The sequence below is a fragment of the Arachis stenosperma genome, chromosome 1, assembly GCF_014773155.1.
Source record: "Arachis stenosperma cultivar V10309 chromosome 1, arast.V10309.gnm1.PFL2, whole genome shotgun sequence".
NCBI classification, from domain to species: domain Eukaryota; kingdom Viridiplantae; phylum Streptophyta; class Magnoliopsida; order Fabales; family Fabaceae; genus Arachis; species Arachis stenosperma.
Window position 1 is genome coordinate 69,507,825 of NC_080377.1, and position 72,089 is coordinate 69,579,913.

Genomic DNA, 72,089 nt, shown 5'->3' on the forward strand with positions numbered 1-72,089 from the left:
TTCAAAGAAGTGAAGGGAACTAACAAAAGCACCAATCCTGTCCCTAATCCAGTAAGCAAGATCAATCAAGCCATTTGCAAAAGGAAGCTTGCTGAGGAAAAGCCAAGGCAAGGGACACTAGCTGAAACTTCTCCCCTCTTGGAGTCATTCCTCTTAACAAACTGGAAGAAGAGGAAGAAAGTGAAGAATAGGTAAACAGTAGGTAACATTTCTTCTCCTTGTCTTGTTTAAATTTCAATAAACTGGCATATGATCACATTCTAAGTTTGGTGTTGCCCTGCAACAAACTGTTTTCCAACTTCATGGATGATTGCATCAATTTTACATGGAAGTGTCACACTAAGATTCTAAGTTTGGTGTGCCACTTAATTGTCTATGCAACTCATCCAACAACATCACTTGTCTGCATAATCATATTGCCCTTTGATGAGCGGATAATTTGTATGCTTTTTGGCATTGTTTTTAGTATGTTTTTGGTAGTTTTAGTTGAGTTCTTAGTATATTTTTATTAGTTTTTAATTAAAATTCACTTTTCTGGACTTTACTATGAGTTTGTGTATTTTTCTGTGATTTCAGGTATTTTCTGGCTGAAATTGAAGGTTCTGAGCAAAAATCTGATTTAGAGACTGAAAAGGACTGCAGATGCTGTTGGATTCTGACCTCCCTGTACTCGAAGTGGATTTTCTGGAGCTACAGAAGCCCAATTGGCGCGCTCTCAACGGCGTTGGAAAGTAGACATCCTGGGCTTTCCAGCAATATATGATAGTTCATACTTTGCCCAAGATTTGATGGCCCAAACCGGCGTCCAAAGTCACCCTCAGAATTCCCAGCGTTAAACGCCGGAACTGGCACCTAATTGGGAGTTAAACGCCCAAACTGGCATAAAAGCTGGAGTTAAACGCCAAGAAGAGTCTCTACACGAAAAATGCTTCATTGCTCAGCCCAAGCACACACCAAGTGGGCCCGGAAGTGGATTTTTATGTCATTTACTCATCTTTGTACACCCTAGGCTACTAGTTTCTATAAGTAGGACCTTTTACTATTGTATTCATCATCTTGGTAGCTATCTTCTAATTTTATGCTATCTTAGATCATTGGGAGGCTGGCCTCACGGCCATGCCTAGACCTTGTTCTTATGTATTTTCAACGGTGGAGTTTCTACACACCATAGATTAAGGTGTGGAGCTCTGCTGTACCTCGAGTATTAATGCAATTACTATTGTTCTTCTATTCAATTCCGCTTGTTCTTTGTCCAAGATATCACTTGTTCTTCAACTTGATGAAGGTGATGATTGACACTCATCATCATTCTCACCTATGAACAAGGTGACTGACAACCACTTTGTTCTACAAAGCATCAAGGCTCTAGTGAATATCTCTTGGATTCTTTAATTGGAATCCTCGTGGTATAGGCAGGACCCGATGGCAGCATTCAAGAGAATCCGGAAGGTCTAAACCTTGTCTGTGGTATTCTGAGTAGGATTCAATGATTGAATGACTGTGACGTGCTTCAAACTCCTGAGGGTGGGGCGTTAGTGACAGACGCCAAAAGAATCAATGGATTCTATTCCGATCTGATTGAGAACCGACAGATGGATTCCGCTATGCTGTGACCAGAGCATATGCAATCGTTTCCAATGAGAGGATGGGAGGTAGCTGCTGACAACAGTGAAACCCTACACGAGCTTGCCATGGAAAGGAGTAAGAAGGATTGGATGAAGACATTAGGAAAGCAGAGAGACGGAAGGGAAGGCATCTTCATACACTTGTCTGAAGCTCTTACACCAATGATATACATAAGTATCTCTATCTTTACTTTCATGTTATTTTCGTTCATCACTATACCCATTTGAGTTTGCCTGACTAAGATTTACAAGGTGACCATAGCTTGCTTCATACCACCAATCTCCGTGGGATCGACCCTTACTCACGTAAGGTATTACTTGGACGACCCAGTGCACTTGCTGGTTAGTTGTGCGAAGTTGTAGTGATCACAATTTCGTGCACCAAGTTTTTGGCGCCGTTGCCGGGGATTGTTCTTGTGTATGGACAACTGACGGTTCATCTTGTTGCTTAGATTAGGCATTTATTTTTCTTCAGAGTTCTTAAGAATGAATTCTAGTGTTTCAAGGTGATGTTCTTGTCATCACCAAAGCTGATTGATCATCATCAATTTAGCTCTTGAATGCAATGTCTTGCTGAAGCTTAGCTAGCTATGTCTAATTCCTTTAGACTAAAGCTTTAGACTAACATTGCATGATTCCTGGAATTCTCACTAAGAATTTTGATACCTTTATTTTCCTTTTCACTTAATTTTCGAAAAAAAAAAACACAAAAAAAAATTGAAAATCATAAAAACCAAAAATATATCTTGCTTGAGTCTAGTGTCTCATCTTAAGTTTGGTGTCAATTGCATGCATTCATTCATGTGTCTTAAAGATCTTCAAGTAATTCTTGATGATTTCTTACTCTGATCTTTGAATTCTCTTGACTTGAGTGTTTATGTGTCTCATATGCATTTTTGTTAGTGTCAATGGTATACAAACTGCTAAGTTTGGTGTCTTGCATGCATTGTTATTTGATTTTAGTTGCATTTTGATTATTCCTCATTATTAAAAATCCAAAAATATTTTTAATTTGTGTCTTTTCAAGTCAATAATACAGAGAATTGAAGATTCAGAACATACTGCAGAGGAATCACACAGAAAAAGCTGAGCATTCAAAAATGCCCAGTGAAGAAGACAGACTGGCGTTTAAACGCCAGCCAGGGTGCCTGGCTGGGCGTTTAACGCCCAAAAGGGTAGTAGTTTGGGCGTTAAACGCCAGAATGTGCACCATTCTGGGCGTTTAACGCCAGGATGGCAAAGGGGGAAAGATTTTGTTTTCAAAATCAAATTTTTTTTAAGTTTTCAAAGTTTTTCAAAATCAAATCTTTTTCAAATCATATCTTTTCAATCAAATGTTTTCAAAATCAATTTCTTTCCTTTTTCAAAGATACTTACTAACAATTAATGATTTGATTGAACATTTTTTGCCTTTTCTGTTGAGGAAGGTTTTATGTTTGAATCATATCTTTTCTTGTTAGGCAAGTCATTAATTTTTAAAAATCATATCTTTTCAAATTGTTTTCAAATCATATCTTTTAAAATTGTTTTCAAATCATATTTTCTCAATCACATCTTTTTAAAACCAATCATATCTTCTTAACCACATCTTTCTCAAATTAGCTTTCAATCAAATCTTTTTGATTTCTAATTTAAAAATCTTTTTCAAAAATCACTTGATTTCTTTCCCACTCTTATTTTCGAAAATCAATTAGTGTTTTTCAAAAATTTTTCAAAATCTTTTACTTAATTTTCGAAAATTACTTCCCTTCTTCTCACATCCTTCTGTTTATGGACTAACACTATCCCTTAATGCAAAATTCGAACTCCATCTTCTTTGATAAGTTCGAATTTTCTACTTCTGTCTTCTATTTCTCTTCTTCCTCTGACACCTCAAGGAATCTCTATACTGTGACATAGAGGATTCCATATTTTCTTGTTCTCTTCTCTTTCATATGAGCAGGAACAAAGACAAAGGCATTCTTGTTGAAGCTGACCCTGAACCTAAAAGGACCTTGAAGCGAAAGCTAAGAGAAGCTAAGGCACAACTCTCTGTTAAGGACCTGACCGAATTCTTCGAAGAAGAAAAACCCATGGCAGCCGAAAATAACAACAATGCCAACAATGCAAGGAAGGTGCTGGGTGACTTTACTGCACCTACTCCCAACTTCTATGGGAGAAGCATCTCTATCCCTGCCATTGGAGCAAACAACTTTGAGCTTAAGCCTCAATTAGTTTCTCTAATGCAACAGAATTGCAAGTTCCATGGACTTCCATTGGAAGATCCTCATCAGTTTTTAGCTGAGTTCTTGCAAATCTGTGACACAGTCAAGACTAATGGGGCAGACCCTGAGGTCTATAGACTGATGCTATTCCCTTTTGCTGTAAGAGACAGAGCTAGAATATGGTTGGACTCTCAACCTAAAGAAAGCCTGGACTCTTGGGAAAAGCTAGTCAATGCCTTCTTGGCAAAGTTCTTTCCACCACAAAGATGGAGTAAGCTTAGAGTGGAAGTCCAAACCTTCAGACAGAAGGATGGAGAATCCCTCTATGAAGCTTGGGAAAGATACAAACAATTAATCAGAAAATGTCCCTCAGACATGCTTTCTGAATGGAGCATCATAGGTATTTTCTATGATGGTCTCTCTGAACTATCTAAGATGTCCTTGGATAGCTCTGCTGGAGGATCTCTTCATCTGAAGAAGACGCCTACAGAGGCTCAAGAGCTAATTGAAATGGTTGCAAATAACCAATTCATGTACACTTCTGAGAGGAATCCTGTGAACAATGGGACTAATCAGAAGAAAGGAGTTCTTGAGATTGACACTCTGAACGCCATTTTGGCTCAGAATAAGATATTGACTCAACAAGTCAATTTGATTTCTCAAAGTCTGTCTGGAATGCAAAATGCACCAAGCAGTACTAAGGAGGCTTCATCTGAGGAAGAAGCTTATGATCCTGAGAACCCCTCAATGGAAGAGGTGAATTACCTAGGAGAACCTTATGGTAACACCTATAATTCTTCATGGAGAAATCACCCAAATCTCTCATGGAAGAATCAAGAGAAACCTCAACAAGGTTTCAATAATAATGGTGGAAGAAACAGGTTTAACAATGGCAAACCTTTTCCATCATCTTCTCAGCAACAGACAGAGAATCCTAAGCAGAACCCCTCTGACTTAGCAACCATGGTCTCTGATCTAATTAAAACCACTCAAAGTTTCATGAATGAAACAAGGTCTTCCATTAGAAATTTGGAAGGACAAGTGGGACAGCTGAGCAAGAAAGTTACTAAACTCCCTCCAAGTACTCTTCCAAGCAACACAGAAGAAAATCCAAAAGGAGAGTGCAAAGCCATCAATATGGCCGAATTTGGAGAGGAAAGGGAGGAAGTGAACGCCACTGAGGAAGACCTCAGTGGGCGTGCACAAGCCTCCAATGAGTTCCCCAATGAGGAACCATGGGAATCTGAGGCTCAAAATGAGACCATAGAGATTCCATTGGAGTTACTTCTGCCTTTCATGAGCTCTGATGAGTATTCCTCCTCTGAAAAGGATGAGAAAGTCACTGAAGAGCAAGTTGCTAAATACCTTGGAGCAATCATGAAGCTAAATGACAAGTTATTTGGAAATGAGACTTGGGAGGATGAACCTCCTTTGCTCACCAAAGAACTGGATGATTTGTCTAGGCAGAAATTACCTCAAAAGAGACAAGATCCTGGGAAGTTTTCAATACCTTGTACCATAGGCACCATGACCTTCAAGAAGGCCTTGTGTGACTTAGGGTCAAGTGTGAACCTCATGCCTCTCTCTGTAATGGAGAAGCTAGGGATCTTTGAGGTACAAGCTGCAAGAATCTCATTGGAGATGGCAGACAACTCAAGAAAACAAGCTCATGGACTTGAAGAGAATGTTTTGGTAAAAGTGGAAGACCATTACATCCCTACTGACTTCATAGTCCTAGAGACTGGGAAGTGCATGGATGAATCCATCATCCTTGGCAGACCCTTCCTAGCCACAGCAAAGGCTGTGATTGATGTTGATAGAGGTAAACTAATCATTCAAGTGAATGAAGAATCCTTGGTGTTTAAGGCCCAAGGACATTCCTCTGTCATCATGGAGAGGAAGCATGAAGAGCTTCTCTCAAAACAGAGCCAAGCAGAGCCCCCACAGTCAAACTCTAAGTTTGGTGTTGGGAGGCCACAACCAAACTCTAAGTTTGGTGTTGAACCCCCACATTCAAACTCTAAGTTTGGTGTTGGGAGGTTCCAACACGGTTCTGAGTATTTCTGAGGCTCCATGAGAGTCCTCTGTCAAGCTAATGACAGTAAAGAAGCGCTTGTTGGGAGGCAACCCAATGATTATATTTTATATATTTTCTTTTGTTATTTTATTTTTTTTATAGGTTGATGATCATAAGAAGTCACAAAAATAATGAAAAAAGCAAAAACAGAATGAAAAACAGGAAGAAAAACAGCACACCCTGGAGGAAGATGCTGCTGGCGTTCAAACGCCAGTAAGCCTAGCAGTTGGGCGTTTAACGCCCAGTCTGGCACCATTCTGGGCGTTTAACGCCAGAAAGGGGCACCAGACTGGCGTTAAATGCCAGAAAAGGGCTAGAACCTGGCGTTAAACGCCAGGAATGGGCACCAGCCCGGCGTTTAACGCCAGAAATGGCTCAAAACGTGGATTTTGATGCCATTTGGTGCAGGGATGACTTTTCCTTGACACCTAAGGATCTGTGGACCCCACAGGATCCCCACCAACCCCACCACTCTCTCTTCTTCTTCACCCATTCACCATTCACCTCAATACCTCTTCACCACCTCCATCTCCTCCATCTCTTCTTCTTCTACTCTCTTCTTTCTTCTTTTGCTCGAGGACGAGCAAACCTTTTAAGTTTGGTGTGGTAAAAGCATTGCTTTTTGTTTTTCCATAACCATTTATGGCATCCAAAGCCAGTTCAACTGAGAAGGCATGACCTCAAGCCCATCACTAAGAAAAAAGATGGAGCAAACAAGAGACCCCTCTCATCATGAGATCCCTAGGATACCTCAAGGGATGCACTTTCCTTCACAAGACTATTTGGGAGCAACTAAACACCTCCCTAGGAGAATTAAGTTCCAACATGGGACAACTAAGGGTGGAGCACCAAGAACATTCCATCTCCCTCCATGAAATTAGAGAAGATCAAAGAATCATGAGAGAGGAGCAACAAAGACAAGGAAGAGACATTGAGAAGCTCAAGCACTCCATAAGACCTTCAAGAGGAAGAACAAGCCGCCATCACTGAGGTGGACCCGTTCTTTAATCTCCTTGTTCTTTATTTTCTTGTTTTTCGAATTTTCATGCTTATGTTTATCCATGTTTGTGTCTTATGATCATTAGTGTCTTAGTGTCTATGCCTTAAAGCTATGAATATGAATCCATCACCTTTCTTAAATGAAAACTATTTTTATCACAAAAGAACAAGAAGTACAGGATTTCAAATTCATCTTTAAAACTAGCTTAATTAGTTTGATGTGGTGACAATATATACTTTTTGTTTTCTGAATGTATGCTTAAACAGTGCATATGTCTTTTGAATTTGTGGTTCATGAATGTTAAAATTGTTGGCTCTTGAAAGAATGATGGAAAAGGAGACATGTTACTGAGGATCTGAAAAATCATTAAAATGATTCTTGTAGCAAGAAAAAGCAGTGAATACAAAAGAGATGGGGAAGCAAGCGAAAAAGTATTGGAAAAAAAAAAAAGAAGAGAAGGAGAAAAACGAAAAAAAAGGGGGAAGAAAGAGAAAAAGAAAGAAAAAGAAAGAAATAAAGATGTGATCCAAGGCAATAAGAGTGTGCTTAAGAACCCTGGACACCTCTAATTGGGGACTTTAGCAAAGCTGAGTCACAATCTGAAAAGGTTCACCCAATTATGTGTCTGTGGCATGTATGTATCCGGTGGTAATACTGGAAGACAGAGTGCTTTGGGCCACAGCCAAGACTCAATAAGTAGCTGTGTTCAAGAATCATCATACTTAACTAGGAGAATCAATAACACTATCTGGATTCTGAGTTCCTAAAGAAGCCAATCATTCTGAATTTCAAAGGATAAAGTGAGATGCCAAAACTGTTCGGAGGCAAAAAGCTACTAGTCCCGCTCATCTAATTTGGAGCTTAGTTTCATTGATAATTTGGAGTCTATAGTATATTCTCTTCTTTTTATCTTATTTGATTTTCAGTTGCTTGGGGACAAGCAACAATTTAAGTTTGGTGTTGTGATGAGCGGATAATTTGTATGCTTTTTGGCATTGTTTTTAGTATGTTTTTGGTAGTTTTAGTTGAGTTCTTAGTATATTTTTATTAGTTTTTAATTAAAATTCACTTTTCTGGACTTTACTATGAGTTTGTGTGTTTTTCTGTGATTTCAGGTATTTTCTGGCTGAAATTGAAGGTTCTGAGCAAAAATCTGATTTAGAGACTGAAAAGGACTGCAGATGCTGTTGGATTCTGACCTCCCTGCACTCGAAGTGGATTTTCTGGAGCCACAGAAGCCCAATTGGCGCGCTCTCAACGGCGTTGGAAAGTAGACATCCTGGGCTTTCCAGCAATATATGATAGTCCATACTTTGCCCAAGATTTGATGGCCCAAACCGGCGTCCAAAGTCACCCTCAGAATTCCCAGCGTTAAACGCCGGAACTGGCACCTAATTGGGAGTTAAACGCCCAAACTGGCATAAAAGCTGGAGTTAAACGCCAAGAAGAGTCTCTACACGAAAAATGCTTCATTGCTCAGCCCAAGCACACACCAAGTGGGCCCGGAAGTGGATTTTTATGTCATTTACTCATCTTTGTACACCCTAGGCTACTAGTTTCTATAAGTAGGACCTTTTACTATTGTATTCATCATCTTGGTAGCTATCTTCTAATTTTATGCTATCTTAGATCATTGGGAGACTGGCCTCACGGCCATGCCTAGACCTTGTTCTTATGTATTTTCAACGGTGGAGTTTCTACACACCATAGATTAAGGTGTGGAGCTCTGCTGTACCTCGAGTATTAATGCAATTACTATTGTTCTTCTATTCAATTCCGCTTGTTCTTTGTCCAAGATATCACTTGTTCTTCAACTTGATGAAGGTGATGATTGACACTCATCATCATTCTCACCTATGAACAAGGTGACTGACAACCACTTTGTTCTACAAAGCATCAAGGCTCTAGTGAATATCTCTTGGATTCTTTAATCGGAATCCTCGTGGTATAGGCAGGACCCGATGGCAGCATTCAAGAGAATCCGGAAGGTCTAAACCTTGTCTGTGGTATTCTGAGTAGGATTCAATGATTGAATGACTGTGACGTGCTTCAAACTCCTGAGGGTGGGGCGTTAGTGACAGACGCCAAAAGAATCAATGGATTCTATTCCGATCTGATTGAGAACCGACAGATGGATTCCGCTATGCTGTGACCAGAGCATATGCAATCGTTTCCAATGAGAGGATGGGAGGTAGCTGCTGACAACAGTGAAACCCTACACGAGCTTGCCATGGAAAGGAGTAAGAAGGATTGGATGAAGACATTAGGAAAGCAGAGAGACGGAAGGGAAGGCATCTTCATACACTTGTCTGAAGCTCTTACACCAATGATATACATAAGTATCTCTATCTTTACTTTCATGTTATTTTCGTTCATCACTATACCCATTTGAGTTTGCCTGACTAAGATTTACAAGGTGACCATAGCTTGCTTCATACCACCAATCTCCGTGGGATCGACCCTTACTCACGTAAGGTATTACTTGGACGACCCAGTGCACTTGCTGGTTAGTTGTGCGAAGTTGTAGTGATCACAATTTCGTGCACCACCCTTGCATTATTATTTTTCTTTTGTTTTGACATTTCGTTTGCATTTTCTTTGTTTTAGTCACTTCTTTATATTTTCTATGATCCCTGTTATTAACTGTTTTTAATACATCACCAAGAGACCCTTATTCATGGCTAATCTTGGCTTGGTGATTGTATTCAAATAACAGTTTCTCTTGTTTAGTTTTAATTCAAATAAATGGACATAGGATTGCATTTTAAGTTTGGTGTTGCTATGCAACACAATTTGCTTCAAATCTTTACTGGATACTTGCATTGATTCCAAGTGAAAGTGTCACACTAAGTTTGGTGTGCCACTTATTCTTTATGCAAAGTATTATGCTCACCTTCTTAAGCTTGCAATCACAATGTCTCTGTCTCTTGTGCCTTGATTATTATCTTTAATTTTGCTTGCTTGAAACACATGTACTACTAACATTTCTTGTGTAAGACATTCATGATCCATCTTAGCCCCATAGCCACGGTTCTAATAGTTGCTTGAGGATGAGCAAGCATTCTGAGTTTGGTATGGGAAGGAGGAGAATGGGAGGAAAATGACAACAATAGAGAAGATGAACTACAAGGTTGTAAAGTTCCTTTTCCTCTCATTTGTTTCAAGCACTATAAACTCCATGATTGTCTTTACCTTCTCTGTATGCATGTGTGTATGAAAAGGCATAGTTTGATTTCTAAATTGCAACATGGTGCTATGTCATTATGATTACCAACTTGAGTTTTGTGAATTCAAAAGCAACAAAGTATCATGATCATAAACAAACAAGGCATTAAAGAAGATTTTAGCATGTGCATAAAGGTATTGGAAAGCTAGTATGTTTGATTGTTGCTTAATTGCATTGGATTTTATTTAATTGAAGTTTTCATCTAGGACATTTTGTGAAATCTTTTAAAATCATGAAAACCTTGAAAGCAAATGCAAAATAAAGCAAGAAAAGAAAAAGGGAAAGAATGAGAAAGCTGAAGGCTCTGAGTACCAATGGCAAGTTATTTGTTAAGTACTTGTGGTGTTTATGTATCAAGCCAAATGCTTGAAAACAAAACACTTAGAAGTCAAGGCTAGGCTCAAAGTGCAAAAGCACTCCCTCAAAGCTCAAGGCTCTGAGCATCAATGATTAGAGAGTTAAGAAAAGAAAAGAAAAATGAGCTTAATGAAATCCTCTAATCAAATGCTTGTGGTGCTTATGTATCAAGTGGTAATACTTGAAAACAAAGCATTTAGAAGTCGTAGCTTTGTTATCAACTCATGGGGCAAAGCACCCAAAAGGAGAAGCTAATAAGAAAATCAAAAGCTTGTTTCAAGGAAGAAATATAAAAGAAAGATTTCATAAATTGAGCTAGATGGAAGCATCAGTCATTTACAATTCTTTTGTGATTGTAGCATGCTTAGAAAACTAGCTTACCATGAACATTGAGTTGCTACCCTTCTTGCCTTGGATTGTCAATCTTTATTGCATGATTCTTTTCTTGCTTGGGGACAAGCAAGGTTTAAGTTTGGTGTTGTGATGACATGTCACCATGTCATGTTTTTCTATGCTTTTTCATACAAGAAATTTATGATTAGTGCTGAAATATTGCATTCTTTGGTGCTTAAATGGTACATTTCTTTGATCTTTTGATTTGATAAACTTTGTAGGAAATAAGAAGAAAAAGAAGCAAAAAGAGCACAAAATAAGCTAAAAAGAAGAAAAGAGAAATTTTGGGCACACTTTGAAATTGGAGCACACTTTGGAGGCTTAGGCCACGCTTCTAAAAGCGTGACCCATGACCAAATCAAGGAAGAAAAGCGTGGCCCAAAGGAAGAAAAGCATGGCTCAAAACAACGAGGAAGAGAGGACAAAAAGTTTTGGGTGAAAAGTTAGCCTTGAAGTTAGCCCCCTAACTTGGAGGCTAACGTTGGCATGAAAAATCACCCAGGGCTACTCCACGTTTGCGCCAACGTTAGCCCCCTAACTTGGAGGCTAACGTTGGCATGAAAAATTTGTCCCAGGGGCTACTCACGTTTGCGCCAACGTTAGACCCCTAACTTGGAGGCTAACGTTGGCGCCACACACCACAACAGCTTGAAGGGGTATATTTCCAACAAGAATAACTTGAGCTACAGAGCTCCAAATGAGGTGATTCAAGAAGCATTGGAAAGTAGGAATCAAGAGCTTTCCATGCATATATGGCACTGCATGGTGGACACTAAAATTGAGGATGAAAACTGCCCCGCAATGTGCATAAATGAACATGGTGGCAACCTGCAGTGAGGCCAACTGACCTCTGCACCTTCAACGGAGTATAACTCGAGCTGTAGAGCTCCAATGGATGCGCTTCCAACGGCAATGGAAAGTAGACATTCAGGGCTTTCCAACAATGTATAATAGTATGGGGTGGACAATACGTTTGAGCCTCCAGAACTGGCATTTTCGCTAACATTTGAGGCAAACTTTACCTCAAACGCTGCACACCAAAGCCAGCAACCATGCCCACTTCAAATGATCATAACTTGAGTTGTAGATGTCCAATTGAAGTGATTCCAAGTGGGTTAGAAAGCTGACATTTAGAGCTTTCCAACCATATATGATAGTCTATATTGGGCATAAAATTGGCAACATGACAAGAGGACAAAGTTGGCACCATAAATGTGCATAAGGGAGGCCAACGTTGGAGCAAAAGTTAGACCCCTAACTTTGGCACCAACGTTGGCATTGGTGCGCGAAATTGTGATCACTACAACTTCACACAACTAACCAGCAAGTGCACTGGGTCGTCCAAGTAATACCTTACATGAGTAAGGGTCGATCCCACGGAGATTGTTAGCATTGAAGCAAGCTATGGTCATCTTGTAAATCTTAGTCAGGTAAACTCAAATGTATATGATGATGAATGAAAATAATATAAAGATAAAGATAGTGATACTTATGTATATCATTGGTGTAAGAGCTTCAGACAAGTGTATGAAGATACCTTCCCTTCCGTCTCTCTGCTTTCCTACTGCCTTCATCCAATCCTTCTTACTCCTTTCCATGGCAAGCTCGTGTAGAGTTTCACTGTTGTCAGCAGCTACCTCCCATCCTCGCAGTGAAAGCTAATGCACGCACTCTGTCACAGTACTGCCAATCACCGGTTTGGTTCCCTCCCCTACCGGAATAGAATCCCTCTTTTGCGTCTGTCACTAACGCCCAGTAGGTTACAGGTTTGAAGCACGTCACAGTCATTCAGTCATTGAATCCTACTCAGAATACCACAGACAAGGTTAGACCTTCCGGATTCTCTTGAATGCTGCCATCAAGTCCTGCCTATACCACGAAGACTCTGATCTCACGGAATGGTTGGCTCGTTTGTCAGGCGAGCACTCGGTTGTCAGGCGATCAACCATGCATCGTGCAATCGGGAATCCAAGAGATATTCACTAAGCCTCAGATGCTTGTAGAACAAGAGTGGTTGTCAGTCACCTTGTTCATGAGTGAGAATGGTGATGGGCGTCAATCATCACCTTCATCATGTTGAAGAACAAGTGATATCTTGGACAAGAACAAGCGGAATTGAATGGAAGAACAATAGTAATTGCATTAATACTCGAGGTACAGCAGAGCTCCACACCTTAATCTATGGTGTGTAGAAACTCCACCGTTGAAAATACATAAGAACAAGGTCTAGGCATGGCCGAATGGCCAGCCTCCCAAAGAGGGTTCAATCATCAAAACATGATCAAAAGATTAAAATACAATAGTAAAAGGTCCTACTTATAGAAAACTAGTAGCCTAAGGTGTACAAAGATGAGTAAATGACATAAAAATCCACTTCCGGGCCCACTTGGTGTGTGCTTGGGCTGAGCAATGAAGCATTTTCGTGTAGAGACTCTTCTTGGAGTTAAACGCCAGCTTTTATGCCAGTTTGGGCGTTTAACTCCCATTTAGGTGCCAGTTCCGGCGTTTAACGCTGGAATTTCTGTAGGTGACTTTGAACGCCGGTTTGGGCCATCAAATCTTGGGCAAAGTATGGACTATTATATATTGCTGGAAAGCCCAGGATATCTACTTTCCAACGCCGTTGAGAGCGCGCCAATTGGGCTTCTGTAGCTCCAAAAAATCCACTTCGAGTGCAGGGAGGTCAGAATCCAACAGCATCTGCAGTCCTTTTGAGTCTCTGGATCAGATTTTTGCTCAGATCCCTCAATTTCAGCCAGAAAATACCTGAAATCACAGAAAAACACACAAACTCATAGTAAAGTCCAGAAAAGTGAATTTTAACTAAAAACTAATAAAAATATACTAAAAACTAACTAAATCATACTAAAAACATACTAAAAACAATGCCAAAAAGCATACAAATTATCCGCTCATCACAACACCAAACTTAAATTGTTGCTTGTCCCCAAGCAACTGAAGATCAAATAAGATAAAAAGAAGAGAATATGCAATGAACTCCAAAAACATCTATGAAGATTAGTATTAATTAGATGAGCGGGGCTTTTATCTTTTTGCCTTTGAATAGTTTTGGCATCTCACTTTATCCCTTATAATTCAGAATGATTGGCTTCTTTAGGAACTTAGAATCCAGATAGTGTTAATGATTCTCCTAGTAAAGTATGATGATTCTTGAACATAGCCATTTATTGAGTCTTGGCTGTGGCCCAAAGCACTCTGTCTTCCAGTATTACCACCGGATACATACATGCCACAGACACATAATTGGGTGAACCTTTTCAGATTGTGACTCAGCTTTGCTAAAGTCCCCAATTAGAGGTGTCCAGGGTTCTTAAGCACACTCTTATTTGCCTTGGATCACAACTCTTATTCTTTCTCTTTTTTTTTTTTTCTTTCGCTTTTTTTTTTCGGTTTTTGCTTGCTTTCTTTCTTGCTTCAAGAATCATTTTTTTATGATTTTTCAGATCCTCAGTAACATGTCTCCTTTTTCATCATTCTTTCAAGAGCCAACATTCATGAACCACAAATTCAAAAGATATATGCACTGTTCAAGCATACATTCAGAGAACAAAAGTGTTGCCACCACATCAAAATAATTAAACTATTATAAAATTCAGAATTCATGCAATTCTTTCCTTTTCAATTAAGCACGTTTTTATTAAAGAAAGGTGATGGATTCATAGGACATTCATAACTTTAAGGCATAGACACTAAGACACTAATGATCACAAGACACAAACATGGATAACATAAAGCACAAAAATTCGAAAAACAGAAGAATAAAGAACAAGGAAATCAAGGAACGGGTCCACCTTAGTGATGGCGGCTCTTCCTTCCTCTTGAAGATCCTATGGAGTGCTTGAGCTCCTCAATGTCTCTTCCTTGTCTTTGTTGCTCCTCCCTCATGATTCTTTGGTCTTCTTTAATTTCATGGAGGAGAATGGAGTGTTCTTGATGCTCCACCCTTAGTTGTCCCATGTTGGAACTCAACTCTCCTAGGGAGGTGTTTAGTTGCTCCCAATAATTTTGTGGAGGAAAGTGCATCCCTTGAGGAATCTCAGGGATCTCTTGATGAGAGGGGTCTCTTGTGTACTCCATCCTTTTCTTGGTGATGGGCTTGTCCTCATCAATGGGGGTATCTCCTTCTATGTCAACTCCAACTGAATAACAGAGGTGACAATTGAGGTGAGGAAAGGCTAACCTTGCCAAGGTGGAGGTCTTGTCCGCCACCTTATAGAGTTCTTGGGCTATAACCTCATGAACCTCTATTTCTTCTCCAATCATGATGCTATGAATCATGATGGCCCGGTCTAGAGTAACTTCGGACCGGTTGCTAGTGGGAATGATTGAGCGTTGTATGAACTCTAACCATCCTCTAGCCACGGGCTTGAGGTCATGCCTTCTTAATTGAACCGGCTTTCCTCTTGAATCTTGCTTCCATTGTGCGCCCTCTTCACATATGGTTGTGAGGACTTGGTCCAACCTTTGATCAAAGTTGACCCTTCTAGTGTAAGGATGCTCATCTCCTTGCATCATAGGCAAGTTGAACGCCACCCTCACACTCTCCGGACTAAAATCCAAGTATTTCCCCCGAACCATAGTGAGATAATTCTTTGGATTCGGGTTCACACTTTGGTCATGGTTCTTGGTGATCCATGCATTGGCATAGAACTCTTGAACCATCAAGATTCTGACTTGTTGAATGGGGTTGGTGAGTACTTCCCAACCTCTTCTTCGGATCTCATGGCGGATCTCCGGATATTCACCCTTTTTGAGTGAAAAGGGGACTTCGGGGATCACCTTCTTCAAGGCCACAACTTCATAGAAGTGGACTTGATGCACCCTTGAGAGGAATCTATCCATCTCCATGACTCGGAGGTGGAAGCTTTTGCCTTCCCTTTCCTCTTTCTAGAGGTTTCTCCGGCCTTGGATGCCATAAATGGTTATGAAAAAACGAAAAAGCAACGCTTTTACCACACCAAACTTAAAATGTTTGCTCGTCCTCGAGCAAAAGAAAAAGAAGAGAGTAGAAGAAGAAGAAATGAGGAAGAGGGAGAAGGTGGTGTGTTCGGCCAAGAAGGTGGGTTTGGGAGGGAAAGTGGTTTGAATTTGAAGGGTGAGGTTGGTGGGGTTTTATGAAGGATGGATGTGAGTGGTGAAGAGAAAAATGGGATTTGATAGGTGAAGGGTTTTTGGGGAAGAGGTATTGAGGTGATTGGTGAATGGGGGAAGAAGAGAGAGAGTGATGGTGGGGTCCTGTGGGGTCCACAGATCCTGTGGTGTCAAGGAAAAGTCATCCCTGCACCAAATGTTGCTCAAAATCACGTTTTGAGCTATTTCTGGCGTTAAACGCTGGGCTGGTGCCCATTCCTGGCGTTTAACGCCAGGTTGTTGCCCTTTACTGGCGTTTAACGCCAGTCTGGTGCCCCTTTCTGGCGTTAAACGCCCAGAATGGTGCCAGACTGGGCGTTAAACGCCCAGAATGGTGCCAGACTGGGCGTTAAACGCCCAACAGCTAGCATTACTGGCGTTTGAACGCCAGCTTCTTCTCCTCCAGGGTGTGCTGTTTTTCTTCCTGTTTTTCATTTTGTTTTTGCTTTTTTCATTGTTTTTGTGACTTCTTATGATCATCAACCTACAAAAAAGATAAAATAACAAAAGAAAATAGTTAACTATAAAACATTGGGTTGCCTCCCAACAAGCACTTCTTTAATGTCATTAGCTTGACAGAGGACTCTCATGGAGCCTCAGAAATACTCAGAGCCGTGTGGGAACCTCCCAACACCAAACTTAGAGTTTGAATGTGGGGGTTCAACACCAAACTTAGAGTTTGGTTGTGGCCTCCCAACACCAAACCTAGAGTTTGACTGTGGGGGCTCTGCTTGGCTCTGTTTTGAGAGAAGCTCTTCATGCTTCCTCTCCATGATGATAGAGGGATGTCCTTGGGCCTTAAACACCAAGGATTCGTCATTCACTTGAATGATTTACTCTCCTCTATCAACATCAATCACAGCCTTTGCTGTGGCTAGGAAGGGTCTGCCAAGGATGATGGATTCATCCATGCACTTCCCAGTCTCTAGGACTATGAAATCAGTAGGGATGTAATGGTCTTCAATCTTCACCAAAACATTCTCTACAAGTCCATGACCTTGTTTTCTTGAATTGTCTGCCATCTCTAATGAGATTCTTGTAGCTTGCACCTCAAAGATCCCTAATTTCTCCATTACAGAGAGGGGCATGAGGTTTACACTTGACCGTAAGTCACAAAAGGCCTTCTTGAAGGTCATGGTGCCTATGGTACAAGGTATAGAAAACTTCCCAGGATCTTGCCTCTTTTGAGGCAGTTTCTGCCTAGACAAGTCATCCAGTTCTTTGGTGAGCAAAGGTGGTTCATCCTCCCAAGTCTCATTTCCAAATAACTTGTCATTTAGCTTCATGATTGCTCCAAGGTATTTAGCAACTTGCTCTTCAGTGACATACTCATCCTCTTCAGAGGACGAATACTCATCAGAGCTCATGAAAGGCAGAAGTAAGTCCAATGGAATCTCTATGGTCTCATTTTGAGCCTTAGATTCCCATTGTTCCTCATTGAGGAACTCAGAGGAGATTGGTACACGCCCACTGAGGTCTTCCTCAGTGGCGTCCTCCTCCTCTCTTTCCTCTCCATATTCGGCCATGTCTATGGCTTTGCACTCTCCTTTTGGATTTTCTTCTGTATTACTTGGGAGAGTACTAGGAGGGAGTTCAGTAATTTTCTTGCTCAGCTGTCCCACTTGTCCTTCCAAATTTCTAATGGAGGACCTTGTTCCATTCATGAAACTTTGAGTGGTCTTTATTAGATCAGAGACCATTGTTGCTAAGTCAGAAGTATTCTGCTTAGAACTCTCTGTCTGTTGCTGAGAAGATGATGGAAAAGGCTTGCCATTGCTAAACCTGTTTCTTCCACCATTATTGTTATTGAAACCTTGTTGAGGTCTCTATTGATTCTTCCATGAGAGATTTGGGTGATTTCTCCATGAAGAATTATAGGTGTTTCCATAGGGTTCTCCTAGGTAATTCACCTCTTCCATGGAAGGGTTCTCAGGATCATAAGCTTCTTCCTCAGATGAAGCTTCCTTAGTACTGTTTGGTGCATTTTGCATTCCAGACAGACTTTGAGAAATCAAGTTGACTTGTTGAGTCAATATCTTGTTCTGAGCCAATATGGCATTCAGAGTGTCAATCTCAAGAACTCCTTTCTTCTGACTAGTCCCATTGTTCACAGGATTCCTTTCAGAAGTGTACATGAATTGGTTATTTGCAACCATTTCAATCAATTCTTGAGCTTCTGCAGGCGTCTTCTTCAGATGAAGAGATCCTCCAGCAGAGCTATCCAAGGACATCTTGGATAGTTCAGAGAGACCATCATAGAAAATACCTATGATGCTCCATTCAGAAAGCATGTCTGAAGGACATCTTCTGATTAATTGTTTGTATCTTTCCCAAGCTTCATAGAGGGATTCTCCATCCTTCTGTCTGAAGGTTTGGACTTCCACTCTAAGCTTACTCCATCTTTGTGGTGGAAAGAACTTTGCCAAGAAGGCATTGACTAGCTTTTCCCAAGAGTCCAGGCTTTCTTTAGGTTGAGAATCCAACCATATTCTAGCTCTGTCTCTTACAGCAAAAGGGAATAGCATCAGTCTGTAGACCTCAGGGTCTACCCCATTAGTCTTGACTGTGTCACAGATTTGCAAGAATTCAGCTAAGAACTGATGAGGATCTTCCATTGGAAGTCCATGGAACTTGCAATTCTGTTGCATTAGAGAAACTAATTGAGGCTTAAGCTCAAAGTTGTTTGCTCCAATGGCAGGGATAGAGATGCTTCTCCCGTAGAAATCAGGAGTAGGTGCAGTAAAGTCACCCAGCACCTTCCTTGCATTGTTGGTATTGTTGTTGTTTTCGGCTGCCATGGGTTCTTCTTCCTTGAAGAATTCGGTCAGGTCCTCAATAGAGAGTTGAGTCTTAGCTTCTCTTAGCTTTCGCTTCAAGGTCCTTTCAGGTTCAGGGTCAGCTTCAACAAGAATGCCTTTGTCTTTGTTCCTGCTCATATGAAAGAGAAGAGAACAAGAAAATATGGAATCCTCTATGTCACAGTATAGAGATTCCTTGAAGTGTCAGAGGAAAAGAAAAATAGAAGAAGAGAAGGTAGAAGAATTCGAACTTGATTAGATAGAGTTCGAATTGTGCATTAAGAAGGAGTAGTACTCCATAAATAGAAGGATGTGGGAAGGAGGGAAGAGAATTTTCGAAAATTCAATTAAAAAGATGTTAATAATTTTCGAAAATTGAAAGTGGAAAAGAATTAAAGTGATTTTTGAAAAAGATTTTGAAATTAGAATTTAAAAAGATTTGATTGAAAACTATTTTGAAAAAGATGTGGTTGAGAAGATATGATTGGGTAAAAAAATGTGATTGAGAAGATATGATTTGAAAACAATTTTAAAAGATATGATTTGAAAACAATTTGAAAAGATATGATTTAAAAAAATTTGATGACTTGCCTAACAAGAAAAGATATGATTCAAACATAAAACCTTTCTTAATAGAAAAGGCAAAAAAAATGTTCAATCAAATCATTAATTGTTAGTAAGTATCTTTGAAAAAGGAAAGAAATTGATTTTGAAAACATTTGATTGAAAAGATATGATTTGAAAAAGATTTGATTTTGAAAAACTTTGAAAACTTGAAAAAAAATTGATTTGAAAACAAAATTCTCCCCCTAGCACCATCCTGGCGTTAAACGCCCAGAATGGTATACATTCTGGCGTTTAACGCCCAAAATGCACCCTTTTTGGGCGTTAAACGCCCAACCAGGTACCCTGGCTGGCGTTTAAACGCCAGTCTGCCTTCTTCACTGGGCAATTTTGAATGCCCAGCTTTTTCTGTATAATTCCTCTGCAGTATGTTCTAAATCTTCAATTCCTTGTATTATTGACTTGAGAAGACACAAATAAAAAATATTTTTGGATTTTTAATAATCAAAATGCAACAAGAATCAAATAACAATGCATGCAAGACACCAAACTTAGCAGTTTGTATACTACTGACACTATATGAGACATATAAACACTCAAGCCAGAAGAATTCAAAGATCAAACAAAGAAATACATGCATGGATTCGAAAAGTATAACAAAAACATGCATTGACACCAAACTTAAGATGAGACACTAGACTTAAGCAAGAAACATCAAATATTTTTGGTTTTTTTATGATTTTGTAAATTTTTTGTGTTTTTCGAAAATTAAGTGGAAAAAGATATCAAAATTCTTAATGAGAATTCCAGGAATCAGTGCAATGCTAGTCTAAGACTCCGGTCCAGGAATTAGACATGGCTTCTCAGCCAGCCAAGCTTTCAAAGAAAGCTTCGGTCCAAAACACTAGACATGACCAAAGGTCAGCCAAGCCTTAGCAGATCACTGCTCCAAAAGCAAGATTGATTAAAATCAACAAGCTCTTGTGGTGATAAGTTGAAACCTCGGTCCAATCAGATTAGACATGGCTTCTTAGCCAGCCAGATTTCAACAAACCATCATGAAACTCTAGAATTCATCTTCAAGAATTTCGAAAAAAAAATAAATACCTAATCTAAGCAACAAGATGAACCGTCAGTTGTCCAAACTAGAACAATCCCAGGCATTGTTACCAACAGCTTGCTCAAAACTTGAACAATCCCCGGCAACGGCGCCAAAAACTTGGTGCGCAAAATTGTGATCACTACAACTTCACACAACTAACCAGCAAGTGCACTGGGTCGTCCAAGTAATACCTTACATGAGTAAGGGTCGATCCCACGGAGATTGTTAGCATTGAAGCAAGCTATGGTCATCTTGTAAATCTTAGTCAGGTAAACTCAAATGTATATGATGATGAATGAAAATAATATAAAGATAAAGATAGTGATACTTATGTATATCATTGGTGTAAGAGCTTCAGACAAGTGTATGAAGATACCTTCCCTTCCGTCTCTCTGCTTTCCTACTGCCTTCATCCAATCCTTCTTACTCCTTTCCATGGCAAGCTCGTGTAGAGTTTCACTGTTGTCAGCAGCTACCTCCCATCCTCGCAGTGAAAGCTAATGCACGCACTCTGTCACAGTACTGCCAATCACCGGTTTGGTTCCCTCCCCTACCGGAATAGAATCCCTCTTTTGCGTCTGTCACTAACGCCCAGTAGGTTACAGGTTTGAAGCACGTCACAGTCATTCAGTCATTGAATCCTACTCAGAATACCATAGACAAGGTTAGACCTTCCGGATTCTCTTGAATGCTGCCATCAAGTCCTGCCTATACCACGAAGACTCTGATCTCACGGAATGGTTGGCTCGTTTGTCAGGCGAGCACTCGGTTGTCAGGCGATCAACCATGCATCGTGCAATCGGGAATCCAAGAGATATTCACTAAGCCTCAGATGCTTGTAGAACAAGAGTGGTTGTCAGTCACCTTGTTCATGAGTGAGAATGGTGATGGGCGTCAATCATCACCTTCATCATGTTGAAGAACAAGTGATATCTTGGACAAAGAACAAGCGGAATTGAATGGAAGAACAATAGTAATTGCATTAATACTCGAGGTACAGCAGAGCTCCACACCTTAATCTATGGTGTGTAGAAACTCCACCGTTGAAAATACATAAGAACAAGGTCTAGGCATGGCCGAATGGCCAGCCTCCCAAAGAGGGTTCAATCATCAAAAACATGATCAAAAGATTAAAATACAATAGTAAAAGGTCCTACTTATAGAAAACTAGTAGCCTAAGGTGTACAAAGATGAGTAAATGACATAAAAATCCACTTCCGGGCCCACTTGGTGTGTACTTGGGCTGAGCAATGAAGCATTTTCGTGTAGAGACTCTTCTTGGAGTTAAACGCCAGCTTTTATGCCAGTTTGGGCGTTTAACTCCCATTTAGGTGCCAGTTCCGGCGTTTAACGCTGGAATTTCTGTAGGTGACTTTGAACGCCGGTTTGGGCCATCAAATCTTGGGCAAAGTATGGACTATTATATATTGCTGGAAAGCCCAGGATATCTACTTTCCAACGCCGTTGAGAGCGCGCCAATTGGGCTTCTGTAGCTCCAAAAAATCCACTTCGAGTGCAGGGAGGTCAGAATCCAACAGCATCTGCAGTCCTTTTGAGTCTCTGGATCAGATTTTTGCTCAGATCCCTCAATTTCAGCCAGAAAATACCTGAAATCACAGAAAAACACACAAACTCATAGTAAAGTCCAGAAAAGTGAATTTTAACTAAAAACTAATAAAAATATACTAAAAACTAACTAAATCATACTAAAAACATACTAAAAACAATGCCAAAAAGCATACAAATTATCCGCTCATCAGGCATCAGTAAATTTTGCTAGCTGAGATGAAAAGTTAGCCTCAAAGTTAGACCCCTAACTTTAACCCTAACTTTTCCCCCAACTTTTACTCAAGCTTTCATGATTCCAACCCGGTTCAATTCGGTTCTTCTCCAAACTCCAAGAGCAATCAACCAAGGCCTCTCTCAACCCAATTCCATCAAGAGAAAGGGCCCATGATCATCACTCAAAGGCACGAGAGATAGACAGAATAGAAATTTCATTTTTAGTTGTAATTTGTTTGGAATTTCATTTTCATTTTGTAAAGCCTATATATGGCATCATTTTCATATTTGTTGGGAGGCTGGCTCCATTAGGGAGCACTAGGAGTAGTAGTAGAGAGCTCTCTCTTTAATTTGTTTTTGAGTCTTGGGTTGGAGAATTGAAGGAATTCTGTTTCAATCTCATCCTAAGATCTCTCTGCTTTATTTACTGCACACTTGAATTTCAGTTTCGGTTAATTGCTTCTTCATCTACTCCTTCTGCACTTTACATTTCTTTAATTTCTTTGCAATTGTTCTTGTTGGATCTAGGAAGGCATTGAGATCTAGACTTAGTTTTCTAGTCTCTTGGGTCCTGAGATCCGGATTCCCCATTTACCACTCTCTGTTTATTATTTCCATGCTCATTTACTTTGCTGTTTAAGATCCGGTTTGATCCAAGCCATTCTTTAATTCTCTGCTTGTTGCAATTTTACTTTTCCTTCTTCAATTTCTGCACATCCAACTCCCAATTCCCTTTACAATTTCATGCAATTTATAATTCTTGCAATTTAAGAGTCTTGAAATTTACATTTCTTGCTCTTTAAGTTACTTACCAATTTACATTCTGCACCTTTAATTCTTGCAATTTACTTTCTGTCGGTCACTCTTCACACAATTCACCAATGTTAGCTTGACTAAACTAATCACCCACTAAAATTGCTTGATCCATCAATCCCTGTGGGATCGACCTCACTCCCGTGAGTTATTATTACTTGATGCGACCCGGTGCACTTGCCGGTTAGATTGGTGTTGTTTTGGGAGAGATTCTTGTCTCCACCAAAATAATACTCATCACATACCTGAATTTTTCATATTGGACCTTGTCAAGATGTTTCTCGTATTCTTCTTGCTTGGTCTTAATAGAAACAATTTCTTGAATGATTTGTTGTTGTTCTTGCTGGGCAGTAGTCAGAGGTACACCTATTTCAGCCCTTCTCTCGCGTACTTTGGCAAGCTTTTTATTAATTTAGGCCAATTTTATTTCGAGTCTTATCTCTTCCTTGTCATAAAAAGTTTGAATAGAAATAGCGTGAGAGATTCTCAGATCTAATTCTTCACGAGAAGCTTTTTTCGGTTGAAAAGCAAATGCACACTTATCTACTTCAATTTTGATCCTAGCCTCTTTATTTTCGATCTCTTGGAGTTTATTTTGAAAAACTACATTATTGTTGGCAAGCTGTTTGAATTGTTGGATTATGGCAGAATACAGAATAGAAGCCCAAAATTCAAAGGTAGAATTCAAAAGATCATATAAAAGCTGGTTGAGAAGGGCATCTTTGATCCATACAGCAGGTGGATGATCCAAGAGTTTAAGAAATGACCAAAGTTTTTTTCGAGTATCAACATCCAACTTGAATGGAGGACTAAATGAAGAAGGTCTAGGAAGTGTTGGAGCAGGAATAGGCACTTCGTCCTCTTGGATAACTCGATTTAAGATGGAGATCAGGTTAGCCAATGTAGCACTTGTGAGTGTGGTAGAAGCGCCTGAATTTCCAGATCCTTGTCCAGGAGGAGTTTGAAATCCAACCTGTTGAGGGGGACTGGAGAGTCCTTGGGGAGTTTCCAAGACTCTAGATCGAGGCGAATCTGAATTGGTAGTTTCAGCAACTCTAGAGACAGAGTCGGAGTTTGGAGCCACTTGGTTTTCACCAGAAAGTGCAGTCTGATTGTTTGGTAAAGTTGGCCCAAGTATCTAAGTCTGTGTTGGAGAATGCTGTGAAGGATTTTTTGTCAAATCAACCACCTGTGTTACATGAGGAGGTGGAAAGGCAGTTGAAGTGGCTGAATGGACCTTGTAACTTGGATTGAATCATGGGATGTGGAGTGTCCTTGATCATGATGTTGTTGTATAAGTGGTTGATTAGACGCTAAAGGAGATGTGATTGAGTGAGCAGTAGTGGAGGGCTGATATGAAAGGTACACATTTATAAGTTAAAATTTATCCTAATTTAAACGAGATATATGTAGAAATGATAATGTTACCAGAATGAGTGTTGGCTTTCGAATCAATTGAGGACCAGGATCTGAATCAGCTGTATCCTCTGATTGAGAGGAAGTAGCAAGGATATTCCGAATGGTTTGTTCATTTCCATCAGAACTCTCACTCGATGGTTGCAGCCGTAACTGATAAAAACTCAAAATTAAGAGTTGTTAAGTAAATGCAATTCTCAGAAAATTTCGAGTTAAAGTTGCATGAATATGAATAAAAATGGTTACCCTTCTAGAGGTCCTGGTAGGAGTCATTTGACTTTTGTGTGGTGGTTGTCGTGAGGAAGCTGTAGTGTTAGTTTTTCTTTTGAGGATTCTTTTAGGGGAACTTTCAACAGCAGGGGCTGTTCGAATAATAGATTGCTGGTGCGCGGAATTGTGATCATCAATGGCGCCATCAACATGGTACGCTCAATTGCAATCTCAACTCTTTATCACAACTTCGCACAACTAACCAGCAAGTGCACTGGGTCGTCCAAGTAATAAACCTTACGCGAGTAAGGGTCGATCCCACAGAGATTGTTGGTATGAAGCAAGCTATGGTCATCTTGTAAATCTCAGTCAGGCGGATTCAAATGGTTATGGAGGATTAATGATTAAAAGATAAATAAAACATAAAATAAGGATAGAGATACTTATGTAATTCATTGGTGAGAACTTCAGATAAGCGTATGGAGATGCTTTGTCCCTTCCGTCTCTCTGCTTTCCTACTGTCTTCATCCAATCCTTCTTACTCCTTTCCATGGCAAGCTGTATGTTGGACATCACCGTTGTCAGTGGCTACAGTCCCGTCCTCTCAGTGAAAATGTTCAAGGCGCTCTGTCACAGCACGGCTATTCATCTGTCGGTTCTCGATCATGTCGGAATAGAATCCAGTGATTCTTTTGCGTCTGTCATTAACGCCCCACAATCGCTAGTTTGAAGCTCGTCACAGTCATTCAATCCTTGAATCCTACTCAAAATACCACAGACAAGGTTTAGACTTTCCGGATTCTCAAGAATGCCGCCATTAATTCTAGCTTATACCACGAAGATTCTGATTAAGGAATCCAAGATATAAACATTCAAGCCTTGTTTGCTTGTAGAACGGAAGTAGTTGTCAGACACACGTTCATAAGTGAGAATGATGATGAGCGTCACATAATCATCACATTCATCATGTTCTTCGGCACGAATGAATATCTTAGAACAAGAATAAGCTGAATTGAATAGAAGAACAATAGTAATTGTATTAATACTCGAGGTACAGTAGAGCTCCACACCTTAAGAACAAGGTCTAGGCATGGTTGAATGGCCAGCCTCCCAAAGAGGGTTCAATCATAAAAACATGATCAAAAGATTTTTCAATACAATAGCAAAAAGGTCCTATTTGTAGAGAACTAGTAGCTTAGGGTTTACAAAGATGAGTAAATGACATAAAAATCCACTTCCGGGCCCACTTGGTGTGTGCTTAGGCTGAGCATTGAAGCTTTCATGTGTAGAGACTTTTCTTGGAGTTAAACGCCAGCTTTTGTGCCAGTTTGGGCGTTTAACTCCCATTCTTGTGCCAGTTCCGGCGTTTAACGGCAGAATTCTTGAGCTGACTTGGAACGCCTGTTTGGGCCATCAAATCTCGGGCAAAGTATGGATTATTATACATTGCTGGAAAGCCCAGGATATCTACTTTCCAACGCAATTGAGAGCGTGCCAATTGGGCTTCTGTAGCTTCAGAAAATCCACTTCGAGTGCAGGGAGGTCAGAATCCAACAGCATCTGCAATCCTTTTCAGCCTCTGAATCAGATTTTTGCTCAGGTCCCTCAATTTCAGCCAGAAAATACCTAAAATCATAGAAAACACACACACTCATAGTAAAGTCCAGAAAGTGAATTTTAACTAAAAACTAATAAAAATATAATAAAAACTAATTAAAACATACTAAAAACATACTAAAAAAATGCCAAAAAGCGTATAAATTATCCGCTTATCACAACACTGTTCATACCCTGACCGAGCTCTCCAAACTCGGGAAGTTCGCAGAAGGTCCGACCTCGTCCCAAAGGCCCACGCCTGAGGTCGGACCTCGGACAAATAAAGAAGAAAGGCCCAAAACGAAGGAACATAGCCCAATCTAAAGGCGGCTAAAAGCCCAGAAAGATAAAGGCGGTTCCCTTGAAGATAAGATGACCTCACTTAAAGATAAGATAAGATAACTAACTTATCCTATCCACAGGAGGCCACATCTCACCATTATAAATACACTGGAGCACCCAGGTATAACTCATACTCTAATTCTACTCAATATCTGCTTGGACCCATGCTAACTTAAGCATCGGAGTGTCATTGCAGGTACAACCCCCCGTCGCTCAGCACACCAAGCTCGGGTCACGGAACCCCTACCTCGGGTCTTGCCAGACGACCGAGCTACACGTTTCAGGTAACCCTCGGAACATTGGCGCCATTGGCGGGGACCTGGAAGTCATCCCTTTACCATGGCGGATGACCCTCCCAACAATAACCACGCTACATCAGAACAAGAAGAGGAAATTGACACCGGAGAACGACCGGACAGCCCTCTATCACCACACACTCCAGGAGGAAACAAACAGAATCGCCCAAGTACATCACTCCCAAACAAAGATCCACAAAATCCCGAAAGAGAAAAGAGCTCGGAAATTCTAGAAGCAGTCCGGGCACAACAAAACCGACTGAAACAACTCGAAGAGGACATAAAGAAGCAAAAAGAAACCGAACAAGATCTGAGAAGGGAGGCTCGCAAGCGCAGAGAATTAGAAGAAAAACTACGGAAAATAGAGGCCAACCTGAAAGATCGAACAGAACGCGACACCACCCCCGAAGACAATCATGATCCCTTCACAAAAGAGATCATGAAGGAGAAGGTACCGCGAAACTTCAAACCACCCGATATGGATCTCTACGACGGCACCACCGATCCAAGTCACCACCTCAGCAACTTCAGAAGCAGAATGTACCTAGTCGACGCCTCCGACGCGATTCGGTGCAAAGCCTTCCCCACCACTCTCACCAAGTCAGCCATGAGGTGGTTCGACAACCTGCCACCGAGATCAATCACCAGCTTCGAAGACCTAACTAAGAAATTCCTAACAAGGTTCTCCATTCAAAAGGACAAGGCAAAACATGCCCCCAGTCAACTCGGGATCAAACAAGGTAACCAAGAAACTCTCCGAGAATACATGGAGCGATTCAACAAAGCCTGCCTGGACATACAACACTTGCCCACTGAAGCAGCTATCATGGGATTGGCAAACGGCCTAAAGGAAGGACCGTTTAGCCAATCCCTCTCCAAACGATACCCGACCTCCCTATACGAGGTGCAGGAGCGGGCAGAAAAATATATCAATATGGAGGAAACCTCCCAGCTAAGAGACTCTTCTAGGAAGGAATCAACCTACCCACTCCGAGATCGGGATCAAGAACAGAAGAAGAAAGAAGAACCCAACTCGGACAAGCCACGGAAGTACCACAGCTATACCCCCCTCCGAGTCTCCCTGGTAGACATCTACAGAGAAGTATGCCACACCGAAAAGATCCCACCACCCCGACCTCTAAAATACAAAAGAGCGGGGAGAGATCGGTCCGAATACTGCGAATATCACAAGCTCTACGGTCATTCTACCAACGACTGCCACGACCTAAAGAATGTTATAGAAAAGCTAGCCAGAGAAGGAAAGCTCGACAGATACATAGCAGAGAAAGGAGAAGAGACCAGGAAGAGAAGACGAGGAGACAATGAAGGTCGGGCCGAACAAGTCCCGCGAACCCCTGAAAGACACGTTCACATGATAAATGGAGGTTTCGCAGGCGGAGGAGCATCCCGATCTTCGCGAAAAAGACACCTCAAAGAAATCTATCATGTCCGAGAAGACAGTCCCCTGCCCGAGTTACCCACTATCTCATTTACCCGAGAAGATGCTCAAGGGATAATACCCGGGCACGACGATCCAATGGTGATCACCGTTATTCTAGCAAACGCCAACTTACATCGAACCCTGATTGACCAGGGAAGCTCAGCAGATATCCTGTTCAAAGCGGCCTTCGACAAGCTCGGACTTGAGGAAAAAGAGCTAAAAGCCTATCCCACCGACCTATTTGGGCTAGGGGACACCCCGATCTATCCCTTAGGATACATCTCGCTACACACTACCTTTGGAAGAGGTGAGCAATCTAAAACATTAAGCATCGACTACATTGTAGTCGACGTCACTTCAGCATACAATGCCCTCATTGGGCGACCAACCTTAAACAGACTGGCAGCTATAGTCTCGACCCCACACCTCTGTATGAAGTTCCCTACCACAAAAGGAATCGCTACCCTAAAGGGCGACCAAAAGCTAGCACGGGGATGCTACAACGAAAGCCTAAGCCTAAAAGGGAAAGAAGTCAACACAATAGAACTCGGGCGAGTTCAAACCCGAGAAGACCTTCGGCCACAACCAGAGGGAGAAACCGAAAGGATCCAAATCGGGAACACACCTGAAAAAGTAACAAACATTGGAGCAAACCTCAAAGCAGGCCTAAAGGAGGAACTCATAACCCTCTTAAGGGAGAATTCCGACCTCTTCGCCTGGAAGGCCTCCGACATGCCAGGCATAAGTCCCGACCTGATGTGCCATAAGCTATCAGTATACCCGGGATCCAGACCCGTCCAACAGAGACGCCGGAAGCTCGGACCCGAGCGCATGCAGGCAATAGAAGAACAGGTACAAGCACTGCTAGATGCGGGATTCATTAGGGAAGTAAAATATCCCCTATGGCTCGCAAACGTGGTCCTGGTAAAAAAGCCCAACGGAAAATGGAGGATGTGCGTCGATTACACGGATCTCAACAAAGCCTGCCCCAAAGACCCATATCCACTACCAAACATCGACGCCTTAGTCGACGCAGCCTCAGGCTACAGATATCTCTCCTTCATGGATGCATACTCGGGATACAATCAAATCCCGATGTACGGACCCGACCAAGAAAAGACCTCGTTCATAACCCCAAGGGCAAACTACTGCTACGTAGTAATGCCCTTCGGGCTGAAGAACGCCGGGGCAACCTACCAGAGGCTAATGAACAAAGTATTCTCAGAGCACATCGGGCTACAACTAGAAGTGTACGTCGACGATATGCTGGTAAAGACACAAGAAGACAGAAACTTGGTTCCCAACCTCACAAGTGTCTTCGGTACCCTCAGGAAACACAACATGAGACTTAACCCGACCAAGTGCACCTTCGCCGCAGAAGCCGGAAAGTTCTTAGGCTTCATGCTGACTCAAAGAGGCATCGAAGCAAACCCGGACAAATGCCAAGCGATACTCAAAATGAAGAGCCCGACGTGTGTCAAAGAAGTACAACAACTAAATGGAAGGCTAGCCGCCCTATCAAGATTCTTGGCAGGATCAACGATAAAATCACTACCTCTCTACTCACTCCTAAAGAAAGGGAAACCCTTCTCATGGACCCCGGAGTGCGAAAAAGCCTTCCAAGAATTCAAGGAATTCCTCGGGCAGCCACCAATCCTAACCCGACCTTTAAAAGGGGAAGAGCTCGTATTATACCTCTCGGTCGGACATCGGGCAGTTGCTTCAGCATTAATACGAGAAAATGACCAAGGACAACACCCCATATACTTCGTAAGCAAGGCACTACAAGGGGCCGAATTAAACTATCAGAAAATAGAGAAATTCGCCTACGCCCTAGTATTCACGGCTCGGAGGCTCCGTCCCTACTTTCAAGCCCACACCATCAAAGTCCGGACGAACCAACCCATGAGACACATCCTACAAAAAACAGACATGGCAGGACGAATCCTACAATGGGCGGTGGAACTGTCCGAGTTCGACCTCCACTATGAAGCCCGGACTGCCATAAAATCTCAATATCTAGCCGACTTCATCGCAGAATATACTGGGACCCCGGGAACCCCACTCTCGTGGAATCTGTATGTCGACGGGTCCTCAAACAAAACAGGAAGCGGAGCCGGTGTTATACTCGAAAGCGACCAAGGAAAGCGGATAGAGCTGTCCTTAAAATTCGAGTTCCAGGCTTCAAACAACCAAGCCGAATACGAGGCCCTACTAGCAGGACTAAAGCTAGCCGAAGAGGTCGGAGCCCAGAGAATCACGATCTTCAGCGACTCCCAGGTCGTCACATCACAAGTAAATGGAAGTTACCAGGCCAAAGACCCTACTATGAAAAAATACCTGGATCAAACACAGGCACAATTACGACACTTCCCGGAAATACAAATCCAGCACATACCTCGGGAACAAAATGCCCGGGCAGACGCCCTCTCGAAGCTCGCTAGCACCAAGCCCGGAGGCAACAACAGAAGTCTTCTCCAAGAAACCTTACAATCTCCCTCCGTGCTAAGAGAGGAAGAAACGTTAAATATATCCAACCAACAGCAAGGATGGATGACCCCCATACTCAACTACCTGAAGTCAGGAACTCTCCCCATAGAAAGAAAAGAAGCTAAAAGGCTTACAAAGGACGCCCAGAATTATACGCTAATTCACGACGTATTATACAGAAGAGGATTCTCAAACCCCCTCCTTAGGTGCGTTCCGACCTCAGAAACAAAGGGCGTCCTCGAAGAAGTCCACGAAGGCATGTGTGGGAACCATCTCGGAGCTCGGGCACTATCCAAGAAAGTAGTCAGGGCCGGGTTCTACTGGCCGACCTTACAAAGAGACGCGACAGAGTTTGTGAAAATATGCCCCCCCTGCCAAAAACACGCCAATTTTCACAAGGCACCGCCCGAAGACCTTATCAGCATCACTGCGCCATGGCCCTTCGCAAAATGGGGACTCGACCTACTCGGCCCGTTTCCACAAGGACCGGGGCAAGTCAAATACCTCATAGTAGGGGTCGACTACTTCACAAAGTGGATCGAAGCCGAACCCTTAGCCACTATTACGGCTCAGAAAAGCCGTAAATTCCTATACAAAAACATCGTCACGAGGTTCGGAGTCCCCTACTCCATCACAACAGACAATGGAACACAGTTCACGGACACAAGTTTTCAGAACTTGGTGGCCGAACTAAAAATCAAACAGCAATTCACATCGGTCGAGCACCCACAAGCCAATGGACAAGCAGAGGCTGCAAATAAAGTCATCTTGGCCGGGTTAAAGCGAAGACTCCAAGAGGCCAAAGGGGCGTGGGCCGACGAACTCCCCCAGGTACTATGGGCATATCGGACAACCCCGCACTCTACAACGGGAGAATCCCCATTCCGGCTAGCTTACGGGATGGAGGCAATGATTCCTATCGAAATAGATGAAGGGTCGCCCAGAGTCATCTTCTACAACGAAAAAGATAACCCGCAGGCACAAAGGGAAGAACTCGACCTCCTCCCCGAGGTCCGAGAAAGAGCTCGGATTCGAGAAGAAGCCTTAAAACGGCGAACGGCCCTCAGATACAATCAAAAGGTAATAAAGCGAAGCTTCTCCATTCACGACCTGATTCTAATCCGAAATGACATCGGAACACAAAAGTCGGGAGAAGGAAAGCTAGCCGCAAATTGGAAAGGGCCCTACAAGGTAACAGAAGTCTTAGGGACAGGCTACTACAAAATATCCGACCTAGAAGGCAATGAGCTGCCCAGGACCTGGCACGCCCGTAATCTAAGACGGTACTACAGCTAGAAAAACTTAACCCGAGGTGTACTCTTTTTCCCTACAAGGGTTTTTTAATGAGACACCCGGTTAAGCAGGATACCCGACCTAAAGGGTAAACACTTTGTAAATATTCTTTCTTTTTTAATACTAATCAAATTTCTCTATTTTCTCTTCCTCATGATGAAGCAAATCCTAGAAAGTACCCCACCAAGGCGCATTAATTTATGCTCGGCAAAACGCAAAAAATCATTTGCCAAAAGACCATACAAGGTCGGCAAAGATAAAGCGACGAGGTTCAAATTAATGTGAGAAGTTATAAAGTAACCCTGAAAATGGCTCGAAAAGCCAAATAAAAAAGAGGTTACAAAAATAACTTAAAAAGGCCGACCAAACGACGAAGTCGGACCCAACAAAGGGAAAAGTTATAAAGTAACTCTAAAATGGCTCAAAAAGCCAAAAAAAAAGAGATTACAGAAATAACTCAGAAGAACCGACCAACGACAAAGTCGGACCTAACAAAAAGGAGGTACTCGAGCATCCGATGTCCGAGAAAAAGCTCGGCCCAAGAAAGAAGCCTTAAAACGGCAAGAACCAAGATTTCGAAAAACGCTTACTAAAAAAGTTGCTTTAGAAAAAGCAACTAAAAAGTACAAGTGAAAAGAACGAAATCGAAAGAAGTTTCAAAACGCTAGCTAAAAAGTTGTTAATCAAAAACAACTAAAAAGCAAAAAAAGCGAAAGTAAGAAGTCAAAACGCTAGCTAAAAAGTTGTTAATCAAAAACAACTAAAAAGCAAAAAAGCGAAAGTAAGAAGTCAAAACGCTAGCTAAAAAGTTGTTAATCAAAAACAACTAAAAAGCAAAAAAAGCGAAAGTAAGAAGTCAAAACGCTAGCTAAAAAGTTGTTAATCAAAAACAACTAAAAAGCAAAAAAGCGAAAGTAAGAAGTCAAAACGCTAGCTAAAAAGTTGTTAATCGAAAACAACTAAAAAGCACAAAAGCGAAAGTAAGAAGTCAAAACGCTAGCTAAAAAGTTGTTATCCGAAAACGACTAAAAAGCACAAAAGCGGAAACAAAAAGTCAAGCGCGAACAAAAAACACCGCATAATAAAGTTACTACAAGTAGCTAAATAAAACAAAAGGTGTCCAAAGTGTTCAACAGAAACCATCCAAAAACAAAAGAGCCCACAGATCGGGCAAAACACCAAGAAGTACAAGACTACAGAGGATCGAGGCCCTTTCCGGACTCCACATCGACAGCAGGCTGAAACATAGATATCGGGACTGCATCGACGGCAACGTCATCCCGGTTTGAAACCTCCACACCAGATCTATCCTCAGCCAAAGGTGAAGTCGGGTTCACAACCGGAACCTCGGGGTCGGACACCGGAGCCTTGTGGTCGGACACCGGAACCTCATCCTCGGCAGGAGCAGGAACAATCTTTCCCTCCACAACAATGTTTTCCGTACTGAATAAACTCAGATCCAGGTCGGGAGCAAGAACCCGGACCTGATCCCTCAAATTCACAAACATAGCATCCATACCCTTGGCCACATTATCTTCCAGCTCGTAAAAATCATCCCGAGCATACTGCAACTTCTCCTTCGTCTCCACAAGCTCGGCATACAGCTTAGTATAGTTCTCCGTCGCCACCCTCGCCATCTCCTCAGATGTCTTCGCCGCCGCCACAGCCGCGGTGGCCCTAGTTTTCTCTTCCTCCAAAGAGGCCTCCAGCTCAGTAATCCTGGCAGCCTTCAGTTGACTAATCTTATCAAGCTCAGACCGTGCCTTCTCAAGTCGGGAGCTGGTCGCCCCAAGGGGAGCTTTCTTGAACTCTCGAGCAATAGCGGCATGAAGACTAGCCATCCGAACACAGCTCCGCGCCATATACTGAAAGTGATGCTCCATAGACGCATCATCAGTAGAAATAAAGGTCTGGGGGAGAATGTGCTGCTCAATCCAACCAAGAGCGTCAAAATCCTTATCATTGAAACCAGCAAGCTCTTGAGAGGTCTTCTGTTTCTTGGGGGGAGGACCCGAGGTCGAAGACGGGGAAAGGTGACCGGGTCCGGAGGTCGGAGGATCTTGAGTTATAGCTCGGAACTGAGGAGTCGGAATGGTCTTCGACCGAGTCTGAACACCCACGGTAGTCTTCTGCGGAGAAGATCGGGCAGAAACCTCAGCCTCGATATTCCGAGCAGCCGCAGACTTCTTCGACCGACGAAGAAACTTCATGGAATCCGCCTGAGAAGACATCTCTGCAGAAACAAAAAGAAAGGGATTATCACAAACAGGAATTCCACCAAAACAGGCAAAATACTAAAAGGATGAAGCTCGGAGAGGTCGGGAACTACCTAACTCGGAACGGAGAAGGCTTGGATCTCCCAACATTTTCTTCGTGTCCAAGTGAGGTGCCCGACCCCATAAACTGCTCAACACACCCGCAAAAGCCTGCTCTACCTCATCTAGACTCTCAAAAGTATACTTAACCGACACAACATTCTCCTGCCAACAAAGAGGAAAAGAAGGCTCCCCACTCTCATCTAGAAAGAAAGGTCGGACATCTCCAGCAGCCCGGACCTTGAAATAGTAGTTCTTGAAATCATGAAACGACTCATCATACAAGGTACAAAACTTCTTCCCCTGGTTAGCCCTAAAAGAGACCCAAGACACCTTCCCAGCACCCGACCCCGGCTTCGTCAACGCGAACAGATAGGAAAAAAGAGAAACAGAAGGGGAGACGCCCAAAAACTGACACAAAAGTTGAAACAGCTTTAAAAACGCCCAAGAATTTGGATGGAGTTGCGTAGGGGCAAGGTTACAAGACCAAAGGACCTCGGACTCCAAGTCGGTAAAAGGAAGTCGTACACCCAGCTTAGAGAAAAAACAATCGTAAGCATAAAAGAATAGCTTCTCGGAACTTTCTAAAGGCGGGAAGCACACTCTCTCCTCGGACTCCGGGCTACTAGCTCATAATCCCGCTCAGACTCCCTATTCTCACAAATACTACACTCCCTACGGAACCTAACTAGATACTCAGAATCTACAACAGAAGGGACCCTTAGAGGAACAGGATCTACCCAACCAAGACCACTCGGAATCTTGGTCGACATTGCTTGAAACACCTTTCGAGACATAAAAAATCTTGCCTACAAAGAAGAATACAACAGCAAGCCAAAATCACATAATAGGCAGACAGCAAAAAACCCATTCAGCAGAAGCAAGAAAACAAAAGTTCTTTTAGAAGAAAAATGCAGTAACCCGAAAACAAAGTACCAAGAGAAAAGAGCCCCCCCCACATACAAACAACCAAAGCAATGGCGGCGCCTCTTTCCGGGGCAACCCCAGCATATGTGCACAGCAAAAGTAAAGACAAGAAACAAACCTGGGAGAAAGGAAGAAGACGACGAGCTCCGATACAAGAAGAACGAAAACAGCGGCGCAGAGGAAACCCCGAAAAACAACGCACAGAAAGAATCGGAGAAGAAGAACAGAGAGAAAGAAGGAAGATGCTCGAAAGAGAGGCGGCGAAAAACCCAGAAAAAGGGAAAGGGAACAGAATAAACAAAGAAAATGAGGAAAGGGGCAAATAAATAAAGCCTTCACAGAGCCCGAACGGAAATCGAGGAGAAACGGTAAAAAGCAATAAATGCTGAAACGGCCATTTTCAAATTTTGAAAAGAAACGACTATGCCCGAGCTCGACCTCTCAAAAGGACGAACTCGGACAGGGGCACTGTTCATACCCTGACCGAGCTCTCCAAACTCGGGAAGTTCGCAGAAGGTCCGACCTCGTCCCAAAGGCCCACGCCTGAGGTCGGACCTCGGACAAATAAAGAAGAAAGGCCCAAAACGAAGGAACATAGCCCAATCTAAAGGCGGCTAAAAGCCCAGAAAGATAAAGGCGGTTCCCTTGAAGATAAGATGACCTCACTTAAAGATAAGATAAGATAACTAACTTATCCTATCCACAGGAGGCCACATCTCACCATTATAAATACACTGGAGCACCCAGGTATAACTCATACTCTAATTCTACTCAATATCTGCTTGGACCCATGCTAACTTAAGCATCGGAGTGTCATTGCAGGTACAACCCCCCGTCGCTCAGCACACCAAGCTCGGGTCACGGAACCCCTACCTCGGGTCTTGCCAGACGACCGAGCTACACGTTTCAGGTAACCCTCGGAACAAACACCAAACTTAAATTGTTGCTTGTCCCCAAGCAACTGAAGATCAAATAAGATAAAAAGAAGAGAATATGCAATGAATTCCAAAAACATCTATGAAGATCAGTATTAATTAGATGAGCGGGGCTTTTAGTTTTTTGCCTCTGAACAGTTTTGGCATCTCACTCTATCCTTTGAAATTCAGAATGATTGGCTTCTATAGGAACTCAGAATCCAGATAGTGTTATTGATTCTCCTAGTTAAGTATGATGATTCTTGAGCACAGCTATTTTATGAGTCTTGGCCGTGGCCCAAAGTACTATGTCTTCTAGTATTACCACTGGATACATACATGCCACAGACACATAACTGGGTGAACCTTTTCAGATTGTGACTCAGCTTTGCTAGAGTCCCCAATTAGAGGTGTCCAGGGTTCTTAAGCACACTCTTTTTTTTTTGCCTTGGATCACGACTTTATTTTTACCCTTGCCTTTTGGTTTAAAGGGCTGTTGGCTTTTTCTGCTTGCTTTCTCTCTTTTTTTTTGTATTCACTGCTTTTTCTTGCTTCAAGAATCATTTTTATGATTTTTCAGATCCTTAGTAACATGTCTCCTTTTTTCATCATTCTTTCAAGAGCCAACATTCATGAACAACAAATTCAAAAGACATATGCACTGTTCAAGCATACATTCAGAAGTCAAAGTATTGCCATCACATCAAAATAATTAATCTGTTATAAAATTCAAAATTCATGCAATTCTTCGCTTTTTTAATTAAGAACATTTTTCATTTAAGAAAGGTGATGGATTCATAGGACATTCATAACTTTAAGACATAGACACTAGGACACTAATGATCATAAGACACAAACATAGATAAACATAAGCATAAAAACTCGAAAAACAGAAAAATAAAGAACAAGGAAATTAAAGAACGGGTCCACCTTAGTGATGGCGGCTTGTTCCTACTCTTGAAGATCTTATGGAGTGCTTGAGCTCCTCAATGTCTCTTCCTTGCCTTTGTTGCTCCTCTCTCATGATTCTTTAATCTTCTCTAATTTCATGGAGGAGGATGGAATGTTCTTGGTGCTCCACCCTTAGTTGTCCCATGTTGGAACTTAATTCTCCTAGGGATGTGTTGATTTGCTCCCAATAGTTTTGTGGAGGAAAGTGCATCCCTTGAGGCATCTCAGGGATTTCATGATGAGGAATCTCCTCATGTCCATGAGTGGGATCTCTTCTTTGCTCCATCCTCTTCTTAGTGATGGGCTTGTCCTCATCAATAAGGATGTCTCCCTCTATGTTAATTCCAACTGAATTACAGAGGTGACAAATGAGATGAGGGAAGGCTAACCTTGCCAAGGTAGAGGACTTGTCCGCCACCTTATAAAGTTCTTGGGATATAGCCTCATGAACTTCTACTTCCTCTCCAATCATGATGCTATGAATCATGATAGCCCGGTCTATAGTAACTTCGGACCGGTTGCTAGTGGGAATGATTGAGCGTTGGATAAACTCCAACCATCCCCTAGCCACGGGCTTGAGGTCATGCCTTCTTAGTTGAACCGGCTTCCCTCTTGAATCTCTCTTCCATTGAGCGCCCTCTTCACAAATGTCTATGAGGACTTGGTCCAACCTTTGATCAAAGTTGACCCGTCTAGTGTAGGGGTGTTCATCTCCTTGCATCATGGGCAAGTTGAATGCCAACCTTACATTTTCTGGACTAAAATCTAAGCATTTCCCCCGAACCACTGTAAGCCAATTCTTTGGGTCCGGGTTCACACTTTGATCATAGTTCTTGGTGATCCATGCATTGGCATAGAACTCTTGAACCATTAAGATTCCGACTTGTTGAATGGTAAGAACTTCCCAACCTCTTCTTTGGATCTCATGTCGGATCTCTGGATATTCACTCTTTTTGAGTTTGAAAGGGACCTCGGGGATCACCTTCTTCATGGCCACAACTTCATAGAAGTGGTCTTGATGCACCCTTGAGATGAATCTCTCCATCTCCCATGACTCGCAGGTGGAAGCTTTTGTCTTCCATTTCCTCTTTCTAGAGGTTTCTCCGGCCTTAGATGCCATAAATGTTTATGGAAAAACAAAAAGCAATGCTTTTACCACACCAAACTTAGAAGGTTTGCTCGTCCTCGAGCAAAAGAAGAAAGAAGAGAGTAGAAGAAGAAGAAATAGAGGAGATGGAGGTGGCTTTGTTTTTCGGCCAAGGGGGAGAAGTAGTGTGTAGGTTGTGTGAAAATGAAGGAGTGAAGATGGGTTTATATAGGGGTGGAGAGAAGGGTAAGGTTCGGCCATTATGGGTGGGTTTGGGAGAGAAAGTGGTTTGAATTTGCATGGTGAGGTAGGTGGGGTTTTATGAAGGATGGATGTGAGTGGTGAAGAGAATGGTTGGATTTGATAGGTGAGGGGTTTTGGGGAAGAGGTGTTGAGGTGATTGGTGAATGGGTGAAGAAGAGAGAGAGTGGTGGGGTAGGTGGGGATCCTGTGGGGTCCACAGATCCTGAGGTGTCAAGGATAATTCATCCCTGCACCAAGTGGCGAGCAAAAATGCTCCTTCTGCCAATCCTGGCGTTAAACGCCGGGCTAGTGCCCATTTCTGGCGTTTAATGCCAGCTTCTTGCCCATTCCTGGCGTTAAACGCCAGTCTGGTGCCCCTTTCTGGCGTTAAACGCCCAGAATGGTGCCAGACTGGACGTTAAACGCCCATTCTGCTATCTTCACTGGCGTTTAAACGCCAGCAGATTTTCCTCCAGTGTGTGCTATTTTTTTCTTTCTGTTTTTTATTCTGTTTTTGCTTTTTCAATTGATTTTGTGACTTCCCATGATCATCACCCTATAGAAAACATAAAATAACAAAGGAAAATAGGTAAATATAACATTGGGTTGCCTCCCAACAAGCGCTTCTTTAATGTCAGTAGCTTGACAGTGGGCTCTCATGGAGCCTCACAGATACTCAGAGCAATGTTGGAACCTCCCAACACCAAACTTAGAGTTTGAATGTGGGCGTTCAACACCAAACTTAGAAGTTAGTTGTGGCCTCCCAACACCAAATTTAGAGTTTGACCGTGGGGGCTCTGTTTGACTCTGTTTTGAGGGAAGCTCTTCAGGCTTCCTCTCCATGGTTACAGAGGGGTATCCTTGAGCCTTAAACACAAAGGATTCTTCATTCACTTGAATGATCAATTCTCCTCTGTCAACATCAATCACAGCCTTTGCTGTGGCTAGGAAGGGTCTGCCAAGGATGATGGATTCATCCATGCACTTCCCAGTCTCTAGAACTATGAAATCAGCAGGGATGTAATGGTCTTTAATCTTTACCAGAACATCCTCTACAAGTCCATAAGCTTGTTTTCTTGAATTGTCTGCCATCTCTAGTGAGATTCTTGCAGCCTGTACCTCAAAGATCCCTAGCTTCTCCATTACAGAGAGAGGCATGAGGTTTATGCTTGACCATAGGTCACACAGAGCCTTCTCAAAGGTCATGGTGCCTATGGTACAAGGTATTGAGAACTTCCCAGGATCCTGTCTCTTTTGAGGTAATCTCTGCCTAGTCAAGTCATCCAGTTCTTTGTTGAGCGAAGGGGGTTCATCCTCCCAAGTCTCATTACCAAATAACTTGTCATTTAGCTTCATGATTGCTCCAAGGTACTTAGCAACTTGATCTTCAGTGACATCTTCATCCTCTTCAGAGGAAGAACACTCATCAGAGCTCATGAATGGCAGAAGTAATTCCAATGGAATCTCTATGGTCTTAGTGTGAGCCTCAGATTCCCATGGTTCCTCATTAGGGAACTCATTGGAGGCCAGTGGACGTCCATTGAGGTCTTCCTCATTGGCAATCACTGCCTCTTCCTCCTCTCCAAATTCGGCCATGTTGATGGCCTTGCACTTTCCTTTTGGATTCTCTTCTGTATTGCTTGGAAGAGTACTAGGAGGGAGTTCAGTAACTTTCTTACTCAGCTGACCCACTTGTGCCTCCAAGTTTCTAATGGAGGACCTTGTTTCAGTCATAAAACTTTGAGTGGTTTTGATTAGATCAGAGACCATGTTTCCTAAGTTAGAGTGGCTCTGCTTAGAATTCTCTGTCTATTGCTGAGAAGATGATGGAAAAGGCTTGCCATTGCCAAACCTGTTTCTTCCACCATTATTATTGTTGAAACCTTGTTGAGGTCTCTGTTGATCCTTCCATGAGAGATTTGGATGATTTCTCCATGAAGGATTATAGGTGTTTCCATAGGGTTCTCCCATGTAATTCACCTCTTCCATTGAAGGATTCTCAGGATCATAAGCTTCTTCTTCAGATGAAGCGTCCTTAGTACTGCCTGGTGTAGCTTGCATTCCAGACAGACTTTGAGAAATCATATTGACTTGCTGAGTCAATATTTTGTTCTGATCCAATATGGCATTCAGAGAATCAATCCCAAGAACTCCTTTTTCTGATTTGTCCCATTGTTCACAGGATTCCTTTCAGAAGTGTACATGAATTGGTTATTTGCAACCATTTCAATGAGTTCTTGAGCTTCTGCAGGCGTCTTCTTCAGATGAAGAGATCCTTCAGCAGAGCTATCTAATGACATCTTGGACAGTTTAAACAGACCATCATAGAGGATACCTATGATGCTCCATTCAGAAAGCATGTCAGAAGGACACTTTCTGATCAATTGTTTGTATCTTTCCCAAGCTTCATAGAGGGATTCACCTTCCTTCTGTCTGAAGGTTTGGACTTCCACTCTAAGCTTACTCAATTTTTGAGGTGGAAAAAACTTTGCTAAGAAGGCATTGACTAGCTTTTCCCAAGAGTTCAGGCTTTCTTTAGGTTGTGAGTCCAACCATATCCTAGCTTTGTCTCTTACAGCAAAAGGAAATAGCATAAGTTTGTAGACCTCAGGATCAACTCCATTGGTCTTGACAGTGTCACAGATTTGCAAGAATTCAGCTAAAAACTGATGAGGATCTTCCAATGGAAGTCCATGGAACTTGCAATTCTGTTGCATTAGAGAAACTAATTGAGGCTTAAGCTCAAAGTTGTTTGCTCCAATGGCTGGGATAGAGATGCTTCTCCCATAGAAGTTGGGAGTAGGTGCAGTAAAGTCACCCAGCACCTTCCTTGCATTGTTGGCATTGTTGTTGTTTTCGGCTGCCATGTCTTCTTCTTGTTTGAAGATTTCTGTTAGGTCCTCTACAGAGAGTAGTGCTTTAGCTTCTCTTAGCTTTCGCTTCAAGGTCCTTTCAGGTTCAGGGTCAGCCTCAACAAGAATGCTTTTGTCTTTGCTCCTGCTCATATGAAAGAGAAGAGAACAAGGAAATATGGAATCCTCTATGTCATAGTATAGAGATTCCTTGAGATGTTAGAGGAAAAGAAGAATAGAAGGAGGAGGTAGAAGAATTCAAACTTATCAAGAGAGATAGGGTTCAAATTATGCATTGAGGAGGAGTGTTAGTCCATAAATAGAAGGATGTGAGAAGAGGGAGGAAATTTTCGAAAATTAAAGTGAATTAATTAAAAGAAATTTTGAAAAATGGTAATTGATTTTCGAAAACTAAGATTGGGAAAGAAATTAAGTGAAATTGAAAAAGATTTTGAAATTAGAAATCAAGAAGATTTGATTGAAAACTATTTTGAAAAAGATGTGATTAAGATATATGATTGAAAAGATATAGTTTTAAAAAGTTATGATTGAGAAGATATGATTTGAAGAACAATTTAAAAAGATTGATTTTTGAAAATTAATGACTTGGCTAACAAGAAATTTAAAAGATATGATTCAGACATTAAACCTTTCTCAACAGAAAAGGCAACATACTTGAAATGTTAAATCAAATCATTAATTGTTAGCAAGTATTTTTGAAAAATGGAAAGAAATTGATTTTGAAAATATATGATTGAAAAGATATGATTTGAAAAGGATTTGATTTTGAAAAATTATGGAAACTTGAAAAAAAATTTGAATTAAAAACAAAATCTTCCCTCTTGTGCCATCCTGGCGTTAAACGCTCAGAATGGTATCCATTCTGGAGTTTAACGCCCAAAACTCTACCTTTTTGGGCGTTAAACGCCCAGCCAGGTACCCTGGCTGGCGTTTAAACGCCAGTTTTCCTTCTTCACTGGGCGTTTTGAACGTCCAGCTTTTTCTGTGTAATTCCTCTGCTGCATGTTCTGAATCTTCAATTCTCTGTATTATTGACTTGAAAAGACACAAACTAAAAATTTTTTTGAATTTTTAATGATAAGAAATAATCAAAATGCCACTAAGATCAAATAAACAATGCATGCAAGACACCAAACTTAGAAGTTTGTATACTATTGACACTAACAAATAGAGAATGCATATTAAAAACAACAAAACACTCAAGACAAGAGAATTTAAAGATCAGATCAAGAAAATCACCAAGAACAACTTGAAGATCAATGAAGAACATAATGCATGTAATTTTCGAAAATTAGAATAATAAAGACAAGCAATTGACACCAAACTTAAAGTTAGACACTAGACTCAAACAAGAAACATAAAAATATTTTTGATTTTAAGATTTTATAAATTTTTTTTGTGATTTTTCGAAAATTATGTGGAAAAGAAAATAAAGAGATTCAAAATTTTTAATAAGAATTCCAGGAATCATGCATTGTTAGTCTAAAGCTTTAGTCTAAAGAAATTAGACATGGCTAGCCAAGCTTCAGCAGGACATTACATTCAAGAGCTAAATTGATGAGAATCTATCAGCTTTGGTGATGATGAAAACATCACCTTGAAACTCTAGAATTCATTCTTAAAAATTCTGAAAAAAAATACCTAATCTAAGCAACAAGATGAACCGTCAGTTGTCCAAACTCAAACAATCCCCGGCAATGGCGCCAAAAACTTGGTGCGCGGAATTGTGATCATCAATGGTGCCATCAACATGGTACGCTCAATTGCAATCTCAACTCTTTATCACAACTTCGCACAACTAACCAGCAAGTGCACTGGGTCGTCCAAGTAATAAACCTTACGCGAGTAAGGGTCGATCCCACAGAGATTGTTGGTATGAAGCAAGCTATGGTCATCTTGTAAATCTCAGTCAGGCGGATTCAAAGGGTTATGGAGGATTAATGATTAAAAGATAAATAAAACATAAAATAAGGATAGAGATACTTATGTAATTCATTGGTGAGAACTTCAGATAAGCGTATGGAGATGCTTTGTCCCTTCCGTCTCTCTGCTTTCCTACTGTCTTCATCCAATCCTTCTTACTCCTTTTCATGGCAAGCTGTATGTTGGACATCACCGTTGTCAGTGGCTACAGTCCCATCCTCTCAGTGAAAATGTTCAACGCGCTCTGTCACAGCACGACTATTCATCTGTCGGTTCTCGATCATGTCTGAATAGAATCCAGTGATTTTTTTGCGTCTGTCACTAACGCCCCACAATCACGAGTTTGAAGCTCGTCACAGTCATTTAATCCTTGAATCCTACTCGGAATACCACAGACAAGGTTTAGACTTTCCGGATTCTCAAGAATGCCGCCATCAATTCTAGCTTATACCACGAAGATTTTGATTAAGGAATCCAAGAGATAAACATTCAAGCCTTGTTTGCTTGTAGAACGGAAGTGGTTGTCAGGCACACGTTCATAAGTGAGAATGATGATGAGCGTCACATAATCATCACATTCATCATGTTCTTGGGTACGAATGAATATCTTAGAACAAGAATAAGCTAAATTGAATAGAAGAACAATAGTAATTGCATTAATACTCGAGGTACAGCAGAGCTCCACACCTTAATCTATGGTGTGTAGAAACTCCACCATTGAAAATACATAAGAACAAGGTCTAGGCATGGCCGAATGGCCAGCCTCCTAAACAGGGTTCAATCATAAAAACATGATCAAAAGATTTTTCAATACAATAGCAAAAAGGTCCTATTTGTGGAGAACTAGTAGCTTAGGGTTTACAAAGATGAGTAAATGACATAAAAATCCACTTTCGGGCCCACTTGGTGTGTGCTTGGGCTGAGCATTGAAGCTTTCATGTGTAGAGACTTTTCTTGGAGTTAAATGCCAGCTTTTGTGCTAGTTTGGGCGTTTAACTTCCATTCTTGTGCCAGTTCCGGCGTTTAACGCCAGAATTCTTGAGCTGACTTAGAATGCCTATTTGGGCCATCAAATCTCGGGCAAAGTATGGACTATTATACATTGCTGAAAAGCCCAGGATGTCTACTTTTCAACGCAATTGAGAGCGCGCCAATTGGGCTTCTGTAGCTCCAGAAAATCTACTTCGAGTGCAGGGAGGTTAGAATCCAACAGCATATGCAGTCTTTTTCAGCCTCTGAATCAGATTTTTGCTCAGGTTCCTCAATTTTAGCCAGAAAATACCTGAAATCACAAAAAAATACACACACTCATAGTAAAGTCCAGAAAAGTGAATTTTAACTAAAAACTAATAAAAATATAATAAAAACTAACTAAAACATACTAAAAACATACTAAAAACAATGTCAAAAAGAGTATAAATTATCCGCTCATCAATTGCTAAATTTCCTATAAAGTACGAGTGTACTTAGAGTAGTAAGCAGTCCACCATTCGAAGCAGGACTTGGTGATATATGAGCTGCGCTCATAAACAAGGAAATTAAAACATTCCCTATGTTGCTGATTTTTCAAGAGGCAAGCGTCGAGTTCTTCTTGGGAAGTCAGAGTGATGTGGCAAAATTGGTCACTATTTCGAGACAGTGGAGTTGGGATGGCTTGAGAAAAGGCCAGTTTCCTAACTATAAAGTGAGGGGCATACAAGGTCACTTTGAATCTTTTCTTTTTGTGTTGGGACAACCCTGTAGGAATTATTTGGACAGCTGGCAAGTTCGCCCAATTCCGATTTGTAAGTTCATTTTCCTCAGTGTCATTTAGGAAGAGTAAACGATCAAGCCATGCAGTACCACAATTTCGACGCATAAAAAGAGCGAAATTATAGTTGTCATTGTAAAAATATTTACAAGAATGGAAGAGAGAAAAAACATCCCAAAATCGGTCTTCGTGCGATTGTGTATTTGGAAAATTGGGCTTGTAATCAGCTAACCAGAAGCCTTCGATGTGGTGTTTATCAATAGCACCACCTCCAGGCTTTGTCATAAATTTTTTGAAAATGGCATTAAGCCATAATTGGAGAAGCCACAGAGGGCCACTTGTACTAATTATACTTTTGTCTCGAAGACAATGTACGAATTGACCAAACTCTTTGAAAATATGCACTAGAAGAAGTTTGGCCAAATTAAAAGTATTTTCTTCATGAAGTAGAGCAGCTAGGGGAAGGAAAAACTTTGACATTTGAACGCTTCAAGAACAGAAAATGATTGCATTCAACCAATAGAACATGAAGGCTACATGCTCGTCATCTGTAACAGCAGTGCCCTCGGCACCCATGTTATGAGCAATGAAATCACTATTGGAATTGGTTAAGACAATATTTTATTGGCGCTTGGACTGCATGTCAGAAGCACAGTCTAGAGGATTTATCGAAAGCCCTGTGATAGCGGCTACATCTAAAAGAGACATACCAATCATTCCACAAGGGAGGTGGAAGTTGTTGGTTGTCCTATTCCAAAAACAAGTTACAGCTCCAATCATCCAAGAGAATGTTGAAGGTGAAAAGTGAGAAAGCCTCAGTAGTTCTTGGATCCCTAAAGCCCCCCAATCAGCGTTTTTTGTAGGGGCAAGGCGCTGATACCAGGCCGTGAAGTTAGATCCTCGAGGATTAATCTTTGGATTATTCCTAAAAGGTTTCTGATTAATGAAGAAAGGATATCGAGGGTTTGGTTAAGCACCAAATCTTCCCCTTGAGCACAAGGAAAGAAAGGTAGTTTCTTGTTTGTCCTCTCCAGGGATTCGACAGGCCCAAGAAAATAATAGGTATCTCCTCCTACTGTGAAAGGGATTAGGATTCTGGTATCATTAATTTGAAGCTGTGGGTCGTCATTGACTTGATTCAGTATATGAAGGGCTGGTGGAACTGGTGGTGCTACCATGGAACCTTTACCCTTGTCTTGGGTAGCAACATGAGAAGAAGCGGCCATTGTAGAACAGAGAAAAGGAAGTTTTGAAAGGTTAAGGGTTATGCAAGAGAGATTGACGCAATTACAGAGAACAAGGGTTCGAAAAAAAATTAAATAAGAGCGAAAATGTTGAATTTAAAGGAAATATTGTAGCCGTTATTGCAGAAGGAATGCGAAAAGAGATAACTTTGTGAAGAAGGCAAAGTTGTGGAAAGAGAAAGCGTAAGTCTCGAAAAACGTATCGAGTGGATCAGTATTAATGGGAAGTTAAATGGTAATTATTACTGATTTAAGATATTGGAATTTGAATTTGGATTAAGTGTTTTATCTTCCAATAAATGCTATCAAAGACAAACACATTAATCGAAGGGGGCAAGTTGTTAGTCGGAAGATATTTTTGATCAAGGCAAGTTGGTTCTAAAAAGTGAAGAGGTCGATTGAGGTGTAAGCATTTGTTGAAAAGATGCACGAGCAGGCATTGGATGGAGGTACTCAACACGTGTTCGATTTCAAAACACTTCATTAAATCGAACAGGTCTAGTCGGACAAGATATTCGAGATAGGTAATCGAATAAGTTATTCGAATAGCAGATCGAGCAGTTACGTAAGTGAAGAGGTTGAAGACTTTTACCACGTGAGTAATTTATGAGTAAACGTTTATCAGCCAAAGGCCGGGAACGGTTACTAAGAAGTGTGCATTCAAGGTTGTGTTTTTGTAATTAATTTTCAGTTACAAAAGTAGATTATAAATACTAGAAAGGTTTAGGGAATAAGGGTTGGAACTTTAACTCAGAAAACACTCAAGCACACTCACATCCCCTGCAAATTCCTGAGTCTGCGATCGATTTTTTTTTCTGTAGGGTTCCTTCCATGTTTTTACCTTTTCAGTTTATCTTCTTGTAAAATTTACTTTTCAAGTAAATTTATTTTTCAAGCATTTCTTTAATTTTTCTTGTCCAATTTATATTTCAGCACCTTTTAAATTTTATGCCAAAGCCCTTTGACCCAGTCGAAGACACTTTATTACTTTCTTTAATTTTCAACGCAATCTTTTCGATTACAGTATATTTTCTTTTCGAAAACCTTATTTTTTCATTTCTTTTAATTATCTTGCAAATTTTAATTTATCTTTCATCTTGATAGCCGTCTAATCGAAGATACTTTAATGCATTTTTAGAAAATTGGTACCTACAAAAAAGAGTAGGTTTCACTCCCAGATCACTAAATATCGAACTACCATCGATTTACTAAAAATCAACAAAACAATAACAAATTAAAACGAGGTCATTTTTCACTCTAACCGTAACTCGTTTTTTCCTCCTTGGCTATGAATGGAATCACCATCTAACTCCATAATCACATTTCTCCTTCTTCTCTAACAATATCACTAGAGCCACCAAAACAAGTCCTTATTTACATTCAAATCTGTTTCTCTTCTCCTTTGCTAAGGTGCACGAATACGAATACCGGTAATGCAATACAAAATTTTGGGGGAAAAATATACGAGTACATCAATATATATATATATATATATATATGGAAATTTCACACATTTTTAAAACTAAATGGTATTATTTAATTAATAAATTTGGACTTATTTGAGTGAGTTCATAAAATTTTTTTAAGTGACCTTGTTTAAATTTTTTTAAAAAATTAATATTTAAATATATATCTTATGTAAAAATATTTTTTATCTATTAATTATATTTTAGTACAATAATATAAAAATATTATTTATTTATTATTTTAAAACATCATTTTTCTAAAATAAAAAAGATTTTTTAAGAAAATAACAATAATATCTTTCTAAAAAAATATTTTTTGAGTTTTAAATATTTTTATTTTTATATAAAAAATTTGCCAAATATATTAACATATCTCAAAAAAGATAACTAAGAAAAATCTTTTGTTTACTACTTAATAGTATCCAAACACTATGGCTTATGTCAAATTTAATTAATCTTAATTTTTAAAAAAATTAAATAATTTATTATCAACTTAATATTTAAAATTGCACCTCTAAATAGTTTGCCAACAAAAAATTTAAAAATAAATAAAATTTACTCAAAACGACGTAATTTTAAACTAATTTAAAAACAAAATACTTAGCTATATCTAAAATGTATTTTTTTGTAAAACATCTTTTTCTATTAAGTACATATCCTAATGTATCCCAATCCGACCCAACTGTATTTATACCCGATATGTATGTGTTATACGGGTATACGGCTAGAATTTACATATCTAGGATTAGGATTGGAAGTGAGTCAAGTCAATTTATAAATTAGTTTAAATTTAATTTGTTAAGAGTTTGATAAGCTGAACTCGTGAGTTAATGAGTTGAACTTAAAACTGCATGAAATTAAGCTCATAAATTAAATAAGCCAAACTTAAATTTGAATAAACTCAATTCATTAACTCATGAGTTAATTTGATATTATGTGTGTGTGCGTGTGCGTGTGCGTGTGTGTGTTCTTAATTATTTAACAGTCATTTTTATATATAAATATGTGTGTGTTCTTAATTATTTAACAGTCATTTTTATATATAAATTTAAAATAAAAGATTTATAATTGATAGATAGATAATATATAAAATTGATCTTTTTAATATTTTTAATATATATAAGTTATAATTTATTGATATAGAATTATATATTATTATGTTTCTGTTATTTGAGCCAGCTCGTGAGCTCGAGACAGCTTGTGAGCTTTCGGTGAGTCGAGATTGAGTTTAAGAAATAGGCTCGATTGTTAATGAATCGAGCTTGGATCCAATATTTGCATTTTTCATACTCGGATTCGATCCGCAATTTTTTTGATCGGGTTGAATTATAGATATATCCAATTAAATGCATATTCCTAAAATTTCAAAACCTATGAAAAAATCAGAAAAAATTCAAAAATTTTCTCTTTTTCCAAGCCCTAAACCAAATCCATATAACGAAGGAAACAAAAGCAGAATTATAATATTTCATATAACAAAAGAATTAGAAGCAAGAAGCAGAAGCAGAAGCAGAAGAAAGAAGAAATAGCAAAATGAACAAGAAGTAGAAACTCGAACCAGAATGAACGAATAACACTCAAAACAGAACGAATGACGACGAACCTTAAGGAAAACAGAGCGAATAAAGCTCAAAATAGAACGAATAATTTCTCTGAGATGTTTATGATCAATGATGTAAAATCTGCAAAGTTTGCATGTGATGTGAAAATACCCATGTAACTTTGTTCCCTTCTCAGTATTCTCCAAAACTAATACGTAATATTGTGATAGAACTCTTTCACACTCTGTTAGATATGTTCTTTGGTATTTTTACATTGAATATATCTTCTTCAGCTCTTAATTATTTCACCATTGTAACAAGTAATATTCTCTAGCACTTCAGAAACTAAGCAAACAGGTACAAATGTCTCTGTGATATGTAATTATGTTAGGTTACCTTTGCCGCATTGCACTAATGGTAGTAATCTAGTATGGCACTAATAGGATAGCATTATACTTATTGCAGTTAGAGTCCATTAGGTTGAGTAGGATTATTAGTGTGATAATCAGCTAGTTTGGAGTTTCTCATTTTGTTATACCTTCTTAGCAGATTCTATCACACTAAGCTTTTGTATGTAGCTAATGCAGTCACTCTTGTTTTTCAAAGATTCTCATTCAGTAATAATTCAATAAGTCTTCTTGCATTCTAATATGCTTGCTAGTCCAAATAATATGTAGTTGTTCTTTAATAGAGTCACCAACCTTCTAATTTTTAGATGTTGAATCCTAATAAACCACTATTTTATGATTTATCTTGTGCTCAATTGAATGATTTTATCAATTCTTGACCCACTTATTCATATGAATTTGCATGGTTTTACAATTCCTTCCTTATGATATGACATATGTGAAAACATGTTTTCTATGCTTTAGAAATATTAAATTTAATTATCCTTTATTACCATTCGATGCCGTGATCTGTGTGTTGAGTACTTTCAGGCTTTATAGGGTAGGAATGACTTAGAGGATAGAAAGGAAACATACAAAAATGGAAGGAATGCACAAAATGAAGTTTTTTAAGAAAAGCAGCGACGCGAACGCGTGGACGACGTAGACACGTGCTTAGCGCAAAAAGCATCGATGCGAGCGCATGGACGACGCGGACGCATGCCTTGAGCAGAACGCAATTGACGCGAACGTGTGACTAACGCGGACGCGCGGAAGAGCAAACTCCAAATGACGCGAACGCGTGACGGACCCCACGTGCAGAAAATTGCAGGAATCATCCCCAGTGATTTCTGGACCCTTTTTTGGTCCAAATCCAAGCCTAGAAAACACAGATTAGAGGCTATAAAGTGGGGGAATGCATCCATACTTAGCATGAGCGAATAATGAATAAATAACACACAATTTTAGGATTAGATGTAATTTAGGGAGAGATGCTCTCTCCTCTCTCTTAGAATTATGATTTATCTTATTGGGATTATTTCTTCTTTTCAAATCACAGGTTCAATGTTCCTTTTCTCAACTTGGTTTATGAACTCATTATGTTTAGATTGATTTTCTCTTTAATACAAATTGAAGTATTTCAGTTATATGATTTTTATTTATCTTTCTATATTCTTGGCTTTGGTTGAGTAATTGGTAATGCTTGAGTTGTCGAAATAAAGCAGTGATTGAAATTGGGAGTTGCTAATTAATTTGGATACCTCTAAAGCTAGTCTCTCCACAGGAGTTGAGTAGGACTTGAGATTCATATTAATTTATCCACTTGACTTACTTTTATAGTTAGAGGTTGACTAAGTGGGAGCAATAAACAATTCTCATCACGCCTAATAAGGATAACTAGGATAGGATTTCCAGTTTCCATACCTTGCCAAGAGATTTTATTATTATTAATTTATGTTTCTTGTCATTCAAACTACTTGCTCCTTATTTCAAAAACCCAAAAATATTGTTTTCCATAACCAATAATAAATCATACTTCCCTACAATTCCTTGAGAAGATGACCCGAGGTTTGAATACTTCGGTTTATAAATTTATTGGGTTTTGTTACTTGTGACAACCAAACTTTTGTACGAAAGGATTCTCTGTTGGTTTAGAAACTATACTTACAACGCGATTATATTTGTGAATTTCTTTACCGATAGAAAGTCCGTTCGTCAAAATGGCACCGTTGCTGGGGAATTGCAAACGTGTGCCTTATTATTGGTTATTGTAAATATTTTTCTTTTACTTATTTATTTGTTTTTGTTTTCCCTTTTTATTTCTATTAGCTACTATGAGTTCTCACCTCTCTCGCTTTGAGTTTGGTTCTAATTTTGTTGAAAGGAATGGAAGCTATAACAGGAACATGCATCAAGGTCAAAGCAATCAAAGATGGACGGAGCCGCGAGGATCTGATCAACCCTTTAGGCAACAACACCTTCCACGACACCATGGACGAAGACCATTCTACAATGCATGCCAAGACAATAGATATGGTGGACCCCCTTGTAGTTACCAACAAGCCTCACCTTATATTTATAAACCATCTCCTCAATATAGCTTTGGACCACCATACTCACAAGCCCCTCTTCACCATTCACCCCCGTATGACCCTTATCCACCCCAATTCCAATCCAATTACTCCCAAAAACCACCACTTCCCTATGTACCATGTCCATATCCATCACCTCAAGAATCAAGGGAGCGCTTAAAGAAAATAGTGGAAAAACTTAATGCAACCCTTTGCAAACTGGACCAAGCGATAAGTCAATTACCTCCCCGACGTTCGGATACTCAAGGAACCCCGATGGCTTCATGTGGGCAATCTCATGAAGAACAAAGCATGAAGGAGATCCTAAAAACTCCAGTGGACAGTAAGGAGCATGAATTTGTACTGGAACAATTGGAGGAAGCCCAAATTATCCAAGAAGAAGCAGAATTAGTTGAAGACTTAGGAGATACTGAACCTCCATGGAAATCCAGAGTTGTGGAAAATCCCGTCAAGGAAATTACAGTTGATGCTAAGGAGGACAGTGCACAACCCCCAAAGCAGGTATCTTATGAAGAACTGGACGAAACAACCCAAGACGCGAGTTTCCTTGACAATGATAATCCCGAGTCAAGTTCTCCTAGTAATGAACTTGCATCCGCAAGTGACTTCTTTGAGACAGAAGAACCTTCCCCAAGTGAATACGAAGACATGCTGAGGTAGACTTTTCTCAACCTCCAACTTATGACTTTAGTGATGAGGAAGAAATCGAGGACTTTGATCAAGACATGGTTGGAATTGAAGAAGTTTGCAAAGAAGTGGAGGAATTCATAGAAGAATACAAGGGAGTAGAGCTTACAGAACCACTGGAAACACCTATCCCAAGGCCACTACCACCCAACTCCAACTTTAAGTGGGTAAAATCCTTGACTTTTATCTTCACTTTTCCACTTGAATATGGCTTGCTTGAAACAGATGGCCAGCTTAGAGCTCTCTGTGGCTTCAAGAGTAAGAGGAAATTAGATCGTACTCAGAGTTGGTATGCAAAATCCAATAAGGTTCCACGCTTCAATCTGAAGTGCAAGGATTGGTGTCAAGCTCAATTGAATGGGTCTCGAAAGCTGTTTGGTCGCTGTAGTGAGAATTCAGATTGCTCACCACCCAGCTGGAAAAATGCAGATAAAAACAAAAACGGGTGTAAAAATAAAGTTTGGGATCCTGGAATCTATTCTGACATTCAACACCCCTGGAGCCTTGAAGCCTGTTTGAACTCACCTAAGGGCTTTACGTGATTTGAAATCACTAGACCCAAATCACGCAAACCCTAACCCCATCGCGTCCCAAACCCCCCCTTCCTTCCTCCTCTGCACCCCCCTCCTCTGCAACCAACCACCACCTACCAGCCACCGGACCACCGCACCGCACCACCTTGCCACCACCGCGACACCCCCTCTCTCTTCTTTCTTCTCTTCTTCTCCCCTCACCTCCTTTCCTTCTCTTCCACACCCCCTCCGCCACTGCCCCAACCCAAGCCGCCACTACCCGAGCCGCCTCCCATCACCGCTGGTCACCCACAATCCACCACCCCCAACCCGTCACCCCCTTCTTTTCCCCTCTATACCTCCCTTGACCCTAACCCAACCACTGAACTGCCCCTGCCTCCACCACGGACCGCCGCCACGCTGCTTACATGCGCCGCCGTGCCGCCGCCACCACCACCACACTCCCACCATCTCTCTGATCCATACCTCTGTTCATACATATACTAGGTTCTGCCGAACACCGATTCCTCTATCGTTAGTTAGTTAGTTGCATATTTTTCAGATTCTGTTCAAATTAGGATAGTTAAAGATGCATGATTGTAGGGATTCTAGGTGGCTAGGTAGCTAGGATGTGGTTAGTGGATTTAGGCCTGATAATTGTGCCGTTCTTGTTACCTGTTTTATCTATTTCGCAATTCTGAATTTGCTGTAATGATGATGGTGTTCATATGCTGTTCTTTCATGTTTCATGCTGCTGTTAGATTGTTCTTTAATGTTCCTACTGTTTGTGACTCTTTGTAGCACTTTTTAATCTCATATGAACTGATTTTTTCTGCTGTTTATTTCCCGGAAACATCCAATTTTAGCCGGAATGCTGCCCAATTTTCTACAAATTTTTTCATTTTTACCCCATTCATGTATTGGTTTTGGTGATTTAGATTTTGCACTACTTAGCTATAACCAAACCAATTCATGAATGCATGGACTAACATTCTTATTTCTTTCTGGTTCCCTGGTTAATAGACTGCATTATTGATGATTTTATTTTAATTTGCAACTCTTGTATCTATCTGGATTATCATCAATAAACTGAAATCTTTGCTTGAATATGAGTTGATTATTCTTTAAATTTGTGAATCTCTTGTTACCTAGGAAACCCATTATCATGCCACTTACTTTAACTTTCTTTTTACTAACTCACTGCTTTCACTTTCTAGCTTTTTACCTATTAACCATTTCAACTTTCTGACTTCTCTTTTTACCTGACTACTTTAACTTTCTAACTCAGGGCATGATCATTGTTTTTCCTAGTTAACTTGAATTCTGCTTATCATATATTTTGGATTGTACTTTTTCTTTTCAGAACTTTTTCACTCGAATACAATCCAAAATGCAGATATATTTAACTTATTTCATGCTTCTCTTGCTCTTTTGCCACTCTGTGCTTATACTGCTATTATTCTATTTGCCTACTTATTTTCCTGCTTTTGTTCTTCAATTATATCCTGAAATTTCTGCTTTTCAGGATGTCTGACCCTTAAAGCAAAGGAAAAGGTAAGGCAACCACTGGTAAAAGGAAAAGAGGCAAATCCTCTATGACCATCCTTGACATTTTGCATGATGATTCCTGGCGGGAGAAGAACTTTACCCCGCAGGAAAAGGCTAATTAGTTGGTACCTGTGGCTGACCTGGTAAATTTTGCAAATAAATATTGTGAGCTGAAGTACCCAGTTTTTGCCATATCCAGGAACCTATACATGGAAAGGACACTCCAAATTCTAGAAGAACTCAAGCAATACACTTCAGACCAAATTAAATAGAGAGGCTGGTTCTTCCTGGAGAGAAACTTGACTGAAATCAACTCATCCTAGGTTAGAGAATTCTTCTGTAATTACTTTAAAATATTCCTAGATGCAGTATAGCTCAGAGGCAAACAAATTCTGGTTACTGAGGAAGCCAAAGAAAACATCCTCCAGCTCCCACCTAAATCAGATCAGCCAGACGGTTATCAAAGGGCTGAAGAGGATATGAGATTCATGAGATTTGACTGGGATACAGTAAAACAGACTATAGCTTTTGATCCTACTGTACCATGGGTCATGGGAAAGAGCACAGTTGTACCTAAAGGAATCAGGCAGATGTATCTAAATGATGAGGCTCGACTTTGGCAGCAGATTCTGAGTAACTATGTATTGCCGAGCACTCATGAGACAGAGGTGCCAGTTGCTAATGATTACCCTCATTTGGTGTGTGATGGAGGGTAAGGACATATATCTGCCCCGCTTCATCCGGTATTACATGGCCAGGGTCCATGTCAGTGGCACACTCCCGTTTCCATTCCTGATTACTCAGTTGGGTCGTCGAGCTGAGTTGCCTTGGGAAATTGCTGATGAAAAGCCATCCACCGCGGACTGCAGGAAGATCATCCCTCACAGTAGGAAGTTTCAGGCTCTAGGCTACCGACCTCCTTTTCTCACTGACTCTGCTGAGGCAGCTACGTCTTTAGTTGCCCCTTCAGCATCCACTGCCCCAGCTCCATCCACTGCGCCCCCACCTGCTCCTGAGCCCATTTATCTTCTGGTGCACCGACTCTTTGACCGCTTAGACCAGATGGAGCACCGCCACCAGCAGCAATTTGAGAGGTCTGAGCGTCGCAACAGGCGACGTTATGAGAGGTCTGAGCGTCGCCACAAGTGACGCTATGAGCACCTCAAGTTGATGATCCGATCTGGTGGCGACATCCCTTCTGATCCCGACACACCATCAGAGACATCTGAGGAGAAGGCAAGCGATCATGAGGAGGAGGCACCTACCCAGGCTGAGCAGGGGAGACCTGAGCACACTGCACCACACCATGAAGAGCACCACCAGCTACAGGCTGCAAATCTAGAGATTCTTCTACAGACTGAGCCTCCGCTTCAATAGGTGATGAGCGGATAATTTATACACTTTTTGGCATTATTTTTAGGTAGGTTTTAGTAGGATCTAGCTACTTTTAGGGTTATTTTTATGCAAAATTCACATTTCTGGACTTTACTATGAGTTTGTGTATTTTTCTATGATTTCAGGTATTTTCTGGCTGAAATTGAGGGACCTGAGCAAAAATCTGATAGGAGACTGACAAAGGACTGCTGATGCTGTTGGATTCTGACCTCCCTGCACTCAAAATAAATTTTCTGGAGCTACAGAACTCCAAATGGCATGCTTTCAACTGCGTTCGAAAGTAGAAATCCAGGGCCTTCCAGCAATATATAATAGTCCATACTTTATTCGAGTTTAAATGATGCAAACTGGCGTTCAACGCCAGCTCCATGCTGCATTCTGGAGTAAAACGCCAGAAACACGTCACAAACCAGAGTTAAACGCCAAACAGACGTTACAACTTAGTGTGTAACCCCAAGAGAAGCCTCTGCACGTGTAAAGCTCAAGCTCAGCCTAAGCACATACCAAAGTGGGCCCCGGAAGTGGACTTATTTCTGTAAACCCTAGTAACTAGTCTAGTATAAATAGGATATTTTACTATTGTATTAGACATCTTTGGTCTCAGTTTTAATTGATTGTTCATCTTAGGAGACTATTGATCACGTTTTGGAGGCTGGCCTCTCGGCCATGCCTGGACCACTATCACTTATGTATTTTCAACGGTGGAGTTTCTACACACCATAGATTAAGGTGTGGAGCTCTGCTGTTCCTCGAGTATTAATGCAATTACTATTATTCTTCTATTCAATTCATGCTTATTTTTATTCTAAGATATTCGCTGCACTTCAACCTGATGGATGTGATGATCCGTGACACTCATCATCATCCGTCCTTATAAACGCGTGCCTGACATCCACTTTCGTTCTACCTCAGAACGAACGAATATCTCTTGGATTCCTTAATCAGAATCTTTGTGGTATAAGCTAGAATTCATTGGCAGCATTCTTGAGAATCTGAAAAGTCTAAACCTTGTCTGTGGTATTCCGAGTAGGATTCAGGGATTGAATGACTGTGACGAGCTTCAAACTCGCGATTGTTGGGCGTAGTGACAGACGCAAAAGAATCACTAGATTCTATTCCGACATGATCGAGAACCGATAGATGATTAGCCGTGCTGTGACAGAGCATTTGGACCATTTTCACTGAGAGGATGGGAAGTAGCCATTGACAACGGTGATGCCTTACATACAGCTTGCCATAGAAAGTAGTAAGAATGACTGGATGAAGCAGTAGAAAAGCAGAGATTCAAAAGGAACACACCACCTTCATGCACTTATCTGAAATTCCCACCAATGAATTACATAAGTATCTCTATCTTTATTTTATGCTTTATTTATTATTATATTCAAAAACCATTATAACCATTATAATCTTCCTGACTGAGATTTACAAGATGACCATAGCTTGCTTCATACCAACAATCTCCGTGGGATCGACCCTTACTCACGTAAGGCATTACTTGGACGACCCAGTACACTTGCTGGTTAGTTGTGCGAAGTTGTGAGAAAGTGTGATTCACGTTTGAGAGCTCCAAGTCCATTGGCACCATTGTTGATGATCACAATTTCATGCACCAAGTTTTTTGCACCGTTGCCGGGGATTGCTTGAGTTTGGACAACTGACGGTTCATCTTGTTGCTCAGATTAGGTAATTTTCTTTTTGTTTCAATCTTTATTTTTTTTTCAAAAAGTTTTCAAAAATCTTTCAAAATTTTTTCTTTTTCGTTTTTCTAAAGATTATTTTCGAAAAATCCAAAAAAATTAATAAAATCATAAAATCAAAAAAATATATTTTTGTGTTTCTTGTTTGAGTCTTGAGTTAATTTTTAAGTTTGGTGTCAATTGCATGTTTTTAAAATTTATGCATATTTTCGAAAAATTCATGCATGGTGTTCTTCATGATCTTCAAGTTGTTCTTGATAAGTCTTCTTGTTTGATCTTCATATTTTCTTGTTTTGTGTCTTTTGTTGTTTTTCATGTGCATTTTTGCATTCATAGTGTCTAAGCATTGAAAATTTCTAAGTTTGGTGTCTTGCATATTTTTCTTTTCTTGAAAATTTTTCAAAAATAAGTCTTGATGTTCATCATGATCTTCAAAGTGTTCTTGGTGTTCATCTTGACATTATTAGTGTTCTTGCATGCATCATTGGTTTTGATCCAAAATTTTCATGTTTTGGGTCATATTTGTGTTTTTCTCTCATCATTAAAAATTAAAAAAAATAAAAAAATATCTTTTCCTTATTTCTCTCAAAAATTCGAAATCTTTGGGTTGACTTAGTCAAAAATTTTTAAAATAAGTTGTTTCTTGTTAGTCAAGTCAAGATTTCAATTTTAAAAATCCCATCTTTTCAAAATCTTTTTCAAAAATCAAATCTTTTTCATTTTTCTTATTATTTTTCGAAATTTTTTTTTATTTTCAAAATCTTTTTCTTATCTTTATTTCAAAATTTCAAAAACTTTACTAACAATTAATGTGATTGATTCAAAAATTTGAAGTTTGTTACTTTCTTGTTAAGAAAGGTTCAATCTTTAAATTCTAAAGTCATATCTTTTAGTTTCTTGTTAGTCAAGTAATCAATTTTAATTTTAAAAATCAAATCTTTTTCAACCATATCTTTTCAAATTATATCTTTTTCAAAATCAATTTTAAAATCTTTTCTAACTTCTTATCTTTTCAAAATTTTCAAATCTTTCTCAACTAACTGATGAGCGGATAATTTATACGCTTTGTGGCATTGTTTTTAGTGTGTTTTGAGTATATTTTAGTTAGTTTTATTATGTTTTTATTAGTTTTTAGTTAAAATTCACTTTTCTGGGCTTTACTATGAGTTTGTGTATTTTTCTGTGATTTCAGGTATTTTCTGGCTGAAATTGAGGGACCTGAGCAAAAATCTGATTTAGAGGCTGAAAAGGACTGCAGATGCTGTTGGATTCTGACCTCCTTGCACTCAAAGTGGATTTTCTGGAGCTACAGAAGCCCAATTGGCGCGCTTTTAACGGCGTTGGAAAGTAGACATCCTAGGCTTTCCAGCAATGTATAATAGTCTATACTTTGCTCGAGATTTGATGGCCCAAACCGGCGTTGCAAATCAGCTTCAGAATTCCCGGCGTTTAACGCCGGAACTGGCACAAAAATTGGAGTTAAACGCCCAAACTGGCATAAAAGCTGGCGTTTAACTCCAGAAAAAGTCTCTACACATGAAAGCTTCAATGCTCAGCCCAAGTACACACTAAGTGGACCCCGGAAGTGGATTTTTACGTCATTTACTCATTTCTGTATACCCTAGGTTACTAGTTCACTATTAATAGGACCTTTTGATATTTTATCTGTACCTCATGACACTTTACACGTTTCTCATTGTATCTTCTACAGCATGAGTCTCTAAACCCCATGGTTGGGGGTGAGGAGCTCTGCTGTGTCTTGATGGATTAATGCAATTACTACTGTTTTTCATTCAATCACGCTTGCTTCTATTCTAAGATATCACTTGTTCCTAAACCTGATGAATGTGATGATCCGTGACACTCATCATCATTCTCACCTATGAACGTGTGCCTGACAACTGATGGTGTTTTTGTGGAAAAACGAATTTCCAACACACATATCCAACCGGCAAGTATACCGGGTCGCATCAAGTAGTAATAACTCACTTAGAGTGAGGTCGATCCCACAGGGATTGATGGATCAAGCAATTTTAGTGGGTGATTAGTTTAGTCAAGCTAACATTTAAGTGAATTTGGATGAAATGTAGCCAACAGAATTGTAAATGACAGGAAATTTAAAGTTGCAGAAAATAAAATTGCAAGTAACTTAAATAACAAGAAAGTAAAATAACTGAAACTTAAATTGCAAGAAATGTAAATTGCATGAAAAGTAAAGGGGGTTGGGTGCTGGAAATTAAAATTCAACAGGAAAGTGTAAATAGCAATCAAACAGAGAAGTAAAAGGTGCAAAATCATGCAACAGATCTAAACAGAAAATGGAAATTGCTTGAAGAATTCTAAACAGAAAAGCAGTGCTTAATTTGCAGCAATTTAAAAGAATGTTGAAGATCTCAGGATTGGAGGAGACTAGATAACAAGTCTAGATCTCAAATCCTTCCTTGATCCAACAAGAACAATTGCAGAAGAAGTAAAAGAAAGCAAATTGCAGAAATTGCAGAAGAAGAAATGAACAGAAAGTAAAATTCAATTATGCAGAAAATTAAAGAAGAGATCTCAAGGTGAGATTGAAACAGAAGTTCTTCAATTCTTCACCCAAGATCCAAAGCAAGAAAAGTAAAGAGTGCTCAAGAAGGAACCAGGAGGAAGAGAGATCAATTCTCCTTCCTAATTCTCTAAGAAATTCCAAAGTTCAAAATTAAAATGCAAGTAGAAAGGAAAATTCAAAAATAAAGTCTCGAGCTCCCCAATTACATAAAACTAGCTCCTATTTATACACTTTCTATTCTTGGATTTTGGGGTTTGGATGGGCTTTTGATTTGGTGAAGAAATGAATTAAATTGGGTTTTTAATTCAATTTCAGCCCATGAAGGAAAATTGCTTCCAGGAGGCTGCCCTGCCCTTGTGGAGGGCAGGGCAGGATTTGATGAGTGCGGCCTTGGTGCGAGCGTGGTGCACGAGTTGATGCTGCAGGATGCTGCCCTGCCCTCGCGGAGGGCAGGGCGGAAATTTTTGGTGCGCCAGAATGGTGCCCCGTGCGTGCTGCTGGTGCTGGCCGAAGCTCCTTGGTGCGCCAGAATGGTGCGCCTGTGTGCACCACAAAATGCTGCCCTGCCCTTGCGGAGGGCAGGGCAATGTTTCCAAAAAATGAAGCTCCGCGTTCGATACTTGGTGGATGCACACGCTACTTCTTTTCCTTGGTTTATTTTTGCTTATTTTTGGCCCTTAAAGATGCCTCTCGTTCCTGCCTCAATTGTTCGCCAAATATGGATTGCTATATATCGTTGGAAAGCTCTGAATGTCAGCTTTCCAACGCAACTGGAAGCACATCAATTGGACGTCTGTAGCTCAAGTTATAGCCCTTTGAAGGAGGCATGGTCATGCTGTGAGCGCCCAGATTTTACCTTAGCGAAATTCTTGCTTCCAATCCTCAATGTGCATCACGATTCTGCCCTGCCCTTGGCAAGGGCAGGGCAGTGTGCGTGCTGGCTGCTTCCTTCCTTGATTTGGTCATGGGCCACGCTTTTAAAAGCGTGGCCTAAGGCTCCAAAGTGTACCCCAACTTCAAAGTGTACCCCAAATCTCTTTTTTTCTCCTTTTTTTGTGCTTCTTTGCTTCTTTTTCTTCTTATTTCCTACAAGATTTATAAAATTAAAATATCAAGAAAATATATCATTTAAGTACAAAAAGCATTCAATATTTAAGCACAAATCATCAATTTCTTGTATGAAAAAGCATAGAAAATGGGTATATGATGACATGTCATCACAACACCAAACTTAAATCTTGCTTGTCCCCAAGCAAGAAAAGAATCATGCAATAAAGATTGACAATCCAAGGTAAGAAGAATAGCAACTCAATGTTCATGGCAAGCTAGTTTTCTATGCATGCTATAATTACAAAAGAGATGTAAATGATTGATGCTTCTATCTAGCTTATTTTATGAAATCTTTTTCTTATAATTCTTCCTTGAAACAAGCTTTTGATTTTTTTTTTCTTTTGGGTGCTTTGCCCCATGAGTTAATAACAAAGCTACGACTTCTAAATGCTTTGTTTTCAAGTATTACCACTTGATACATAAGCACCACAAGCATTTAATTAGAGGACTTCATTAAGCTCATTTTTCTTTTCTTTTCTTGACTCTCTAATCATTGATGCTCAGAGCCTTGAGCTTTGAGGGAGTGCTTTTGCACTTGAGCCTAGCCTTGACTTCTAAGTGTTTTGTTTTCAAGCATTTAGCTTGATACATAAACACCACAAGCACTTAGCAAATAAATTGCCATTGGTACTCAAAGCCTTCAGCTTTCTCATTCTTTCCCTTTTTCTTTTCTTGCTTTAATTGTATTTGCTTCTTCAAGGTTTTCATGATTTCAAAAGATTTCACAAAATGTACTAGATGAAAAACTTCAATTAAATAAAATCCAATGCAATTGAGCAACAATCAATCATACTAGCTTTCCAATACTTGTATGCACATGCTAAATTCTTCTTTAATTCCTTGTTTGTTTATGATCATGATGCTTTACTGCTTTTGAATTCACAGGATTCAAGTTGATAGTTATAATGTCACAGCACCATGTTTCAATCAAAATTCAAGCTATGCTTAGTCATACCACACATGCATACAGAGAATATAAAGACAATCATGCAATTTAAAGTGCTGGAAACAAAGGAGAGGAAAAGGAACTTTACAACCTTGTAGTTCATCTTCATTATTGTTGTCCTTTTTCTCCAATTCTTCCATTTCCCTTGCCAACTTAGAGTGCTTGCTCATCCTCCAGCAACAATTAGAACAATGGCTATGGGGCTAAGATGGATCATGAGTGTCTTACACAATGAAATGTTAGTAGCATATGTGTTTTAAGCAAGCAAAATGAAAGATAACAATCAAGGCACAAGAGACAAAGACATTTTGATTGCAAACATAAGAGGGTGTGCATGATACATTGCATAAAAAATAAGTGGCACACCAAACTTAGTGTGACACTTTCACTTGAAATTAATGCAAGTATCTAGTAAGCATTGGAACCAAATTTTGTTGCATAGCAACACCAAACTTAGAATGCAACCATATGTGAATTTATTTGAACTAAAACTAAACAAAAGAAACTGTTATTTGTTGAATACAATCACCAAGTGAAGAATCTATCATGAGTAAGGATGTTTGGGTGATGTATTAACAAACACAGTTAATAAAAGAAAGCATTAAAAACAAGGAAATGACTAAAACAATCAAGAAAACTAAAATTGTCTAACTAAAAAAAATAACACTGCAGCGGCATTATGATTATGTAAACAAGTGGTGTTGCTTGAATGAATTGCATAGAAAAATAAGTGGCACACCAAACTTAGAATCTTGGTGCGTCACTTTCATTTTTGATTTGATGCAATCATCCAAAAAGATTGAAAACAATTTGTTGCAAGGCAACACCAAACTTAGAATGTAATCATATGCCAATTTATTGAAATTTAAACAAACCACAAAAAGAAAACAAAGCAGAGAAGAAATGTTACCTACGGTTGGGTTACCTCCCAACAAGTGCTCTTTTAGTGTCATTAGCTTGACATGTTGTTCTTCACTTTCTTCCTCTTCTTCCAATTGGTTAAGAGGAATGACTTCAAGGAAGGAGAAGTTTCAGCTATTATCCCCTGTCTTGGTCTCCTTTCAGCAAGCTTTCTTTTGAAATTGGCTTGATTGAGCTTGCTTGCTTGATCAGGGGGAGGATTGTTTGTAGTTGACCTTTTCTTGAATATTGTCCTTGATATCTTGGTCACAATCCTCTTCTTGGTGTTTTTGTCAATTGCCTTCACTTCCTTGAGTCCAAGTCTTGGTGGTTGTGTAATTGTTGGAGTTTTGTCTTCATCAAGAGTTCCTTGCAGTGATGGTTCAATGACCCCTTCCTTCATGTGATTTTCTGCTTCACTTGAGTTTGACTTCTCTTGAGTGTCTTCCTCCCTTTCTTCTTCATGATTTTCCATTAATGCCTCTGGGAGGGAATCTTTATGTTTCATTGTCACCTCAAGTGGCTCTTGTGAATGTAAAAGTTCAGGATCAAATGCCTCCTCCACCTCATTTTTCATTAAAATTTTGCTTGACACAGAGGCTTCCTCATCTTGCCTTTCCACTTTCTTCGTTGCTCTCAACAATTGAGTTGTGTGCACTTCCATGTTTGTGAAGAAGTTCTCTTTTCTTTTCCATAATTTCTTTTCCTCCTCCCAACATCTTTTGAGCATGGACTCAATCCTTGAGAGTCCTTGACTTGTGGAAGTTTGTGTTGGTTGTGAGTCATGGGATGGATTTTGTGTTGAGGCATAGTTAATTGATGAAGAATTTTCAAATGAGAAACTGGGAAGTGAGGGTGGATAATTTTTCATGTGATTTGACTGCTCAGAATTTGCAGTTTCTTGGTGATACTCCCATCCACCATGAGGATAATGATATGAATCATTTTGTGGTGGTGGTTGGTATCCCTCATAATTCTCTTGCTCATCTTGGGATTCTGAAGCAAATCTCCATGAGTTGGAGTGCTCAGAATGTGTATTCTCTTGGTGATATTCCCAATCATCATTAGAATAATGACTTGAATCATATTGTGATGGTGGGTAATATCCCATGAAGTTTGTTTGATTAAAAGATGAGGTGAACTCCATTTGAATTTTGTAGAACACAACACCAATGAAAATTGAAATTACTCATATCAGATATGAGTTTTGCTTAGTGAGGTAAAAACACAAACACCTTGATTTCAACTTTAAAACAGAGAACCAAAAAAAGAAAATGCTTGATCTAGACTTCTCACCCACTTAATCATTGTTGATCTAATCAATCCCCGACAACGGCGCCAAAAACTTGATGGTGTTTTTGTGGAAAAACGAATTTCCAACACACATATCCAACCGGCAAGTATACCGGGTCGCATCAAGTAGTAATAACTCACTTAGAGTGAGGTCGATCCCACAGGGATTGATGGATCAAGCAATTTTAGTGGGTGATTAGTTTAGTCAAGCTAACATTTAAGTGAATTTGGATGAAATGTAGCCAACAGAATTGTAAATGACAGGAAATTTAAAGTTGCAGAAAATAAAATTGCAAGTAACTTAAATAACAAGAAAGTAAAATAACTGAAACTTAAATTGCAAGAAATGTAAATTGCATGAAAAGTAAAGGGGGTTGGGTGCTGGAAATTAAAATTCAACAGGAAAGTGTAAATAGCAATCAAACAGAGAAGTAAAAGGTGCAAAATCATGCAATAGATCTAAACAAAAAATGGAAATTGCTTGAAGAATTCTAAACAGAAAAGCAGTGCTTAATTTGCAGCAATTTAAAAGAATGTTGAAGATCTCAGGATTGGAGGAGACTAGATAACAAGTCTAGATCTCAAATCCTTCCTTGATCCAACAAGAACAATTGCAGAAGAAGTAAAAGAAAGCAAATTGCAGAAATTGCAGAAGAAGAAATGAACAGAAAGTAAAATTCAATTATGCAGAAAATTAAAGAAGAGATCTCAAGGTGAGATTGAAACAGAAGTTCTTCAATTCTTCACCCAAGATCCAAAGCAAGAAAAGTAAAGAGTGCTCAAGAAGGAACCAGGAGGAAGAGAGATCAATTCTCCTTCCTAATTCTCTAAGAAATTCCAAAGTTCAAAATTAAAATGCAAGTAGAAAGGAAAATTCAAAAATAAAGTCTCAAGCTCCCCAATTACATAAAACTAGCTCCTATTTATACACTTTCTATTCTTGGATTTTGGGGTTTGGATGGGCTTTTGATTTGGTGAAGAAATGAATTAAATTGGGTTTTTAATTCAATTTCAGCCCATGAAGGAAAATTGCTTCCAGGAGGCTGCCCTGCCCTTGTGGAGGGCAGGGCAGGATTTGATGAGTGCGGCCTTGGTGCGAGCGTGGTGCACGAGTTGATGCTGCAGGATGCTGCCCTGCCCTCGCGGAGGGCAGGGCGGAAATTTTTGGTGCGCCAGAATGGTGCCCCGTGTGTGCTGCTGGTGCTGGCCGAAGCTCCTTGGTGCGCCAGAATGGTGCGCCTGTGTGCACCACAAAATGCTGCCCTGCCCTTGCGGAGGGCAGGGCAATGTTTCCAAAAAATGAAGCTCCGCGTTCGATACTTGGTGGATGCACACGCTACTTCTTTTCCTTGGTTTATTTTTGCTTATTTTTGGCCCTTAAAGATGCCTCTCGTTCCTGCCTCAATTGTTCGCCAAATATGGATTGCTATATATCGTTGGAAAGCTCTGAATGTCAGCTTTCCAACGCAACTGGAAGCACATCAATTGGACGTCTGTAGCTCAAGTTATAGCCCTTTGAAGGAGGCATGGTCATGTTGTGAGCGCCCAGATTTTACCTTAGCGAAATTCTTGCTTCCAATCCTCAATGTGCATCACGATTCTGCCCTGCCCTTGGCAAGGGCAGGGCAGTGTGCGTGCTGGCTGCTTCCTTCCTTGATTTGGTCATGGGCCACGCTTTTAAAAGCGTGGCCTAAGGCTCCAAAGTGTACCCCAACTTCAAAGTGTACCCCAAAGCTCTTTTTTTCTCCTTTTTTTGTGCTTCTTTGCTTCTTTTTCTTCTTATTTCCTACAAGATTTATAAAATTAAAATATCAAGAAAATATATCATTTAAGTACAAAAAGCATTCAATATTTAAGCACAAATCATCAATTTCTTGTATGAAAAAGCATAGAAAATGGGTATATGATGACATGTCATCAACAACCACCTCCGTTCTACCTTAGATTGAGTAGATATCTCTTGGATTTCTTAATCAGAATCTTCGTGGTATAAGCTAGAATTGATGGCGGCATTCAAGAGAATCCGGAAGGTCTAAACCTTGTCTGTGGTATTCTGAGTAGGATTCAAGGATTGAATGACTGTGACGAGCTTCAAACTCCTGAAGGCTGGGCGTTAGTGACAGACGCAAAAGAATCACTGGATTCTATTCCAACCTGATTGAGAACCGACAGATGATTAGCCGTGCTGTGACAGAGCACGTTGAACATTTTCACTGAGAGGATGGGAGGTAGCCATTGACAACAGTGAAACCCTACATACAGCTTGCCATGGAAGGAGTCTTGCGTGCATGAAGAAGAAGACAGTAGGAAAGCAGAGATTCAGAAGATAGAGCATCTCCAAAACCTCAACCTGTTCTCCACTACTGCAAAACAAGTATTTATTTCATGTTCTTTTACTTTTTACAATCAACCCTGATAATTATTGATATCCTGACTAAGAGTTACAAGATAACCATAGCTTGCTTCAAGCCGACAATCTCCGTGGGATCGACCCTTACTCACGTAAAGTATTACTTAGACGACCTAGTGCACTTGCTGGTTAGTTGTGTGGAATTGCAAAAGTGTAATTGCAATTTCGTGCACCAAGTTTTTGGCGCCGTTGCCGGGGATTGTTTCGAGTTTGGACAACTGACGGTCTATCTTGTTGCTTAGATTAGGACTGTTTTATTTTTGTTGGTTTAGAGTCTTTTATTTGAGTTTAGTTTCATATTTTAAGTTTGGTGTCAATTGCATGCTTTTGTTTTCTTTTAATTTTTCGAATTTGCATGTTTTTAGTTCTTTCTTGTTCTTTAAAAAATTCTAAGTTTGGTGTCTTCTTTGTGTTTCTCCTTTAAAATTTTCGAAAATTTGTGTTTGATTTTCTAAAAATTTTAAGTTTGGTGTCATTTTGTTATTTTTCTCTTTCCTCATTTAAAAAAATCAAATCTTTTTCAAAATAATTTTCAATCATATATTTTCAATTGCTAATTTCAAAATCTTTTTAATTAACTAATTGATTTAGCTTTCAATTTGCTTTGATCTTATTTTCTTTTAGCTTTCGAAATTTGATTTTATTTTCCATTTATTTTATTTTATTATTTTCGGTCAAATAAAAAAAAATAATACTTTACTTGTGAATCCATATCATATTCCCTTTCTCCATCATGGACCTAAGTGGAATTGAACAGTCCAGAAGGACTCTGGGGTCATATGCTAACCCCATTACAGCTGCATATGGGAGTAGCATCTGTATACCTCCCATTAAAGCAAGCAGCTTTGAGCTAAATCCTCAACTCATTATCATAGTGCAGCAAAATTGCCAGTATTTCGGTCTTCCACAGGAAGAACCTACTGAGTTTCTGGCACAATTCTTATAAATTGCTGACACAGTACGTGATAAAGAGGTGGATCAGGATGTCTACAGACTATTACTGTTTCCATTTGCTGTAAAAGATCAAGCTAAGAGGTGGTTGAATAATCAACCTACAGCAAGCATAAAGACATGGAAATAGTTATCAGAAAAATTCCTGAATCAATTTTACCCTCCAAAAAGGATGACACAGCTAAGGCTAGACATCCAAGGCTTTAAACAAGAGGATAATGAATCCCTTTATAATGCCTGGGAGAGGTATAGAGGTATGCTAAGAAAATGCCCCTCTGAAATGTTTTCAGAGTGGGTATAGTTAGACATCTTCTACTATGGGCTTATAGAAAAAGCTCAGATGTCTCTAGACCACTCAGCTGGTGGATCTATACATATGAGGAAGACGATTGAAGAGGCTCAAGAGCTTATAGATACTGTTGCTAGAAATCAACATTTGTACTCTAGCAATGAGTTCTCTACAAAAGAAGAAGTTATGGCAGTAGCCACTGATCCTAATCCTCAAGAACAGATGGTTGAGCTTAATCAGCAATTACACCTGATGACAAAACAGTTAGCAGAATTTAAAGAGATGCTCCAAGAAACTAAAATTGCTAACAAGAACATAGAATCACATTTGAATCAGGCAAAACAGCAGTTATCTAAACAGATAACAGAAGAATGCCAAGCAGTTCAACTGAGGAGTGGGAAGACATTGAATAACACTGCTCTAAGTAGCAAAAAGCCAATAAAGGAACAATTGACAGTGGATAACCAAACCACTGTCCAAAATCCCTCTGAGGACAGTAAGAGCCCAGAGAGGAATACTCTTGGCGTCCAAACGCCAGAAAAGGGGGAAAAGCTGGCGTTAAACGCCCATTCCCTACCCAGTTCTGGCGTTCAAACGCCAGAAAAGGGGGAAAAGTTGGCGTTAAACGCCCATTCTTCACCCAATCCAGGCGTTCAAACGCCAATGGGGAATCAGATACCTGAGAGTGCTGATAGTAACCCCTCTAAAAAGGCTTCTCCAACCACCTCTGTAAGGAATAAACCTACAGCAACTAAGGTTGAGGAATATAAAGCCAAGATGCCTTATCCTCAGAAACTCCGCCAAGCGGAACAGGATAAGCAATTTGCCCGCTTTGCAGACTATCTAAGGACTCTTGAAATAAAGATTCCATTTGCAGAGGCACTTGAGCAAATACCTTCTTATGCTAAGTTCATGAAAGAGATCTTAAGTCATAAGAAGGATTGGAGAAAAACTGAAAAAGTGTTTCTCACTGAAGAATGCAGTGCAGTCATTCTGAAAAGCTTACCAGAAAAGCTTCAAGATCCAGGAAGCTTTATGATACCATGCACATTAGAAGGTGCTTGCACCAAGACAGCCCTGTGTGACCTTGGAGCAAGTATCAATCTAATACCTGCATCCACTATCAGAAAGCTTGGGTTGACTGAAGAAGTCAAACCAACCCGGATATGCCTCCAACTTGCTGATGGCTCCATTAAATATCCATCAGGCATAATTGAGGACATGATTGTCGAGGTTGGGCCATTCGCCTTTCCAACTGACTTTGTAGTGTTGGAAATGGAGGAGCACAAGAGTGTAACTCTCATTCTAGGAAGACCTTTCCTAGTAACTGGATGAACTCTCATTGATGTACAAAAAGGGGAAGTAACCCTGAGAGTCAATGAGGATGAGTTCAAGTTGAATGCTGTAAAAGCTATGCAGCATCCAGACACACCAAATGACTGCATGGGCGCTGACATTATTGACTCTTTGGTGGAAGAGATCAATATGACTGAAAATATAGAATCAGAGCTAGAGGACATCTTCAAGGATGTTCAGCCTGATCAGGGAGAACCAGAGGAAACAAAAGAATTTTTGAAAATTCCTCAGGAGGAGGATAAGCCTCCCAAACCTGAGCTCAAACCACTACCACCATCCCTGAAGTATGCATTTCTGGGAGAGGGTGACACTTTTCCAGTGATCATAAGCTCTGCTTTAAATCCACAGGAGAAGGAAGCACTGATTCAAGTGCTAAGGACACACAAGACAGCTCTTGGGTGGTCCATAAGTGATCTTAAGGGCATTAGCCCAGCAAGATGCATGCACAAGATCCTATTGGAGGATAATGCCAAACCAGTGGTTCAACCACAAAGGCGGCTAAATCCTGCCATGAAGGAGGTGGTGCAGAAAGAGGTCACTAAATTACTAGAGGCTGAGATTATTTATCCTATTTCTGATAGCCCCTGGGTGAGCCCTGTCCAAGTTGTCCCCAAGAAGGGAGGCATGACAGTAGTTCATAATGAAAAAAATGAACTGGTTCCTACAAGAACAGTCACAGGGTGGCGTATGTGTATTGACTACAGAAGGCTCAATACAGCCACCAGAAAGGATCATTTTCCTTTACCATTCATAGACCAAATGCTAGAAAGACTAGTTGGTCATGATTATTACTGCTTTTTGGATGGTTACTCAGGTTACAACCAAATTGCAGTAGATCCTCAAGACCAAGAGAAAACAGCATTCACTTGCCCTTCTGGCGTGTTTGCCTACAGGAGGATGCCTTTTGGTCTGTGTAATGCTCCTGCAACCTTTCAGAAATGCATGCTATTCATCTTCTCTGATATGGTGGAGAAATTCCTGGAAGTCTTCATGGATGACTTCTCAGTATATGGAGACTCATTCAGCTCCTGTCTTAACCACCTAGCACTTGTCCTGAAAAGGTGCCAAGAGACTAACCTGGTTTTAAACTGGGAGAAATGTCACTTTACGGTGACTGAAGGAATTGTCCTTGGGCACAAAATTTCAAGCAAGGGAATAGAGGTGGATAAGGCAAAGGTAGAGGTAATTGAAAAATTACCACCACCTGCCAATGTTAAGGCAATCAGAAGCTTTCTGGGGCATGCAGGATTCTACAGAAGGTTTATAAAGGATTTTTCGAAAATTGCAAAACCTCTGAGCAACCTGCTAGCTGCTGACACACCATTTGTGTTTGACACACAGTGTCTGCAGGCATTTGAGACCCTAAAAGCCAAGCTGGTCACAGCACCAGTCATCTCTGCACCAGACTGGACATTACCATTTGAACTAATGTGTGATGCCAGTGACCATGCCATTGGTGCAGTGTTGGGACAGAGGCATAACAAGCTTCTGCACATCATTTATTATGCCAGCCATGTTCTAAATGATGCACAGAAGAATTATACAACCACAGAAAAAGAGTTACTCACAGTGGTCTATGCCATTGACAAGTTTAGATCCTATCTAGTAGGATCAAAGGTGATTGTGTACACTGACCATGCTGCTCTTAAGTACTTACTCACAAAGCAGGATTAAAAACCCAGGCTCATAAGATGGATGTTGCTTCTGTAAGAGTTTGATATAGAAATAAGAGACAGAAAAGGGACAGAGAACCAAGTAGCAGATCATCTGTCCCGAATAGAACCAGTAGCTGGGGCGTCCCTCCCTTCTACTGAGATCTCTGAGACTTTTCCGGATGAGCAACTCTTTGCTATTTAGGAAGCTCCATGGTTTGCAGATATTGCAAATTATAAAGCTGTGAGGTTCATACCCCAGGAGTACAGCAGTGTGCAAAGAAAGAAATTAATTTCAGATGCCAAGTACTACCTATGGGATGAGCCATATCTCTTTAAGAGATGTGCAGACGGAATGATCGGCATATGTGTACCCAGAGAGGAAGCACAAAGGATCCTGTAGCATTGCCATGGATCACAGTATGGGGGACATTTCGGAAGTGAGCGAACAGCCACTAAGGTCCTCCAATGTGGCTTCTACTGGCCTACTCTCTATAAAAATGCCCGGGAGTTTGTGCGTAACTGTGACAGTTGCCAAAGAGCTGGTAACTTGCCTCATGGATACGCCATGCCTCAACAAGGGATCCTAGAGATTGAATTATTTGATGTATAGGGCATTGACTTTATGGGTCCATTCCCACCATCAAACTCAAACACTTACATTCTGGTGGCAGTGGACTATGTATCTAAATGGGTAGAAGCAATTGCTACACCCACTAATGATACTAAGACCATGTTGAAATTCCTCCAGAAACACATCTTCAGCAGGTTTGGTGTTCCCAGAGTACTAATCAGTGATGGGGGCACTCATTTCTGCAATAAACAGCTGTACTCTGCTATGGTCCGATATGGAATTAGCCACAAAGTGGCAACCCCATATCATCCACAGACAAATGGGCAAGC

The 72,089-nt window shown here is 40.3% G+C and overlaps 3 non-coding genes across 3 annotated transcripts; 2 read left to right on the plus strand and 1 right to left on the minus strand.

Annotated features, from left to right (window-relative positions):
• Positions 1–4,102: 4,102 nt before the first annotated feature.
• LOC130949091 (small nucleolar RNA R71) lies at positions 4,103–4,210 on the minus strand. Its single transcript, XR_009073327.1, has one exon. It is a non-coding gene; the product is annotated as a small nucleolar RNA R71 (small nucleolar RNA).
• Positions 4,211–18,318: 14,108 nt separating this feature from the next.
• LOC130951278 (small nucleolar RNA R71) lies at positions 18,319–18,426 on the plus strand. The gene has a single exon (XR_009073904.1). It is a non-coding gene; the product is annotated as a small nucleolar RNA R71 (small nucleolar RNA).
• A 22,541-nt stretch (positions 18,427–40,967) lies between these two features.
• On the plus strand, positions 40,968–41,075 carry LOC130950077 (small nucleolar RNA R71). The gene has a single exon (XR_009073518.1). It is a non-coding gene; the product is annotated as a small nucleolar RNA R71 (small nucleolar RNA).
• Positions 41,076–72,089: the final 31,014 nt, after the last annotated feature.